Below are 60,948 nucleotides of genomic sequence, written 5' to 3' on the forward strand. Positions count from 1 at the left end.
TAAAGCCCTCAGTCTGAGACCATGAGTTTGAGACACTAGGGAGAAAATAACTTGTCTTTAGGCAGTTAGTTTCAAGTCTGGGGCTGGAGGCCGTCCATTGCAAATGATGAAGCAGGCCATTTCAGTTACTGTGGCCATGGTGACCAAAATGGAACAACGGGCCTGGAATGAGAGAAAACTGTGGGTGAAATTGTAAGGCAATCCACAGGGTCTCAGACTTGAATCCTGATCTGCCAAAGGTCGTAATGGAAGGAGAATCTCCTCATAGGGAGGGGACTGCCAAATCTTGTTACTAAGACCTTTGTTTTGAGACTAAGCTTTTCCTTGAAGATCTTTCATAAAACACCACTGACACCATGGGGAGGACTTGGGGGCCAGGAAGGAGCACTCCCTTTTTGCCTGCTTCTTAAATGCTTCAGCAGAGACCAATCTGGAACAGACTAGCCTGCTGCAATATTTGTTCGCCCTACTCCCCATCTGCCTACCCGTTCCTCACTTTCTAACCCGCACACAATTTCCTGTCGTTGTTTTCCCCTTTATACTGATTAAATATAAAGTGTTAGTAATTTAAAGAATTCTATTTTCTTTTGAATTATTGAATAATGTATTATGCAGAAATGTTGAGCAAACTTGTACTGTTAGTGCTATATGGAAAAGTGCTTCATTTGAAACACGTGAACTTGGATGCCTAGATGGATAGATTAAACTTGACTGAAGTTCAAGGATAAGTAGAGTGATGCATCAATAAGCAGACTAACAAAACATGAATATTTACCTTCATTTCTGGGTCTCCAGGAAAACCTCTTTGCCTGGTTCCTACTAGGTAGCTCTGTGGCAGAGGCCATTTCCCCAGAATCAGTGAGGAGGGCCCTCAACATTTCTTACCTCCTCTAAGTCCAAACCCTAAGAAAGTAAATCCAGAAGTGCCATCTTGCCTGTTCCATGCTGCAAGTATTCCTGTGTGAGAATTCTCTTCTTCTCTGAATGATCGATGATGAGAACATTTACCTTATTTAGGGAAATCTTTACACCCTACCCAGAGAGGTATGGCCTTATTCTATGACCACAAAAATTAAGGCTGTCAGGGTAAAATACAATAGGCATGACATCTGAACTCATGATTTGTGCAAAAGGAAAGCGGGTGGAGAGAGGCTTCACTCTATTAATACACAGCTCAGAAGTGAGGCTGACAGCCCTGGACCTCACCTGGGCACAGGTGTCACAGGTGCTGTACGGTGCAGGGCACTGTGGCAGATTCAGGGTTCTCAGAGGTCACCACAGATTGATTTCTGTGCTTTATCCAAGCCTCATCTTGTACACCAGTGCAGCAGTATCAAGGTCCAGTTAGAACACCCAGGCCTGACTCCCCAGGCAAGTGGATACATAAAGTTAGTCATTATGATCTAAGAGGCTTCCTTTGCTGCATGCACCCCTCTTCTGAGTCACACCAGGTTTGAGGTACAGCTGTTCAAGGAGTTCCAACTTCCTGCTGCTGCTGTTGGGTGAGGGCCATAAGGTCCAAGTTCTCACGCTGAAAGATCTCACAGCGTGGAATGTGGGTGCCAGGACACCCAGAGCTTCCTGGAATATAGGTGATTTTAAAATTTAGCTGTTGAAAAAGATATCCCAACATCTCCACCCCAACTTACCTGCCCAGAGGTTCACAACTACCCTGATTCAGATAAGCAGGGGGTAGTTCCTTTTGAACTCTCTAGTTTCAAAGGCAGCTTCCATGGCCAACAGTTTTGTTTTGTTTTGTTTTTTTGGGCTGCATTGGGTCTTCGTTGCTGCGTGTGGGCTTTCTCTAGCTGCGGCAAGCGGGGGCTACTCCTTGTTGTGATGCGCGGGCTTCGCATTGTGGTGGCTTCTCTTGTTGCGGAGCACGGGCTCTAGGCACGCGGGCTCAGTAGTTGTGCCTTGCGGGCTCTAGAGCGCAGGCTCAGTAGTTATGGCGCACGGGCTTAGTTGCTCCATGGCATGTGGGATCTTCCCGAACCAGGGCTCGAACCCGTGTCCCCTGCATTGGCAGGTGGATTCTTAACCACTGCGTCACTGGGGAAGCCCTGGCCAACAGTTTTTGTAATGACTGTTTAGCTTTACCAGGGGTAGAAGCAACCTAGAACATGGTCTTCCTAGGGTGGCCTTCAAAGTCTATTCATTAGTCTCCTATGGTATTATCAGTTACAAATGACAATTTCTACTCATATATTTATACTGAAAACTAAATAATGACTACTTCCTGTTAATTCCAGACAATGCTGACTATGTGACTTTGGGCCAGTTACTTAACATCTCTATATGTTACCTCTGTAACTGTATCTGTCTGTAAAATAGGGATTATATTAGTACCTAGTCCACAGACTTCCCTGGTGGTCCAGTGGCTAAGACTGCACTCCCAATGCAGGCGGCCCGAGTTTGATCCCTGGTCAGAGAACCAGATCCCACATGCCGCAACTAAAGATCCTGCATGCTGCAACTAAAATATCCCACATGCCACAACTAAGGCCTGGCACAGCCAAATAATTTTAAAAAATAGTACCTAGTCCATAGCATTTTTATGAGGAGTCAATGAGTTAATATGTGTAAAAAGCTTAGATCGATGCCTGGCATATACTAAATATTCCCTAAATCTTAGCCATCATCAATTTATTGTTATTGTTATTCCCCATCCTCAGCCCACCTGCCTAGAATACTAAAGACAGGAAGGGAGGGAGGGAGGGAGGGAGAGAAGAAGGAAGAAAGAAAGGAAGAGACAGGAGAGAGGAAAAAAAGAAGGGGCAAGCTCAGGGTTAGCCAGGGTCAAAGAAGTAGATAGGCTGGCAAATATGTAGGACCAGGCCTAAAAGGAATGCTTGCTAGGAAAAGTCCTAAACAGTGATGTAGGTTACAAACAGCATAGGCCAAAACTAGCCTGTGCTGGCAGAGACAAGAAGCAGGAGACAAAAGCCATATCAGACCACTGAATGGAATAAGGGTATGGGAACTGGACTGCCATAAGGAGAGCCTTATGCAGTTTGGCTGAAAACAAACTGAATTAGAGGATCAATAGGTCAAAAAGGAATATTCTTGTTACTTGTTCCCCATATGGACTGTTCTGAAAATTTCATTTTCCACATTCCCAACTAAATTGCTATAAATGTTAAATGGGGGGAATGTTCTTAATCTATTAAGTATTATTGTGTTTTAAAAGAATTCTTTCCTGCTATTTCCTAAGTCACAGAAATGATGGAATAACTGGGAGAATGTAAATGAAGTACACAGTTGAATTCCAGAGAAAATACACAGTAATTTTATTATTCTCCTTTTCCAGATAAAGCAATTGAGTAACTTTCTCAACTTGAATAGTAACTAGTTGTTATGAACTTTCAAATTTTGCATTTGCATGTCTCATTACTAATTTCTGAAGTTATAACTCTTACCTCGAAATCTTCAGAAGTTTTGCTCGCTTACTAACAAGCTTGCAGTCTATCAACCTTTAAAATAGAAAAGTGTACCTAGAAAATTTTGTGATGAAGCCAAAAGCCACTAGAGAGCACCATACCTTCTCTGATTTTGAAAGACTCCATGATGAAATGTTTTTATCTTAAAGATTGCTTAGAACTGTAAGAACCTGGAGCCTAGAGATCTGGTTCTTCTGATCAGGCCACTTATTAGATGGGTGGCCTTAGAAAAGTCTTTTAGCTTCCCTAGACCTTAATTTCGTTTTCTGTAAAATGTAGGGGGTTATGCTAGATGATCCTCAACCTCCTCTCAGCTCTAAATTTCTGATCTTATGCTTACTAGTTTACCTCTTCAGTGTCTCATGGATTAATCAGGAAGAAAACCTGGCAGAAAAGCAAAAATTTTACCTGTGTCATTTCATTATTTTTGCCAGCTCACCCACACCGTTTCTACTTTTTCAGCTAAGAACGCTGGAGTTGCTTTTTTTAATCTTTTACTTTGTTTCCTTTATTTATTTTTTGGCCACGCAGCATGTGGGACCTTTGCTCCCCAACCAGGGATGGAACCTGCGTCCCCTGCATTGGAAGTGCGGAGTCTTAACCACTGGACAGCCAGGGAAGTCCCACCTTGGGGATGCTTCTGATCTTTGCCTCATACACTTTATGGACAAATTATACCAATATTAATTCATAAACATTTGTAGAGCACTTTCCAAGTTTCACTGCTTTTGCGAATACTATCTTATTTGACTCACAACAGCTCAGGCTGGTAGATATTCCCTTCAACTTATCTGGTAAGAAAACTGAGGCCAGAATAGGTCAGTGAATTAACTGCCTAAAGTAACAGGGATAATAAGTTATGGGAACAAGTCTGATTCCAAAGCCTATGTTCTTTTCACAACACTACAGATCCTACTAGGAGCAGATCCAGATTTTATGAGGCTTGAAGTATATATAATTTTGGTGGACAGCTTCAAGAAAAGGAACACAAAACTACAATACAACACTAAGTATGATCCTGTGACTACACTGTTAGGACCAAGTGAGGGAACTTTAATCTTTAGGATTCAATTTCATGGTTTTCCATGGTTATACATTTATTTAGTGCTTACTATATGCCAGACACTAAAGTAAATACTGACTTTATTATCATAACAACTCTGTGGGGAAGGTACTGTCCTTGTTTTACAGAGCAGAGAATGAGGGAGGGTCAGAGAGGTAAAATGATTTGTCTAGGGACAAAGAGCTAGTTAAGTGCCAAGTATCAAAGTTGGAATTCAGATCTGATCCTGGGTCCATATCATTAATCTACCACACTATGCTCCTCTATAAGCCTTCTTTTGAGGTTTCCTGGGAATCATCTTATTCTACTACTTACCACTACATTCCATTGTTCAGGTCCTGATACTTCACCTCTGAACCAGTCCTAGTTTGTCCCCCTAATTCAACTCTCCTACCACCTACCCTGAATGCTGCTATTACCCTAACAGTCCTGAAGCACTGCTGTTCTAAATCCTGACCACCCGAAACACCTGAAGAGCCTTCCTTCTCTGCATTTATCAAAGGTAAAAAGCGATTACTGCTTATAAGCAGTACTTGGTTATAGATTCCATACTGTCTTCTAATGTGCTGAACTGTTACTGAAAGCTTTTTGTTGTGTGAAACAGAGTCAGAGTGGGAGAGAGGAAGAAAGCACACGGAAGCGTTCAGAATTTTATCCTTCAATCCCCACTCCATCACAATCTAGGTTCCTCACTTGGAAAACAAAAAGCTGAAGGCCAACCTCACAGGGTTGTAGAGGGAATTAAGTAAGGAGAGGGGGAGGGGAGGAGAGGAGGGCAGGCTCCAAGTACTTGTCAATGTTGGTGGATTTCTACCTGACTCACCCTCCCCCAAAATTTGTAAGGCAGGGGCCTTGATTCGTACATCCTTGGCATTTCTCAAAAGAAATACCTCTGAGACATCAGAAGCACTCCATGAATATTTAATGTGATCACTTTAACAACACCATAGGGTTGTGAGGATAGTTCAGGTGAACTGCTAAGAATACAATCGGCCCTTCAGAACTGTGAGCTATAATTATATTTTGTCCCAAGTCCTCAGCGTCCATAAAAAGTTGGCCTCTCTGTAGTCTCATTTCTTCATATTTCCGACACACAGACCCTCCCTTGGGACCAGTGTCGCCACCGTCAGACGTGCTCTTCTCTCCCGACTTCTGCCTTTATACCCACCATTCACCAAATGCTACAGACCAGGCTCTGTAAGAAGAAGTTTCCATAAATTCTCTCATCAAAACCACCAAAAGCGCTTCTGAGGTCGCTTCTACTACTGTTGCCATTTTAGGGAGCAGGAAACAGGCCCTGAGGGTTTGAGTGACTTCCCCGAGGTCACGGAACTCAAGCAGCGAGCCCACAGCCCACGCTCTTAACCTCTAGCCCTCGGCCTCTTCCCGGATCGGAGGTGCACCCGCGTCCACTCAAACCCCGCCCAGTCCCCCACTTCCAGTCACTTCCCCGCTCTTCCGCGCGCCCATCTCCCCCCACACCTGAGTCAGGAGCCGGGGGGCACGCCCCATCCGTCCTTAGCGGTTTCCCCCCTTTCTCTGGCAGAGACTGAGGGCGAGATCGACGGTGGTGTCCCAGATGCTAGTAGGTCACCCCGAGGTCCTCCGACGGCTGGCCGAAAGGGCGAGTCCCCCACAGCAGTGCTGCAACGCGGTCGGCGTTGCATAGCGGGGCGCAGCTTTCGGGTCTTGCCGGGCCGCCGGTCACGTGGCGGGGAGGGGGCGCCAGCGCGCGAGAGAGAGTGAGCGGGCGCGCGCCTGAGAGCTGTGGAGGCGCGAGTCGCGGTTCGGGTGTGAGTGTAGGGGGGAGGGGGCGGTGGCCGGGAGGGCCGACTCCGCCCCCTGTGCGCATGCTCCGGCCCCGGCCAGTTATAAGGCAGCCTCGCGGGCTCTGCCCGACAAAGTGCTGGCGAGCTGCGACGTGACTACCCGGTCGCGTGGGTTCCCGGGCGAGCAGACGAGGCAGCCGGTGAAAGACGCTACCTGGACCCTGGGCCCTGAGGGACTCCAGCCGCGCCGCGGCGTCACGTTCACGCTCGGCGCCGCGAGCCGCGCATAACGGTTAGTTGGTAACTGGCGGCCGCACGTTCGGCCGGGACCCCGCGGTGCCCTTGCTTCCTCGGCTGGGTCGGAGGGAGCCTCGGGGGAGTGGAGAGCTTGGTCTCCGGGGGAGCGGGGGCGGCCGGGCGGGGGCATCTTGGCCGCAGCAGCCACGTGGCCTCGGAGCGCAGCGTTGGTGAAGGAGACCCTGAGGCGCTGGGGACAGCGCTTCTCCCAGCAGAGCTGCAGCCCCGTTGTCAGGTGCGGGCCACCGGCCTGGTCGAGGAGTGGGGTCGAGGTGCCGGTGACCTTGGGGAAGTCGCTTCCCCTCTAGTCTTAAGTAGGCTGCTCCGGAGATGCTTTTGATCTGGTAAAGGATCGACGTGGGGCCGATTCACGTGGTGCCTCCAGACTGCTGGCGGCTTTCTCCCGGGGTAGGGACTCAGGGCGGGAGTTATTTTGGACTCGTGGCACGCCCGGCCCAACCTCCTCGGCCAGCCAATCCTTGTCCCACCTGGCGACTTGGCGGTAGTGGCCTGAGAGAGCTGCAGTCCCCGCAGCCTAGGCGTGACTGCAGTGTCTGAGAGGACTTTGACGAGGGGACGTTGCAACTGGCAGACGCCCGGAGTGGTGCTGACGGGAACTCTTTGTCATTCAACCTGTAGCTGCAAAACGTCCGCCGCAGCGCCCTCGCTCTGGGGCTTTAAGGCGGCCCTGTCGGGAGGAATCTGAAGCATAGCGTTACACTTGGTCTGATGCACGCTTTTTGTTCCAAACACATCCTTTTTTTCCACGTGCGTTTTAACATTTCATTTATTTGTCATGACTTATTTGGTGCGACAAGCAGTTAGTTGCCAAAACTAGTTTGTAATTAATCTTAATCAAAAAAACAAACATTACTCCCCAAAAAACAAACGTTACTACTTTAGTCGAGTTTCCAGTTTGCTTATAAACTAGGCATCTACTGATAAGAGTAAAATGTTGACAAGCTACTTTATTTGTCAACTAGTTTTGAAATTTTTTTTTCAAAAATTATTCTGGTTTCGAAATAAAATGTGTACACTTCAGTGCCCTGATAAAACAAATGTGGGTCTAGTTACTAGAGGAATGTAGTGATAGGGTGAACTCTGAATTGTATGAGAGTTTGAAAGAGTGTAAGTAGGAATTAGCCATTAATAAGCAGTTTTGTTGTCAGCTACCAGACCAGTGAGGTGATGCAGAGAGTATGTATTTTAGTGTAGTTTTTTAGTTTGGCACTAAATATACCTGTAAATCCGAGTTTTGTACCGTAGGGTATAATTTTGCCTTCAAATTGCCATAGATATAATAAAGAATTTAAGACATCTAGCCCTTAAAACAAGTATTGGGTAAGTATTAAAAGTTGCACTTAAGTAATTCAGGGATTAGATAGATGCTGTTCTTTCATTGGATTGCAGTGATCCTTGTTAAAAATGCAAGTTATTGGTCTGGGGAGCATTACCTGAGATCTTTATAGCTGAATAGGTTCAAAGGTTTAGTTGTAAGCTTAACATAATAGGCTATAGCATACCTAAACAGATTGAAAAGGAAAAAGGATCATGCCACCATAGGATGAACCAACTGATCAGTGTTTCTTCGATAGTTTACATATTTTTAGCCTTTTAAATATTAATGCATATAACTCTGGAAAAGATGTTAATGACCAGCTAGTCAGTTTCCCTTATTTTATAGATTGGGAAACTAAGGTTGGAGAGGGTAAGTGACTTCTCATCTTAGTTCTGAAAACTTTTTAATGGTTGGGTGGAGATTATGTGTCTTTTGACTCCCATTTAGTGAGTTCGGCGCTCCTGTGCGTTCTGTAAAATTATAAATATAGATATGAATTATCTCATGCCAAAAAACAGTTATTTTGAATAATAACTTCCCAACTTCTTACGTCCTTCATTCCCATTATATTTTACATCCACTTCATAATATGCATTCCTATGCAGGATTTAGGTCCCTGTAAATGCCTACATGGCCAATCTCATTTTGTTAGAGGACTAGGGAGATGCAACTTGGTTTATTATTGGCTGCCAGGCACTAGGATTCAGAGAGAGCTAGGATTCAGCAATGAGCAAGTTTTAGCCCTGTCACTCCCAGAGTTTATGGTGTAACTGGAAAACAAATAATATGTATAATTACCAGAACGAGTACTCTTTACAAACAAGTATCGAGGAAGTACAGGTTCCTTTGGGAACAAATACTGTATTATGTAGGTGTGAGAAAACTCCCAATTTAGTATAGAAGCAAAGGTAGGCCTCTCCGAGGAAATGCTATTTAACCTGAGAATTGAAGGATGAATAGGAGCTAGCTAGGCCAGGGAGTGATAGTGGAAAGAGCATTACAGACATGAGTACTAAAGCTACAGTCAGAGTACAGGGTACATTAGAAAAACGTAAAGAATTTCACCAAAGCTAAAGCATGAAGAGGGAACAGAGAGAATGGGGAAAGATGGAAATAGACAATATCAGATAATGAAAGGCCTTATTAGTCATCTTAAGGAAATAGGGAAGGGACTAGGTAAAAAAAACTTAAGGAAGTGCTCCTGTCTTGAAGCTAAATGAAGCAGTTTAATGGTTTTAAATGGGGCTGAGAATAGCATGATCACATTTTGAATTTTAGGAATATCACTCTGGATACAAAGTGGAGAATAGGTTGGAGGGAGGCTGTTGGAGTTTTGTGAGACCACAGTGATGGACAAGATGGACAGCAGTGGGAAGATGGAAGAGAGAGGGGAACAGACAGGATTCGGTGATAGACCATTTGTGGGAGACTGGGGAAGCCAGAGAAGTTAAAAATATCTCCCAGGTTTCTATCTTGAGCAAATGAGTTTATTATTTTTCTCCATTTAACCAATATGGACATTAAGAGGTTGTGTGACTAGCCCAGGGCTGTTCAACTTGTAAGGGTTGGAAACAAGACTCAAATCCATTTTTGTCCTTTCTGTGTTTTTGCTGTTATTGTTAGTGATTTTTTTCCCTTCTAAATAATTTATTATGGAAAGTTTCAAACCCAACTGATGTTTCAAACAGCCATTACTGTTTCATCTGTACTCCTATTTACTCCCTGCTGCCCCCTACTGGATTATTGTGAAGCAAAACATAGATATGCATTTCATCTGTAAATATTTCAGTGTATCTCTAGAAGATATGACTCTTAAAAAACCATACACAATACCATTATCCCACCTTTAAGCATTAACATCACCAAATAACCAGGCAGTGTTCAAATTTTCATAAATTGTTTCAAAGTAAGTGGTCTGTTTGATTTGGGATCCAAATTACATTTGGTTGGTATGTCTTTTAAACTACAGGTTCCCCTTTTCTCTCTTATTTTCCTCGTAAGTTATTTGTTGATGGAACCGGGTTATTTTTTCTGCAGTTTCCCTCATTCCGGATTTTGTTGAATGTCCCTCTGGTATAGATTTAGTTTAACATGTTCTCCTATCCCTCGTATTTTCTGTAAATTTGTAGATAGATTGAGGTTGGATTTCTGAGAGGAGGCATGGTGTGGTGGAGAGGGCAAATATAATTCATAGGTGGTGGTGTGTATTTTTCCATCAGGAGGCATATGATGTTTGGTTGTCCCTCATTCTGCTATATTGATGGCCTAGTTCCATTATTTCATTAGTGGTTTGCAAATGGCAATAATTTAATTGTGCCTTTAATCTAACATTCCTTCGTAATTGATTAGCTAGAATACCTCTATAAAAGAGAGGTAGTTGGAATAGGAAGGACAAGTTAAAAGTTTGTGTGCTTTAATACAATATCATATATGATCACAACACTTTCTTTTTGGAGAAATGTATTTCAATGTATCAAGGTACATCCTCTTTAAAAAGCCAGTACATATTTTGTTAGGTTGTTTTTTAGCACTTGATGTTAATGTTTCGAATAGCTTTTAGTATTTGAGATATTTAGAATTTCTGTTCTTAAATTGGTAGGGATTCTTTTGGTCTTTGTTCTTTCTTGGAGAGCTTATCTGTTCCCATAGCTTTGGGGGAATTTCTGGTAGAATCACTCCCTAACCAAATCTAAATCTCTAGCTGTAACCAGATTACAGATTTTAAATTCCTTGAGGACAGGGATTGACTACTCCAGGTAGCCAGACTTAAAATCTGAGTCATTTTAATAGTTCTCCAGTGGGCCCCCACTCTACCAAATGGAGTTAAGTTCCAGCCCCTTCTCCCCTTTGTGTCCACTCCTTCCCACCCCATTCTACTCCCCTTTTTCATTCTTATTACTGCTACCTAATTTAGGCTGCTGTCATTATTAGATTGGTACAGTGGCCTTTTAAGTTGTATGTTACTCATCCTTTAATTTGCCCTGACAAATTTTTCTCCATGCTTTTTTCCTGTAATTTTTTTCTTTTACCTCTCCCTCTCTCTCCTCTCCCTCTTCTCCCTCCTCTTCCTCCTCTTCCCCTTTCCCTTCCCCTTCTCCTTCCCCCCACCTCTTTCTCCCTCTCTGCTTTTGGTTTTAGGATCCATTTTATAATGGATTTATGGCAGGAAGACTAGTGTAGGTGACCTGTTTGAGCCATAGTGTCTTGCAGACAAGTGGTTAAAAGAGCAATAATGATCTTATAGAAATGGTGATTTCTCTCCTGGGGTCACAGTATACACGATAACTACATGAGTTCACATCCAGGACAGTGTGACTGGCTGCATGGGCTAAGCCATTGAAGACTGCTATTGCAGAAACAGTAGGATCCAGCTCCTTTGGTTGTCCACACTCCCCTGTTGCTGATCACAGCTACTCATAATGTTGAATCCGATTTGATTTGATTACAGTGATTTAGCCTTCATATAAAGGAGAAATTCCTCAAAATATACAGGCACTGTAAGCTGCATATTTGATTATTTGTTGAAAAATATTTCTTCCCTGTGATTTTGCTCTTCTTATATAAATCTTCAGAAGATTATTGAGTGAAGGCCTGATGATACTGTTCTGGTGTGTTAAACTATCTTGTATAATAATAGAGCTTAACAGAGCTTTTGTAAATTGCCTTATTGAGCTTTTGAGAATGAAAGCTAAGTTTTTACTTTATTAACTTTCTCTTCAGTTCCCCAATCAGGTTTTAACCTGGGATCTGCAGATTGATACTGCATGTTGGATGGAATTCAGGGAGTCTGTGAACTTGGTTGGGGAAAAAATTACATCTTTTCATTAACCTCTAAGTAAAATTTAGAATTTATTTCAACTATGAATGCAGGCAACAAACCACAGTGGTATTGGCAGTACCTGTGACTTTGTCACCAATAGAAATCACATTTTCGTATCATGATACAGCGGCTGCAGCTATCTTGAAATTGTTCAAATTCATCACTACTTCGAAATTACTGTGGTTATTAGACCCACTGCTAGATCTTATCTAATTTCTTACTTTAAAAATCACATTATTATATTCAATTTTAAATGTTTTGACAATAATACCTTTGTATACATTTAAAAACATTCTGATAAAGGCTTCATAGGTTTTATCACACTGCTAAAGGAATCTGTGGCACCAAAAAAGCTAAGAACTGCTGCTCCTAACTCCTGTACTTCTGTTCCTCTGTGAGGGTAAAGTTAGCTAGAACCTGTGATGCAACACAGCACACAACTCATGATGTCACAGTTATGTAAATTTTTTGGCCCTTGAATTTTATGTACTAAGTCATAAATTCTGACCTCACAGATGAGAGGGAACAAAATGCTTGTGTATATGCTAAGGGAGAGTAAAATGATTTTCACAAATTAAGGCAGAATAATTTTCCCTTGTATTTAGGAAGTATATGTTTAAAATTACTGTTTCCAAAGGAGTTCTATTTTAAGGGCCATAACTTAAATAGGATAATGCGTGTCGTCATTGACTTGCCCTCTTGGGTGCTTCAGCAAATGTGCTTAAAATTGCTTCAAGTCTTGTCTTCAGCAGCTCGCTATATTAGATTCAGGCCTTTATTTTGCTCAACTGGAGGAACCCCTAAAGAACTCAGGTTTGAAATACCTACTCTGTAGGTTAGAAATACACTTACTATTATTATTACACTTATCTATTATTACATTTATTATCTATTGTGATTGTGTAATGATGTTATTTGTATTTACTGTATTACCTAGAGAACTACTTACTTGATGTAGTAGAGTGAAGAGGAGTGGTTTAACAAATTACCTGTTTCCAGGAAAGTAAAACATTCATTTGAAATTTACGTATTTTTTATATAGCTATATAAATTTATTTATTTATTTATGGCTGCGTTGGGTCTTTGTCGCTGCGCGCGGGCTTTTTCTCTAGTTGGGGCGAGCGGGGGCTACTCTTCGTTGCCGAGCGCGAGCTTCTCATTGCGGTGGCTTCTCGTTGCAGAGCACGGGCTCTAGGAGTGTGGGCTTTGGTAGTTGTGGCTCTCGCAGGCTCTAGAGCGCGCAGGCTCAGTAGTGGCACAGGGCTTATTTGCACCGCGGCATGTGGGATCTTCCCGGACCAGGGCTCGAACCCGTGTTCCCTGCATTGGCAGGCGGATTCTTAAGCACTGCGCCACCAGGGAAGTCCCTGAAACTTATGTTTTTCTAATAAAGGAACTGATTATTATCTTAACGAGAACACAGATTTATATTGTCAGCAATTAAAAAGGCTATTTAAGTTTAATTACAGTATATTTTTAGGTAATAATGCCGACTTCTTTTTGATAAATCTTTAGTCTCTATTCTTAAAAAGCTTTGCAAGTAAACATTTGAGAATGGTGGATAATGCTTTAATGCCAGACAAACAGTACTCAGTTTTAATACTTACTCTTTTGTGGTTTGTCTGTTACTAATAAAACAAACAAGAAAACAAAACAACTTAGTTCTTTGAGATAATGAGGGTCAAAGGTAGCATAATAATGAAGTTCAGGCTCATTCAAAGGATATTTATTAAACAATTATGTGTATAAGAAATTACTAGAAAGGGATGAAGAAATATATATTTAAAAATATGGTTTGAAACTTTTAGGAAGAGAATTAAGCTTTGAAACGAAATGTCAGCATGTTACTATGTTGCCTCTAGTCTTCAAAACTTAAAAGTTTTTCATGTGAAACTAAGTATAGTGTTAATTTTTTCTGAGTTCAACTTAGCCTTTTGCAAGGAAAAGCTTTCTTTGTTGTTTGCCTTTTAATGAATTGTAAATCTCCCCATTAAGCTTCAGAATACCGGTAGTGAAGTAGATTCTAACTGAAATACCACCAATTATATTCAAATATTGATTTATATTCAAAGTAACATAAATGACACAGTTTTGATATCACATCTATTTGTAATTTTAATTCAGCCTATTATATTTCTTCTTTAGATTTTGGAAGAGGATAGGTCATATATTAATGAATTGAAATGGTAGGTCATATATTAATAAATTGAAATGGCCCACTTAGATCTTGATTTGTTGAATATATATTTGCATTGCTGTAGAAAACAACATATACAGGTATTCCAAAATATAGCCTGGAATTCTGCCAAGCAAAACCTGCTTTTGGAGGACACAGCCTCCAACTTCCCTTTCTTCATTCACTACTGCTCACATTCTTATGTTTTATATAAATTTGAAATGGTTTTACATTTGGAAACTCTTGCCCAAGCAAGAAATAAATTAACATGTGAAAGGGTCTCAAAATGGACAATAGCTAGTTTTTTAATCTGCTAGAGTAAGGCAAAAATGAAGCATTAAAGAAGGCAAAATCTGCTGGTGTAGTAATAACTCAGAAAGTGATACTGATCAGATAAGTTTTGTGCCGAAAGTTGTATTCCATAATTTTTTTCTTTTATTTAAACAAAACAAAACAAAATACCTTTCTGCCTGTGTTTCTTAGAGTTCCAGAAAGCATAACATCAGTGGAGGGTTTTTTCTGGTTTCATATTTTTCCACACTTCTCAAAAACTGGGAGAGTCAGATTCTTTGAATCCTAACATTTGGTCATGGGGGAGGGGTTAGTTGGTTGTTCCTTTTTTTGGCCTCCCCGCACAGCTTGTGGGATCATAGTTCCTGACCAGGAATGGAACCCCGGCCCACTGCCGTGGAAGCATGGGGTCCTAGACGATGGACTGTCAGGGAATTCCCTAGCTTGTTGTTGTTGTTGTTGAAACAATAGCCTCTGTCCTTAATTCATGATCTAAAAGCACACACCTAAGCTAATTAGGGAAATAGTTACTTACAAAGGAAGAAACAAATATGCAACTTATTATCTTAGAGTTTTCAGAATGCTACCCAAGAAGCATTGAGTTAAAATGTCATGGAGGGGATTAATTCCATGTGGCAAGGTATATTCAGAAAAACAATAGTGATATTGGTGGGCTGGAACAGAATCTTAGCATTAGATAAATTTATAATTATGGTATTGTCAGTTAATGAAAAAATAAGTTCATTTTTGCAAATTACTAAATGCTTGTGTCACATCAATACGTGGATTTGGAAAAAAATTATACTGTTTTTGCTTTTGTTAGTTTCTGAATTGATCTTTAACACTAAGGTATCCTAAAGCATTGGTGCCTCTTGTAAGTATAAATTTTAGTTGTGTCTGATATAATAAAGAATTGGTTCTACTAACTTCTCTTAAAGCTTTGATAAAGCAACTATACTCCAATTTTTAAAAAAAGCTTTGAAATATCCATAGAAGTTACTTTTTTTTCTTAATGAGCAAACAACTTTGTTTGTTTGTTTGTTTGTCTGTTTAGGCCACACAGCACGGCTTGTGGGATCTTAGTTCCCCGAACCCCGGGCCACAGCAGTGAAAGCACCTAGTCCTAACCACTGGACCACCAGGGAATTCCCCCATAGAAGTTATTTTCTAATCTTTGGACATCTTCATTTGCCTCCTTATCCCCATATGTAAGCCCCAGTATTAAAGAGCACTTAAACTAACTTGATCTCATGGTTTTTGTTTTAGTTAATTATGCTGCTATTTCCTAAAATGTATTACAGATGTACAGTACTTTAGCTTCTCTGTTGTGTGACTTTGAGGGTAGCCTAAGTGCCTAACCACACACTTTGAGGTGGGATAGTGCCCTGGAAGTTACGGATTTGCAGTGAAAAGTAAAAATGAATTTGCCACTTCTTTGACTAGGTGTCCACCTTTTACCCAAGGATTTTAATTAATGCTCAGCCCTAAATAATCCACAGACTTGTTATATTGGAGTATTAGCTGCTTTTTTCGTTTTTTGGGGGGGGTGGTTTGCGGTACGCGGGCCTCTCACTGCTGTGGCCTCTCCCGTTGCGGGCACGGGCTCTGGACGCGCAGGCTCAGCGGCCATGGCTCACGGGCCCAGCCGCTCCGCGGCATGTGGGATCTTCCCGGACCGGGGCACGAACCTGTGTCCCCTGCATCGGCAGGCGGACTCTCAACCACTGCGCCACCAGGGAAGCCCTTAGCTGCTTTTTAACGTAGAAAAAAATGTAATGTTATTGTCTGTCTTAAAATAAACCTTACCATTGTTGACATACACTGTTCTCAGGGTTCTGAATATTTGTATGATTCTTAGTTTAAAGTGTTTTTGCCACAAAATACAATGAAAGAGGAAAAATAGGCTCTTTTTATTTTTTACAATATGAATCAAAAGCCTTTGAATTTTGCAGAAATTCCATATCTAAAAATCTGTCCTAAATTTCTAGTTTACTGTGGTAGCTTTTTTTTGTTTTTTTGATGTGGACCATTTTTAAAGTCTTTATTGAATTTGTTACAATATTGCTTCCGTTTTATGTTTTGGTTTTTGACTGTGAGGCATGTGGGATTTTAGCTCCCTGACCAGGGATTGAACCCACCCACCCCCACATTGGAAGGCAAGATCTTAACCACTGGACTGCCCAGGAAGTCCCACCATGGTAGTTTTTATAGAAGAAAAAAAAGTAATAACCCATATGTGCAACAATAGGTGATTTTTTCTTTTTTTTTTAAAGTATGGTACATCCGTAGAGTATTTAGCAAATAGTTTATCTCTCTTCAAGGGTAGTATGTACAATTTCTTGTAATGTTGGTTGGATTTACCCTGAATGATAAGGGAGATTCAAACTGTTGGAAGTTTACAAAACCAAGTTTACAATTTTTTTTAAGTTCTTCATATGCCATTTGATCAGAATCATGCCTTTCAAAACTGCCGAGTGTTTGCCTAACCAGTTAGAGTAGTTATATTTCTCCTTTTGAAACTGCACACCTCAGATTGGGACTCGAACCCAATCGTACCTCTCAGCTGGGACTTGAACCCACGAGCTCTGGCTCAGGAGGGTACTCAAATCCACAGTCTCTCACCTGAAGCCACACACCTGGTCCTAGGACTTAATGCAGCTGAGGTTTTTTATGTCTCAGTGCAGAAGGAATTCAGCGAGAGGCAAAGCGATAGGCAAGAAGTAGATTTATTAAATACAGAATGCTTGGAAGGACACAAACAGGCAGGCAAGAGGCTCTGCTCCAGAACTAAGTGGGAAAGCAGGTTTATTTAAGGAGGTACACACTCCCGTAGACAGGGTGTGGGCCATCTCAGAAGGTGAGAAGCCCTGGGAGACACATATTCCATAGACAGAATGTGGTCCATCTCAAAAGGCAAGAGCAGCCCTGGGAGATACGCACTCTACAACACACTCCACAGAGTGTGGACCATCTCAGAAGGTGAGAGCAGCCCTGGGTTATGGGGTTGTTAGTTTTTATGGGCTGGGTAATGTCATAGGCTAACCAGTGGGAGGATTATTCCAATTATTTGGGTAGGAAGGGGCAGAGATTTCCAGGAATTGGGCCACTGCCCATTTTTTGGCCTTTTATGGTCGGCCTCGGAACTGTCATAGTGCCTGTGGGTGTGTCATGTAGCATGTGCTTAATGTATTACAGTGAGCGTATAATGATGCTCCAGGTCCACTGGAAGTTGAATCTTCCGCCATCTTGGGCCTAATTAGTTTTTGTCCTGAATGGCTATGACATTCTTTTAAAAGTTGTGCCCTGGGAATTCCCTGGTGGTCCAGTGGTTAGGACTCGGGCTTTCACTGCCAGTACCCAGGTTTGATCCTTGGTCAGGAAACTTAGATCTTACAGCAAAAAAAAAAAAAAAAGGTTGTGCCCTGTCACCTTCCCTTGTGTCTCATTTTCATTAGTACCTTCTGCTTGTTTGTGGGGTTTTTTAAAATTTGTTTTTTGTTTTCTTCATTTTATTCAATTTCAAAATGGAAAAGAAGGCAAAAGAAGGAGTTTTCCTAGACCTTGAATCATGTGATTTACCTTGGGGCAAGTGGTTCTGAAAGCCATGAAGCTGGACTAAGGCCAGTTATAAAGAGCAGTAAATTAGCTACTTCAGCACCAATAGCTTCAGTAAATCAGCCTTTCTGGATTTGAATGTGTTCATGTGAGGTTTTTTAAAATTTTATTTATTTATTTTTGGCTGCATTGGGTCTTTGTTGCTGTGCTTGGGCTTCCTCTAGTTGCGGCGACTGGGGACTACTCTTCGTTGTGGTGCGCAGGCTTCTCATTGCGGGTGGCTTCTCTGTTACAGAGCATGGGCTCTAGGTGTGTGGGCTTCAGTAATTTTGGCTCACGGGCTCAGTAGTTGTGGCACGTGAGCTCTAGAGCACAGGCTCAGTAGTTGTGGCTCACGGGTTTAGTTGCTCCGGGGCATGTGGGATATTCCCAGACCAAGGCTCGAACCTGTGTCCCCTGCGTTGGCAGGTGGATTCCTAACCACTGGGCCACCAGGGAAGTCCCTCCATGTGAATTTGAAACCTAAAACTGGTCTACACTTAGTAACAAATTATTTTCAGATAATTGATTTTAGATGCTTTCTGCTTCTTTTAAGTTAACGTACTGGCCATTGTCATTTTAGGAAATGACAGTGGCTTTGTTTTAAATGTTGATGGGGAAAGGTGTAGAGAACATAATGAATACTATTTCCAGGGGCTTTTCTAACTATTCTGGAGTAGAGGCAGAACATGAAGGGTAGGGAGCTCAACTTTGGTTTTCCAGATGTTTATTTGCACAATTCCTGAGACTTATGAGAAAAGGAGAGAAATCAGAAAATCTAGAAGGTGGTTCTTGTCACCAAGTCACCACCATCATTGTTAAGAAAAGTTAGGGTTATTTATTGTTTCCCATTGTTCTTTACCCTATCACTTTTTTTTTTGACAGGCACTGTACCTCCTTTAATTCTTTTTTTAAAAATATCTTTATTGGAGTATAATTGCTTTACAATGTTGTGTTAGTTTCTGCTGTACAACAAAGTGAATTAGCTATATGTATACAATATATCCCCATATCCCCTCCCCCTTGAGCCTCCCTCCCACCCTCCCTGTCCCAGCCCTCTAGGTCACAAAGCACCAAGCTGATCTCCCTGTGCTGTGCAGCAGCTTCCCACTAGCTATCTGTTTTACATTTGATAGTGACAAAGGCAAGAATATACAATGGAGAAAAGATAGCCTCTTCAACAAGTGGTGCTGGGAAAACTGGACAGCTACATGTAAAAGAATGAAATTAGAACACTCCCTAACACCATACACAGAAATAAACTCAAAATGGATTAAAGATATAAATGTAAGGCCAGACACTATAATACTCTTAGGCACAACACTATGACATAAATCACCACAAGATCCTTTCTGACCCACCTCCTAGAGTAATGGAAATAAAATAAAAAATAAGCAAATGGGAACTAATGAAACTTAAAAGCTTTTGCACAGCAAAGGAAACCATTAAAAAGACAACCCTCAGAATGTGAGAAAATATTTGCGAACAAAGCAACTGACAAAGGATTAATCTCCAAAATATACAAGCAGCTCATGCAGCCCAATATCAAAAAACCAAACAACCCAATCCAAAAATTGGCGGAAGACCTAAACAGACATTTCTCCAAAGTAGACAAACAGATTGCCAACAGACATATGAAAAGATGCTCAACATCACTAATCATTAGAGAAATGCAAATCAAAACTACAATGAGGTATCATCTCACACTCAGAATGGCCATCATCAAAAAATCTAGAAACAATAAATGCTGGAGAGGGTGTGGAGAAAAGGGAACCCTCCTGCACTGTTGGTGGGAATGCAAATTGATACAGCCACTATGGAGAACAGAATGGAGCTTCCTTAAAAAACTAGGGCTTCCCTGGTGGCGCAGTGGTTGGGAGTCCGCCTGCCGATGCAGGGGACGCGAGTTCATGCCCCGGTCCGGGAGGATCCCACATGCCGTGGAGCGGCTGGGCCCGTGAGCCATGGCCGCTGAGCCTGTGCGTCCGGAGCCTGTGCTCTGCAACGGGAGAAGCCACAACAGTGAGAGGCCCGCATACCTCAAAAAAAAAAAAAAAAAAAAGATACATGTACCACAATGTTCATTGCAGCACTATTTACAATAGACAGGACAAGCAACCTAAGTGTCCATTGACAGATGAATGGATAAAGATGTGGCACATATATACAATGGAATATTACTCAGCCATAAAAAGGAACGAAATTAACTTATTTGTAATGAGGTGGATGGACTTAGAGTCTGTCATACAGAGTGAAGTAAGTCAGAAAGAGAAAAACAAATACCATGTGCTAACGGACATATATGGAATCTAAAAAAACGGTACTGATGAACCTAGTGGCAGGACAGGAATAAAGACACAGACGTAGAGAATGGACTTGAGGACACAGGGTGGGAGGGGGAAGCTGGGACTAAGAGAGTAGCATTGACATATATACCCTATCACTTTTAAAAAAAATCTTCCTGTCGCTTTCAGGCAAACACTAGAGAGTCATAAAATAATAGCTAAGCTAATAGGAAGGCTACTGTGCACATCATAAGGTTTAAAATATTAAACTTTAATCTCTTTAGCCTCCGGACTTGAGTATTCCTTCTTAGTGGGGCTCTGAATACTGTGCCAGGGGGCCTGCTCACATAATTTACTTTCTGAATGAACCCTTTTGTTTATAGCTGAGATTTGGTCAGTTTAAAAGAAAATAGTGTGTTTAGATAATGATATTGCATACTTTCTATTAGGTACCATCAGAATTTTTAAGTTAGGAAGGACAGCCATTTGTTGGATGGTGGCAGAACTGCGTTGAATCCACGTCTGGTTTTTTGGAGTGTTCTTTTGAAATTTGGATATTCTTGTTTCTTATACTTTTTATTTCCTAATGAATCTTTTTAAAGCTTCTTGAAGTTTTAAATCTTAAGTTTTATACTATGGAATAAGGTATTATTATCTTGATAAGGCAAGTCTTAGAGACTAAAAATTGTAACTGCTGTAACTAACTGGGACAAATCATAGCTGGCAGCGAAGCTCAAAGTTTAATCACGTCCAGCACGTATTAGCCGTTGGAGTCAGAACTTGATGTGTTAAGCAGCTCTACCGTCTGTGTGTGGGTGTCTCTCTCCGTGTGTGCAAACATTCTGAGGCAAAGTAATCTTTTTAGTGGTTCTTTGAAAAATTTCAAGTGCTTTTCTCTTTTTTCATAATTAGATGAAGGAAAAACTCAACATTAATGCCCGGAGCCATTCTGTTTAACATAATTTTAGCATCCAGACTGTTTCCTTCAGCAGAACTGAGCTATTAAAAAGCTTTTATTTATATTCATTCCAGTAGAAATTTAAGGAAGCTTCAACATGTAAATATTTTTGTCCCACCTGAATCATAGGTAAGTGAAATGCCCTAGGATGAGGTCTTTACTCTTTTAACTGGGTTATATTTTTAATGGAATTATTCTCCAGGTTCTCAGATTCAGATACCCTTAACTAAAAATCATCTCTCCTGAGAATAGAGGCCTGAGGTCTTCTGCTTCTCCTTTTCTAATTTGCTTTATCCAAAAGCCCTTTGATCCACTACACAAGGAAAGTATAGCTCTCATTTATCCCAGTTCTTAACTGTGGTTCACTGCCACAGGCTGTAAAAATCTCTGGGGCGCCCAAAGGAGGGAACATTCCAGAATACATAGTCCCAGAGAGAAAGAGTCTCATGACAGGAGTTAAGCAGAAATATTGGAAGAGGCAGGACCTTATTCCATCTGGACAACCCACATCCAGTTGGAGTCTCAGAGCAGTGGAAAGAGGGAATGGTGAAGAATCAGTATTTGAATATATGGTGGCTGAGAGTTTTTCAAAATTGATGGGAATTCTGTTTTATCGGTGTGATTATCTGTTAGTTTTATAATCTGTGTTTTCTCATAGTGTTTTTTTTAAGATTTTTCTCTGGCTTGTTAGATTTCCTTAAACTGTAGGTTCATATTATTCATCAAGTCTGGAATATACTTAGCCATTAACTCTTGAAAATTGTCTCTTCCCTACTTTCTCTGTTCTCTTCTTCCAAAGTCCCATTAGATGTTTGCCAGATCCTCCCATTCTAAACTCCATGTTTCTAAACCTTTCTCCTAGCTTCAGAATAAAGGTCTCCCTGAATTTCATTTTCTTCAAATCCATCCTCCAGTTCATTGTGTTTCTGCCCAGCTATGTTCAGTCTGCTGGTTAACCTATTAATTTTGTTGAATATACTTTTCATTTCTAGAAGTTCTGTTTCACATTAACTAGTCTTTTTATAGTATTTTGTGTGTGTGTGTGTGTGTTTTCATTTAATGCCTTATTTCATGCTTTTAATCATTTTAAGTATTCATATCCAATGTCTATAGTTCTGGCTGCGTTGGATTGGTTTTACTTCACTCATGGTTAATTGACTCTAGGTGTGTTTTGAAAATTTAGATTGTCAGCTTATACTTGGCAGAGCTTTGTCTGTGGGAAATCTTTGCTAGCAAAATCAAACATAATATATCTCTGGAAGAACAATGGAGGTTTCCCACAGATGTTCCCGTGCCAAGCATAAGCTCACACAGGCCTGCAGTTGTGAATTCTCAGGAGAGAATAATTCCTCTTCTTTGTCCTCTTCCTTTTCCTATTCTTTCTTTTAACCATCCAGATAGGCAAGACAGAGGAATTTGCCTGCCATCTTCTTTTCCTTCTGTATTATCTCCCTGTGCCACCAGAGTTTATCCTCCTTGCCACTGTCCTTGATTATATTTTTTGTTTTGATCAGCTGTATTGAGGTATGATTCATATACAATAAAATGTGCCAGTTTAAGATGTACAAGATGTACAATTCGATAAATAATTACTGCCACAACCATAATAATAGAGCATTTCCATGACCAAAATCAAGTTCTCTTGAAACCCTTTTGCAGTCAGCCTCCTCTCCCCAACCTCCGATCTGTTTTCTAGTACTATAATTTTGCCTTTCCTAGAACTTAATGTAGGCTCATGTCTAGCTTTTTTTCACTTAACATAATGCATTTGTGATTTATCCATGTTCTTGCATGTGTTGGTAGTTGGTTCCTTTTTATTGCTGAGTAATGTTCCATTGTATGGCTATACCATGATTTGTTTATCCATTCATTTGTTTATGGACATTTGGGTTTTCAGTTTGGACCATTATGAATAAAGCTACTAGAGAATTCTTATATACGTCTTTGTGAAGATCTATATTTTCATTTCTCTTGGATAATACCTAGAAATGACCGGGTCACATGTTAAATGTATATTTAACTTCATAAAGAGCTGCCAAAATGTTTTCCAACTTGGCTGTATCATTTTGATTTACCACCAGCAATATAGGAGTTCAGTTTGCTTCATATCCTTACCAAGTCTTGGTATTATCAGTCTGAAATTTGGTCATTCTAATAGAGATATATTAGTATCTCTATTAGGATTTTAATTTATATTTCACAAACGAATAACAATTTTTAGCATTTTTTCATGTACTTCTTAGGTAAAGTATCTTTTCAAATCTTTTGCACATTTTTTAATTGTGTTGTTTGTCTTTTTGCTGTTAAGCCATAAAAGTTCTTTTCATATTCTGGACATGTCTTTTCTTGGATATATGATTTGTATATATTTTCTCCCAATCTGTAGCTTGAAATTCAATTTATAAACTTTTTTTGTGTGTGTGGCTGTGTTGGGTCTTTGTTGCTGCACGCAGGCTTTCTCTAGTTGCGGCGAGCGGGGGCTACTCTTCAATGCAGTGCGGTGGCTTCTCTCATTGCGGAGCACGGGTTATAGGCACGCAGGCTTCAGTAGTTGTGGCGCACACGCTCTAGAGCGCAGGCTCAGTAGTTGTGGTGCACGGGCTTAGTTGCTCTGCAGCATGCGGGATCTTCCAGGACCAGGGCTCGAGCCCGTGTCCCCTACATTGGCAGGTGGATTCTTAACCACTGCGCCACCAGGGAAACCCCAATTTAGAAACTTTTTAATTAACATGGTGCCATGTGCCTTCAGAAATCTTTGCCTAAATTTTTCTTTCAAATCATAGGGGTGGGTTATCTATTTAGTTGTTTAATTTCTCAGTAATATTTTGTAGTTTTCAGTGTACACATCTTACATATCAGATTTATCCCTGTTCAGTTTTTTGGTCCTGTTGTAAATGTTTTGTTCAGTTTTTTTTTTTAATTTCAAATTCTGATTGTTCTTTGCTGGCTTATAGAGTTGATTTCTATTTATTGGTCTTGTATCCTGAGATCTAGTTAAGTTCATTTTTAGTTCTAGTACCTTTTTTTTGTATATTCTTTAGAATTACCTACATAGACAATTATGTCTTCTGTGAATGAAGACAGCTTTACTTCTTCCTTTCTATATGCCTTTTATTTCTTTTTCTTGCCTGTACAAACTGACTAGAACCTTTAGTACAATGTTGAGTAGAAGTGATGAAACTTATATCCTTGCCTTTAGAGAAACTTCCCTTTGGGACTGTCTTCTTCCCACCCCTACAATGTCCATTGTCTTAAATCATATTTGAAGTGTTCAGATGGATTGGAAGGAACAGTATTTAGGAGATGACTCCTACACTATGAAATTAGGATTTGTGTTTTAGACTAAAGAATGCTGTAGCCAAGAGTGAGTTTGTCATCTGTGACCTGTATTTATTTATTGTATAATACAGTCTGAGTGGAGATAATTTGAAATGGACATGCTAACATACTGTTGTAGGATGAGTTATAGTATAGGGTGGAAGTTGGCTTTAAATAAATTAAAGGAGACCTTCATGACAAAATAGGTAAGCCTACTATCAAACAAACATTCCCATCTTCTCCCTATTCATAATCTAACAGGAAGTTTCATTTTCTAACCTTGCTATTCATTAGTACTAGGTGGCTTCAAGAAAACGGGATAATCTTTGATTTGAGACTACCATCTTTTGACATTATAGTTCAACTTGTGAGTTTAACTGTATTGATTAGTTGCGTTGTTTAGGAGTTTAACCAAGGAAGTTAGATAAAAGGAAACTTTTCTGAAATAATTTTCCAGGTCATTAAATGAAATTCTTATGTGTTCAGAATTATCTTTTATTTTGCAAATTGCTACATATCTAGTGAGTCAGGTACCTCCTTCCTATTACTTTTAAGTCAGCATATTAGTAAGAGAAAGTCAGTATTGTAGAATACATGGGAAAAGGGAAAAACTTATAAAGCCTGTATTAAAACTTGAAACTTTTGTAGGGTATGTGTTATGTGAATTTTGCAAGCAGATAGTCAAATAAGACATTTATTTACTTATTTAGTTATTAGTAATTTGAGGAATTGTATTAACTGCTAAGACAAGAAGGCTTATTTGAAATACAAAGGCTACATTTATTGAAAAGGATTTGTTTCAGTTATGGTTTCTTAAATGGTGAGGAGCTGTTTTCCTTTAAGCTCCTAAAAAATGTGGACAATATCATGGCTCTAAAGTCTCTTTTTCTGATAATGTCCTTAGAAGATAATGTATATTGGCCAAGTAACGTTGAAAAATAGTTCAGTTACTTGAGAGCTAGGTGTAAAGGGTGCTTTGTTGTTGAGAATGCTAGGTGGGAGTGTTTTACTGCTGACATTTTATTTAAATTTTGTATCATTTAGATATTTGGATTTGAACTGCATTTTGGGATTTATCTACACTTAAAATGCCACCGCCAGTTGGAGGTCCAGTTGGATACACCCCCCCAGATGGAGGCTGGGGATGGGCAGTGGTAGTTGGAGCTTTCATTTCCATTGGCTTCTCCTATGCGTTTCCCAAATCTATTACTGTGTTCTTCAAAGAAATTGAAGGTATATTCAATGCCACCACCAGTGAAGTGTCATGGATATCTTCCATCATGTTGGCTGTCATGTATGGTGGAGGTAAGTACCCACTAAGGCCTGCTGTTTTAATTTTCATTAAGCAACCAGATGCTCTGTTTTAGGTAACTTTAAAAAAAATGTTTTATTTGGTGAGGTGTTTTGATATGGTATTTCTCAGAGCTTTATGTTTAGAGTCACATTTTTATTCTTGTTAACAATGACAACTCTTGCTTTGTTTGTTGCACTATAGTATTCCGAAACAGAAATAAGAAATTGTGAGGATTTGTTCCAATTCCGTGTCATTGAACTTAAAAAAGCTCTCAGAGGGAAAAAAAATTTTTTTAAACTCTCAGAAAAATAACATGTGTACAACTTATTTTTCTTATTGCTCTCTGCTAGACTGTTGAGGTATAAATGTAAATAAAGATTTTTAAAAATTGATGTTGGGAGAATTAAAGTAAATCGGGCTAACCTGAATAGCACAGTTCAAAGTCTTAGGTAAAATCTTTTCATAGTGTTAGAATTAAAGAACTGGATAAAATCCTCCTTGTTTTGTTCCTTGTGATGTAATTAGTCCTAAAGCATTTCAGCTTCATCTTAAACTTAAGTTTTATCATTTTTTCCCTTTCTGTTTTCTTTGACATGTTGTGAAGGAAATGTGGAGAGTAAGTTGCTTACCTTAATATCATTTAAAATACTGTGGGTTTGTTTGTTTGTTTGTTTGCCTTGGAACATCAAAACACAATTTAACATGTAAAAGTCAAAACCTCCCATAATAATAAAATATGTAGTTGCTTAGTTAGCAGAGATTCGAAAGTTAAGTGTATTTATTTTTTGGGATTGACGGGGTTTCATGTTGCTTATTTAGCCAAGCTTTCACTTTTTAAATCATAATTTAGTGCCCCAGATTATTTTCACATGAGCTCTTTAAAAGCCCAGTATAAAGATTCTGCATTTCAACTGTAATACCTTAGCTTAGGCTTCTAATCTGGTGGCAGGTTCAACCAATATTTATTAAGCCGTATGCACATAGTCCTCACTAGGCTAGGTGTGAGTGATAGAGAACACTGATCTTGATCCCTGCCCTTGGGAAGTTTGTAATCCTCTTGAGACAATAATGTAATCTCTTGAAACAGGAATAAGTATTTGAAGTCCATAAATTAGTTCAGTACTTAATCTCATTGCACAGAAAAACGGGTAAGTTTTTTGTGCCTTTTAAATTTTGAACGTATGCCTGTTTTGTCTATTGCAAAATTAAGTGCTTTTTAAAAGAACGTAAGTGCTAAATTATAGTGCTTACTTTTTTTTCATGAGCCCAGAGAAATCAAAAGGGATTTTGGACATTTTCTAGCTTCTGAGAACCAATAATTTTGGAGGCTCTGAAGTTGATCTGCCAGGATTTCTAATCAGGTTTTGACTGATGGCTTGAAGAAATTGGCGTAAATATTATCCAGAGGTACTCCAGGTTCTCAGTGTACCTTTAAGCTGATTACAAACAAGAGGTTCACATGTTGCAATTCTAAGAGCAAGAGCTTGAGAGCCGCTTGCATCAGAAGTAAGTGATGTCAGTTGTGCTAATTGCACATGACACTTTCTTTTGGGAAAACAGTTCCTTCTTTGTCCTCACCCAGAGATAACTAGCACGTTTCTCTGAATTTGTGTTATAATAGGCCTACAAACTGTATCCCTCTCTATTTTTAATGATAGTTAATTGGGGCCATTCTTCCTGAAATAACTCTGAAAGATAAATTGCATATCAAGAGCCTTGTGGCATAATTTTTACTAAATGGGTTATTTTGTTTTGTTTGGCTCCTAGGTGGTATGACCCCATAAGAATTATATTTAAAACTGCCTTAATTCTTTAACTTGTACATTTCGGCCACACCCTCAACACTAATATGTTTTGAGTTGTGAGTGGTTTAGGGTTCAGTTTTCCTCCCTCCCTCCCTCCCTTCCTCCATGTGCTTTGGTTCACAGATACATACTGATACTTGTTAAAGTATATTTTTAAAGGAGAAGATCTTAGTTACTTACTCTTGGTTTTTGTTTGAGTTTTTCCTTTTTTTTTTTTTTTTTTTTTTTTTGCGATTGCGGGCCTCTCACTGTTGTGGCCTCTCCCGTTGCGGAGCACAGGCTCTGGACGCACAGGCTCAGCGGCCATGGCTCACGGGCCTTAGCCGCTCCGCGGCATGTGGGATCTTCCCGGACCGGGGCACGAACCCGTGTTCCCTGCATCGGCAGGCGGACTCTCAACCAAAGAAAAGTAGTGGGGGGGAGGAATTGGGAGATTGGGATTGACACATATACACTATTGAAACTATGTATAAAATAGATAACTAATGAGAACCTACTGTATGGCACAGGGAACTCACTCTACTCGGTGCTCTGTGATGACCTAAATGGGAAGGAAATCCAAAAAAGGGGATATATGTATACGTAGAGCTGATTCATTTTGCTGTACAGTATTGTAAAGCAACTATTCTCCAATAAAAATTAATTTAAAAAAATGAAAGTATAAATTCACATATTTTCAGTTCCACAGTAATGTCATCGTAACATTCCTAGTTTAGAACTTAAAATACTGTAGACTTTACAGCATTAACTTCTACTTCACAGAGTCAACAGTGTGACAGTATTTTTTTATCTTTGTAATTCTGACTATACAAAAATCTGTTTAATGCCTAATTTATATGGACATATTTCATGAATATTCTTTCAGTATTTAATTCTTTCATCATACACAAGCTGTAAATTCAAATTATTTCCAAAGCAGCTGTGGCCCAATATTTTCATGAAATGACTTAGAAGTTCAATGAGAACTTGTTTATACACATCCTTGGTTGAGCCTGAAGTCTCTCCCGCAGCCATTTCTTGACCCAGCCCCTTAGAGAGAATTGGTCCTCCAAAATACTAGGATATCAAAAGCTTTCATTCCTTCTTGCATGTTTATTATATGTATGTATACATATATACATACCACAGTTTGAATATACATACCATAATTTGAAATTGGGTTCCTTGGGGCCAGAGCCTGTCCTTTTATTTCTTTCTTTATCTTTCTTTCTTTCTTTCTTTATTTTGCGGTACGCGGCCCTCTCACTGTTGTGGCCTCTCCCGCCGCGTAGCACAGGCTCAGTGGCCATGGCTCACAGGCCCAGCCACTCCGCGGCATGTGGGATCCTCCCAGACCGGGGCACGAACCCATGTCCCCTGCATCGGCAGGCGGACTCTCAACCACTGCGCCACCAGGGAAGCCCAGAGCCTGTCCTTTTAATCATAGTGCACCATACTGCAACTCTGAATATAGTAACACTAGAATATGAGTAATGCAGAATTTTTCATAGTGTTTATAGAAATAAAATATGTCAACATATGATCAGTAGTATATTCTGAATATGTGCATTCTGTGTCTGTTTTTAAAAATAGACTTACTATCTTTTAGGGAGCTAAGTATAGAATAAACAGAATAAAGTCAGAATTTACTGTGTTAATAGAAGAGAAACTTGATTTGTATGTCTTCTGCTTTATAGCTTTGGAACTATAGTTCCAAAAATACATGTGTAATGGGGAGAAAATGGGCTGGATTCAAAACTCGGTTCTCACTAGCTGCAAGTTCAAATATTAGTTCTTCTTGTGTCCCCTTCCCTACTGATGCATTGCAGTGACCCTTTCTTATTTGCAGTCATCTGCCTTAACAAGGCAGACATGTTATGGTGTCATGTAAACGAAGTTGTCATCTCCAAAGTCCAGAGCCATGAAGTAGGGACATAAGTATTATAAATAAATGAAATTCAGAGAATGTCAAATGTCATTCGTTTGTAATCAGCAAATATTGTTAGTCTAAGAGTTGTGTTACAGCTCTTAAAACATTGTTTGCTTTAGATAAGACTCATAATTAAGACTTAAAATTTTGGAAAAGGGGAATTACAGTTTATACATATTTGTAGCAAGTAAGAGAGGCCATTTGATTTTTTTGTATTTGAAAACTGATACATGAAACGCATAAAATCTTTTTATTTGTGAGCCTTATAACACTACACTTTTGTTTGGTTTCTTCTCTCACGTTAAAGAAAAACTAATTTTTTGGTATGCATCTCTTTAGCTTAGGAAATTTAATCTGGTTTATGTTGTTAAACCTGAGAATGTTTTGACCATTATCTGACTTAATCTTCTACAAACATTTTTTCATAGTTTTGCTGTCACAAAACAGCAGTATAGGCACAGAACCCGGTTAACCCTAGAAGACATTCCATTCAATTCAATACCTGAGATATCTAGGTGTAAATGGGAACAGTTTTGTTTTGTTTTGTTTTAAATTTAGATGTCCTAATTGCAAAACTACTGAACTTGGGGGAAAAAGTATGTATTTTGCCTTTGTTTTTTCTTCTTTTTAAAAAATATGACACAAACTACACTTACGATGATGTGTAAAGAACACTCTTAAAATCTCTCATCAGTCTGCCTATCCCAAAAATTAACATAGAGCAAACTTACTAAATATGTGTTGATCATATCCTAGATAAATCAAGAAGCCTATGAACGTCTGTTACCAAGGCTTTCAGCCTATTATGCCTTACAAGAGAAAGATTAAGGAAAGACTAGAGTCTTTTATATTTTAGTAAAATTCCATCCAAGATTTCAAGATAGAGAAGATACACAATTAATGATTCTTCTAGCATCTTTACTTTCCAGCACACATACCTATGATTATGAAATAATTATAGATAAAAATATTCTTACCATTGCCTTTTGTTGTATCTGCTTATTTGGAAGGACTTGTCATTTAGTGCCATCAATGCCTTGTGTACCACTAAATTTTTGATTATCTCTTAGGTCCTATCAGCAGTATCCTGGTGAATAAATATGGCAGTCGTCCAATCATGATTGTTGGCGGCTGCTTGTCAGGCTGTGGCTTGATCGCAGCTTCCTTCTGTAACACTGTGCAGGAACTTTACTTGTGTGTCGGAGTCATTGGAGGTGAGTTGATTCATTTTCAAGCATTAATATATTGCTGGCTATTTGGTATTCACCTGCATTGGTCTTTCAGATCTTTTGAGTGAGAGTCCCTCCTTATAAAAATTATCATTTTGACAATGATAATTTAAGAGCAATAGAAAATCAAGTTTTAAAAGAAATTGCTGTCATACAGTAGGTGTACGTTGTTGAATAAATGAATTGAAAGAAATGATTGTATCCCTTGTCCTAAGAATAGTCAGTGGTTTGTAGATAAAATGTGTCCAGCAGTCGTTGCAAGGGTGGTCATTGGTTACTATCTCTGTCTCGCTCTCTCTTTTTAAAAAATTTTATTTATTTGTTTGTTTGTTTGTTTGTTTATGGCTGTGTTAGGTCTTTATTGCTGCGCGCAGGATTTCTGTGGTAGTGGCGAGCGGCGGCTAGTCTTTGTTGCTGTGTGCGGGCTTCTCATTGTGGTGGTTTCTCTTGTTGCAGAGCGCGGGCTCTAGGTGCACAGGCTTCAGTAGTTGTGGCTCGCGGGCTCTAGAGCGCAGGCTCAGTAGTTGTGGCGCACCCGCTTAGTTGCTCCGTGGCATGTGGGATCTTCCCAGACCAGGCAGGGCTCGAACCCACGTCCCCTCTGTTGGCAGGCGGATTCTTAACCCCTGTGCCACCAGGGAAGTCCTTTCCCCTTATTTTAATAGCCAAATTAAGATAATGAACTGCTGATGAGTATGATAAATAAAGATTATGTATAACTTCACAGTCCAGAGACTTTGACTACTAACATTTTGATGTATATATATCCTTCCCAACTTTTTTCTATACACAAACATAACTTTTTTCAGAACAAAAAGGGATACGGTTACATAAAGTATTTTGTAACCAGTTTTTGTCACTTAAGAGCATATCATGAACAACAACCATATGTATGTCGGGCACTGTCTACATTCTGTGGGCATAGGGCAACAAGTCCAGCAAAGTCTTGCTCTTTCATGGGAGGAGGCAGACACTGCTACTCACAAATAAATAAGAAAAATCAGGGAATGATAAATTCTATACAAAGACCTTGCTGAAGAGATGACCTTAATAGAGTAACAGCAGGGAACTAGCTTTGTGAAAATCTAGGGGAACATAGGTCCTAAATCAGGAGCATGCTTGTTAGCACAGGTGAGAATGGTCTGGTATGAGATCAGGAAGGTAAGGTCAGGGTAAAGGTTATGGACAGAAAGCCAATAGCAGGTTTGCAATAGGGGAGTGACCTAGTCTGGTTTACTGGTTTAAGTCTCTGTGAATAGCTTAGACATAAATGGTAGGGAGCAAGCAGGGGCCAGGGAAGAGCATCTCCAAGTTATTTGAATATTTACTTATACTAGCACCATTTATTGAATAATTCTTGTTGCAATAATTTAAAATATTACTTTTATCATACATTAAATGTTTATATATATTTTAGGTATATTCCTGGACTTTCTGTCCACTTTCTTCATTCAGTGTTTACCTATTCCTGAGTCAGAGTCACGCTATTCTATTGATTGTAGCTTTTTAAAGTCCATTTAAAGTATCTGTTCTGTTTAGTCCCATCCTGCATCACCCAAAATTTTCTGGTGACTCCCATGTGTTCTCTAGTATGTTTTAGAATCATTTTACCTCATCTCCAAAATGAAATGCACTGATATTGTCATTGGAATCACATCAAGTTGGTGCTTTCATTTGGGGAGTATTGACATCTTGGCAATGTTGTGTTTAATTATACAAAAACTTTGTGTGTTGGTTTTAATTCTCTGGCCCTTCAGGAAAGTTATACAATCTAGCCATTATAAATTGCACACTTTAAAGTTTTTGGTGCTGTTGTAAAAGGAATAATTTTGTATTGCATATTCTATTTTAAAAACTTTTTAAAACTCTATTTGATAACCGTCTCCTTAATTACCTTCTTTGCTTATATTGATCCTTCACGTGACTTGCCAGATTTGACAGTTAATCACCTTCAAATAATATAAATAACAATTATAAAAATAACTACTAACATTTATTGAGTGCTTACTACATGCCGGGCACTAAGTTCTTTAGTCACAGCAGTTCTATGCGCCTGTTTTACATACCATGAAACAGTCACAGGAGGGCAACGTGTCTGACATTACACAGCCAATAAGTGATGATGACGAGATTTGAACCTACATAGTCTGGTTTTATTTGTTTATTTATTTTTTCACCACACAGTTGATCCCCTTACTCATTTCGCTCTCTGCCCCTTTTCCTCTGGTGACCACTACTCTGTTCTCTATATCTACATAACTGTTTGGTTTGGTTTGTTCATTTATTTTGTTTTTGTTTGTTGGTTTTGTATTCCACATATGAATGAAATCATTATGGTATTTGTCTTTCTCCATCTGACTTATTTTACTTGGCATAATGCCCTCAAGCTCCATCCACGTTGTCAGAAACAGCAACATTTCATCTTTTATGGCTGAGTAGTATTTCATTATGTGTGTGTGTGAGGGGGGTATATATATATATATATATGTATATATATATATATATATATATACATATACATACATCAACGATCGTTGATGGGCACTTAGTTTGTTTCCATATCTTGGCTATTGTAAATAATGCTGTGATGAACATGGGTGGGTGCCGTTATCTTTTCAAATTAGTGTTCTTTTGTATTCTTTGGATAAATACACAGAAGCGGGATACCTGGATCATATGGTAGTTCAAGTCTTAATATTTTTAGGAATCTCCATACTGTGTTCCACAATGGCTGTACCAGTTTATTCCCACCAAGAGTGTATGAGTGTTCCCTTTTCTCCACATCCTCGCCAACAGTTGTCATTTCTTGTTTTTGGTAATAGCCATTCTGACAGGTATGAGGTGATCTCATTGTGGTTTTGATTTGCATTTCCCTAATAATTAGTGATGTTGAATATCTTTTCATGTGCCTGTTGGCCATCTGTATGTCTTCTTTAGAAAAATGTCTGTTCAACTGCTCTGCCTTTTTTTTTTGTTTTGGCCACTCCTCACAGCATGCGGGATCTTAGATCCCTAACCAGGGATCGAACCCATGCCCCCTGCAGTGGAAGTGTTGAGTCTTAACCACTGGACTGACAGGGAAGTCCCAACTCTGCCCATTTTATAACTGGGGTTTTTTGTTGTTGTTGAATTGTATGAGTTCTTTATATATTTTGGACATTACCGCTTATCAGATATAGCATTTGCAAATAACTTCTCCCATTCAGTAGGTTCTCTTTTCATTTTATTGATCCACTTCCTTTGCTATGCAGAAGCAATTTGATGTAATCCCATTTGTTTATTTTTGCTTTGGTTTTCTTTGCCTGAGGAGGAGACATATCTAGAAATATATTGCTAAGACCATACTGCCTGCATTTTCTTCTAGGAATTTTATGGTTTCAGATCTTATATTCAAGTCTTTAATCCATTTTGAATTAATTTTTGTGTTTGGTGTGAGATAGTGGTCTAGGTTTTTTGTTTTTTGGGTTTTTTTTAGCATTGGCTGTCTGGTTTTCCCAACACCATTTACTGAAGAGACTATCCTTCCTTACTATATGTTCTTTGTTCCTCTGCTGTAAATTAATTGTCCATGTATGCATGGGTTTATTTCTGGGCTCTCAATTCTGTTCCATAGAAATATGTATCTATTTCTCTGCCACTACAATGCTGTTTTTTTTGTTTGTTTGTTTTTGTTTTTTTGCGTTATGCGGGCCTCTCACTGTTGTGGCCTCTTCCGTTGCGGAGCACAGGCTCCGGACCCGCAGGCTCAGTGGCCATGGCTCACGGGCCCAGCCGCTCCGCGGCATGTGGGATCTTCCCGGATCTGGGCACGAACCCGTATCCCCTGCATCGGCAGGCGGATTCTCCACCACTGCACCACCAGGGAAGCCCTACAATGCTGTTTTGATTACTATGGCTTTGTAGTATAGTTTGAAATCAGTGAATGTGCTACCTCCAGCTTTGTTTGTTTTTCTCAGGATTGCTTTGGCTATTTGGGGTCTTTTGTGGTTCCATATAAATTTTAGAATTTTTTTGTTCTATTTCTATGAATAATGTCCTTGGGATTTTGATAGGGATTGCGTTGAACCTGTAGATTGCTTTAGGTAATAAGGACATTTTGACAATGTTGATTCTTCCAATCCATGAGCATGAGATATCTTTCCATTGATTTGTGTCTTCAATTTCTTTGAACAGTGTTTTATAGTTTTCAGGGTGCAAGTCTTTAACCTCCTTGGTTAAATTTATTCCTAGATATTTTATTCTTTTCCTTAGGATTATAAATGGGATTGTTAATTTCTGATAGCTCGTTGTTAGCATATAGAAATGCAACAGATTTTGATTTATACTACTTTTGTATGCTGCAATTTTATTGTATTTGTTTATTATTTCTAATAATTTCTTGGTGGAGTCTTCAGGGTTTTCTACACATAAAATCATGGCAGTCTACAAACAGTGACAGTTTTACTTCCTTTCCAATTTGGATGCCTTTTCTTTCTTTTTCTTGCCAAATTACTCTTGGCTAGTCCACATAGCCTGGCTTTAGCGCTCACACTTTAAACTGCTATACAATATTATGTCGTACTTTCCATTACTTATATCTTTTTTTTAAGTTTATTTTTCATTTTATTGTTTATTGAGGTATAGTTGGTTTACAATATTGTTTCAGGCGTATAGCACAGTGATTCACAATTTTTAAAGGTTATCTTCCATTTATAGTTATTAAAAAATATTGTCTATATTCTCTGTGTGGTACAGTAGATCCTTGTAACTTATTTTATATATAATACTTTGTACCTCCTAATTCCCTACCACAATCTTTCCCCTCACCCCTTCCCTCTCTCCACTGTTAACCACCAATTTGTTCTCTATGAGTCTGTTTCTTTTCTGTTATATTTGCTAGTTTGTTTTATTTTTTAGATTCCACATATAATTGGTAACATACAGTATTTGCATTACTCTCTCTCTCTAACTTATCTTATTTCACTTAGCATAATACCCTCCAAGTCCATCCATGTTGTTCCCAATGGCAAATTTTTATTCCTTTTTTATGGCTGAGTAGTATTCCATTGGGGGAAAATCATATATATTATATTATATATTATATTATTATTATATATTATATATATTATTATATTATGTATATATTATATATATCCACATCTTCTTTATTCATTCTTCTGTTGGTGGACACTTAGGTTGCTTCCATATCTTGGCAACTGTAAATAATGCTGTTATGAACATTGGGTCTTCTGTAGTTCCATGTAAATTTTAGAATTTTTCGTTCTATTTCTGTGAAAAATGTCCTTGGGATTTTGATAGGGATTGCACTGAACATGCAGGTTGCTTTAGGTAATAAGGACATTTTGACAATGTTAATTCTTCTAATCCATGAGCACAGACTATCTTTCCATTTATTTATATCTTTTTGAATTATATACCTCTTAATTTCTTTGTCTGGTTAAGTAATGCCAAATATGTTTCTGACATTTATTGGAGTATGTGATTCTTTTTTCACCCCCTCTCCCCAGGTCTTGGGCTTGCCTTCAACTTGAATCCAGCTTTAACCATGATTGGCAAGTATTTCTACAAGAGGCGACCGTTGGCAAATGGACTGGCCATGGCAGGCAGCCCTGTGTTCCTCTCTACCCTGGCCCCCCTCAATCAGGCTTTCTTCGGTATCTATGGCTGGAGAGGAAGCTTCCTAATTCTTGGAGGCTTACTATTAAACTGCTGTGTGGCTGGAGCTCTGATGAGACCAATAGGGCCCAAGCCAACCACTGCAGGGAAACATAAGTCTAAAGAATCCCTTCAGGAAGCTGGAAAATCTGATGCAAAAAAGGGGGCAAGTGATGCAAATACAGATCTCATTGGAGGAAATCCAAAAGAAGAGAAAAGATCAATCTTCCAAACACTTAATAAATTCCTGGACTTATCCCTGTTCAAGCACAGAGGCTTTTTGCTCTACCTGTCTGGAAATGTGCTCATGTTTTTTGGACTATTTACACCTTTGGTCTTTCTTAGTAATTATGGCAAGAGTCAGCATTACTCTAGTGAGAAGTCTGCCTTCCTTCTTTCCATTCTGGCTTTTGTTGACATGGTAGCCAGACCTTCTATGGGACTTGTAGCCAACACAAAGTGGATAAGACCTCGAGTTCAGTATTTTTTTGCTGCTTCTATTATTGCAAATGGAGTTTGTCATCTGGCAGCACCTTTGTCCTCTAGCTATATAGGATTCTGTGTCTATGCGGGATTCTTCGGATTTGCATTTGGGTGGCTCAGCTCAGTATTGTTTGAAACGCTGATGGACCTTGTTGGACCCCAGAGGTTCTCCAGTGCTGTGGGATTGGTGACCATTGTGGAATGCTGTCCTGTCCTGCTGGGGCCACCACTTTTAGGTATAGTATGTCTCCCTATTTCTGTGGTTCTATTAACATAAAACAGGCAGAGAAGATTAGGAAGGTGACAGAAAGCAGAAATCAGCGAGCTGCTTGATAGTCTTTCTTCGCTTCTGTACCCTCAGTGCTGGCACAATGCTTGGTACAGCGTAATTTCTCAAATACTTAATAGAACTGAATTAAAGTGAATCATCAAGCTGAAAGAGGAATAAAAAACTATTACACACTTAAGTATGTATAATAATTTTTCCTGATAAAAAACCTAACATGTTTATTGTAGAAAAATGTATAACCACCTTTAACATACTGTTGGTGATTTCTTTTTAATTGTGGAATTTATCTCAGCAGTAATATTTAAAATAATAACAATAGGTACCAGGTGAGGGCTCACAGTATACCAGGGACTGTCCTAATCTTTTTCTGTATTCTGTCATATATAACAAGTCTGTGATGTAGGGCTATTATTGTTCCCACTTTATAAGAAAGAAATAGAGTCTTCTAAAAGTTAAATAACTTGCCCAAGATCACACAGCTAGCAAGTGACAATAAAACCTGATGTATTATTCTCTTAAGAATGCTAAATGGTTTACATTTTAAAATTATTATTAATACAGAATGCAACTATAATTTGGACTTCTGGATGTGACTCATGCTTTTGAGATTATGCACTATAAAGTAAGGAAGGATACATAACAGAAGATCCACTACTGACCTGTCCACCCTCTCTCCTCCCTATATATACCCAAGGAGATTCCAAATCCTGTCCATTTTTGCTTCCTAAATCTCTTTCTAATCTGCCTGTTTTCTCTGCATCACAACTGCCACTCATCCAAATCTCCTATCTTCTATCAGTAGCCTTCTAATTTTACCCATATCCACTCCAGCTGTTCTTTGTCTCTTAGAACACTCCAGTTGCTTCCCATGTTCTTAGGGTGAAGATCAGATTCCCTGCTGTGGCCTACTAGGTCCTGCGTGGCCTGGCCCACCTGTGTCTCCAGCCTCATTTCCCACCACTCAGTTTGCTCTGTGCTTCTCCTCTCACACCCTTTGCTTCCTCCTATCACCTGCCTTTTCACTGGCTGTTTGCCCGGAGCCTTTTCCCATCTCCCTTCTCCTTGATAACTCCTATCCTATAAGTCTTGGCTAAGGTTACACTTTAAGAAAAGGCTTCCTGACCCTAATTGCTGGTCTAAAACCCCTATTTTCTGCCTTCAAACCCTCATTGTAGCACTTGTCACAGTCTGTGTAGTTATTGGATTAACATTTCTCTTCTCCACTGAGCTGTGGATGTTACCTCCTTTGCTCACCCTTAACTCAGGGCCTAGCAGACCCAGGGCTGTGTGTATATTTAGAGAATCAATAAGTATTGCTGAGTGCGTGATGCCCTATGTTGGAAAACCATATGGAATTATATTTGAATTGGTTATTATGTCCTTTATATGTGTAGGGTTTTCCATAGTTTAATAAATACTAGTTTGAGACGCTAATAAATTTTACTATAACAAGGAATTCATGGCCGAAAAAAGTTTGGAAACGCCAAAGTAAATAAGTTTCTTTACTATCAGGCCTAATAAAGCCTTTAATAGAAAAGACTATGTGTCATTTCCAAATTTACTTGACTTTGCAAACACTAGGGAGTAACCCTGTAGCACAGAAGTTATGGTGCAGGCCTCAGAGTCAGACTTGGTGGGTTGAAAGCCAACCTGTTTTCATTTACAAGCTTTGTGACCTTGGACGAGTTACTTAAGTTTTCTGTACTTCAGTTTTTCTGTTATACAATGGGGATGATGATAGAACCTTCCTGTTGTGAGGATTAAGCACTTAGAATGGTGGAAAGGTGTTGCTGTTAGTTAATGTTTTAGCAGAGGATGAGTGTTCACAGGAACGCCCTTTGGGAAATGCTGATGTCAGAGAAAGTACATTGGCCTGGGAGACTGGAATTAGCTCTATGGCCTTGGGCAAGACTACTAAACCTCTTTTGAGCAACAAATTTTTCCATTGAATATTGAGAGAATTGACTCTAGGTGATCTCTAGGACTTTCCCAATTCAAATTTGCCAAGATTTAATTATTTTCAAGTTCCTAAAGTTAACAGACTGTGCAGGGCCATCCAAAATCAGTGTGACATTATAAGTAAAAGATCAGATAATTATGAGCAGTTTCTTTTTAGACTAATTAGTCATTTATGGGCTCTTTGAATGGATTCTTAAGCTTTATTTGGGAAAGGGCATAACTGTCTACCCACATTTTTTTTTTTTTTTCTCTTTTTGACATCTTTAGGTCGTCTCAATGACATATATGGAGACTACAAATACACATACTGGGCATGTGGTGTAATCCTTATTGTCGCAGGCATCTATCTTTTCATCGGCATGGGCATCAATTACCGACTTCTTGCAAAAGAACAGAAAGCTGAGCAGCAGCAGAAAAAGGAAAGTAAAGAGGAGGAGACCAGTATAGATGTTGCTGAGAAGCCAAAAGAAGTTACCGATGCAGCAGAATCTCTGGAGCCTAAAGGCATAGAAGGAGGCCCCAAGGAGGAGGAGAGTCCAGTTTGAACCTGTGGGGCTGATGGGTAAATGGAGCAGCTCATGACCCCAAATGTTCTATTGGCCTGTGATCTACCAGTGGTGCTCAATGCAAATACTGGACATTTCTGTAGGAATCATACCAGGGGTTCATTGATGGAATTTTTGTTTCACTCCTTACCAGTAGCCTGGGCTAAAGATGTCATAGCCTTTGGGAAGGAAGTGGTTGAAAAAGCATGAGAGAAGGAAGTCGGTTTGTGTGTTTGTTTGTTTAAATCTTTGCTTTTAACAGTGTCATGATAATGTGCTGTGATAGTGTGATAATAATATGTGCCTTAAGTTTTAGTCTTTAGGGAGCCTTAACTTTTAAAACCATTCTGCTTAATTCTTCCATTTTAAGCGTTCTGTTACAAGGAAAAATGACTAGTTTGAGGCAAATTTAAAATTAATCTTGCTTCATTGTTATTTGAAATAATAGTGTCAGACATTGTCACTAGAAGATTTGAAAGTTGGGGTTTTTATAAAATCCTGACTAAAATATTTTCCTAGCATCAATAGTTGCTTGGCATATGTGCCTGCTAGATATATATTTAGGAAATTTAAGGCATAAAACTTCGCAAGCATCTTGGCTGTTCTAGATGCACTGTACTCATCAGTACACCTCCAGTATCTTTTCTTGGTTTGCTTATTAGAAGCCAAGTGCTTGAGAGTTGACTTCATTAAATTACTATTTTTGCTCCCCTTTCCAAAGATAAATTTTGAGTGGTCATAGATCACCGCCCCTTTTGAGATCACATAGTATTTCCCCACCCCCCACTGGAAAAATTAGTATTAAAATACACAAAACTGTATATTTGTGCCTCCTCAGTAAATTAAACGTAGACAGATATTTCAAACAGCAACTGAATTCAGCTTAGGTTTTTCCAAAACTTCAGTTAAACTGTGAGACTTGGAATCTTTTGTTGTTGTTTTTCCTGGAATTTTCCCTCTTTGATTCATAGTGGTTCCATTTATATCCACATCTAGCTTAGCACTGTGTGTGAGATAGTCTTTGTGTGTTCAGTTTTTTGGGTTTTTTTTTTTAATGTTTGCTAGTTAAAGAGACCCATAGAGATTTGGCCCACACAAACCAATAAGGATAAGATTGGGAGAGAAGTTGCTATGTTTACTTCAATAAGTAACTCCTTTTCTTCTTCTTATAAGGCCTTAAAGAAAGTTATGTTTTGCTTAGAATTATTGGATACATTCTTACTCTTTACACAAACCTAAAGATTTTGTGACCCTTTTCACTTATCTGAAAAGTAGAGAAATGGGTTTAGTATAAGGATAGGAAGGAGGATGGACCAGAATGAAAACTGTAAATGTTTTTTCACCTAATATCTTTTAAATGGTGGCAGGAGGATAATGATAGACATTCAATAAATTATATTCAATGCATTTTAAAATATTGTAATCGACAGTGTGAAAGTACAGATATAAAACCTTAAGAGGCTGGCTTTTTAAAATAAACTTTTTTTTTTTTTAAGAAATGTTTCTTCTTCCATGTGCTTATTTTCTTGAGGAAAATATTATGTCTTCATTTTTATTATCAAAATTCAATTTGGCCCTTCCTAATGTAAATTATTCAGCTTATGTGTGTTGAGATTTGTGTATATGGCTTATTTTGATTTTTTTCCTTACCTCTTCTTTAAGGCAACCAGGAGGGGAATTTTTTGAAACGACCTCTCTGAAAGCATTTTGAAACCAGAGCAGTTAATCTTAAGGATACAATGAAAGCTCCCTTTCTGTGCCCAAGTATCATGACAGATGGAGGAGGAATTTTAGTGGAGAAGCCTACTGTGATTGTTGTCAGGCTTGGCTGCAGTTTGGACTCTGCCATTTTCCATGGACTTAACCTCTGTGTACCTGTTTCCCCTTCTATAAACATGAGGATCACCCTTGAGTAAAGTAATACAAGTAAAAAATGTGAGGTGGGGGGAGTAAACCCAGTGTATAAGATTATTTTTCCCCATCCCAGTTGTTAAGCTACACACACATAAGACCCTACTTAGTCTTTTTCCATTAGTTGAATCTTGTTAGTGAAGTGAGGGGGTTTTGGTGCAGACTGACCATTTATTAGAAGGAAGTGTTCTGAAGTTGCTGTATTCTGAAACAAAGTTTAAAAACTGGCTCAAAGCTGGACTAAACAAACCTTTTATCACCCAGTCCAACTCTGACTTTTTCCCACTGAAGATACAAGCTTAAGGGATTTATTCAAGATCAAGTTTGGTAACAGAGCCAACACTAAAACCTGATATAGGCCTACTCTGCCATCTATTCCTTGTTAACAATCAGCTAATCCTGTGTTGCAGTGTTGTGTTCAACACTGGATGCATCTGGGCTCTCTGACTGGGCAGTCTGTTGTCCCTTGCTCCATATGAGGACTGACTAGACTTCTCAATTTTATTTCAGTTGACACAGCTTCAGTGGCTGCTTTGGGAAAATAAGAGTACCTGCCTATCTTTGCGTTGTCCCACACTCTCTAAGTCACAGAGAACATACAGTTCTCTAAGTAGTTGTGCCCAAAGAGGCTTGGGACTGTTCAAGAGTATACTCTGAAATAGCCTCCCAATTCAAATCTGGAAAATTATTTAAGAAACTGATAGGTTGGACAGTTGTAGGTGATCATGATAACAAGACCATATTATCACATTATAGTCCTCTATTGAGAACTGAAATTATCTTAAACTATTCAAAATAAATAATTTCTACAAAAAATATTCAGGAAAGGATGATGCTAAAACAAATTATGGAAAATTCAGGGAGGTATTTTTATCCCTGATTTAATCACATTGATGAATAATCCTCTTATTCTTGGGTTGTGTGAATTTAGTAGTTTGTGCCATAGATTATATATCTCAGTATTAATCCTGTATTTTAAAAAGGAAAAAAATTGTTAAAAGCCATTTAATATATGAGCCAGTGTTTTATTATATTGAATTTCAGATTGACAAATTGGGTATTGGTTTATATGAAAAACCTCAGTGTCTGGGTTTTACACCTTCCCTAGCAAATGGTCCACAGTGTAATAAACTTATCAGGTGTGTGCCCCCTGCCCCCTCCTTATGGTTGGAAAGACGAGGAAAGGTTAACAGTAAATTTCCACCTTTGCAACAACATGGCTTGTTTTAATAATCAGCTTACGCACTTGAAAAAAGAGGTTAACGATAGACTTCTGTCACTATGAAAACTTGATAAGGAAGTGATGGCCTAAGCTTGCCTGGCTTGCCCAAATGTGAGAAATTAAGCCACACCTCCTTAGATGCTTCTAATCTGAAGCATCTAAGGAGGTTTCAACTACATCGTTCCTGAAATGTGTTCTAGCTTTTTATCCTTTCCCCCATTTAGTCTGGGCCATAGTGACAATCATTCAACTGAGAGTGATTGGCAAAGTGTCTTTCTCCTCAGCTGAACAGCACTGATTTACTTACTGTTTGCTGACTTTTACCTTGACTTGCTAGAGGAGACTGGAATAGCTAGCAAAGGAGTCACAGCCTACCGGTTGTTTAACAATATAGACTGCTAGGGTTAAGCATCAGATGTTTTCTTTTGTAAGGTATTAATAATTAGTACCATCCCCCACTAGGGCTGTCATGAAGGTTAGCTGATATGTGACAGCTTGTATTAAGTAAGGGCTTAATAAGGGTAAGCACCTGACTATTAAAAAAAAATCAAAGAAAAGTGGTACCTGGGAAAAAATTGAGCTCTTCTAATTTCCAAGGTGGGTGGAGCCTTACATGCAGAGGATAGCTCTAAGGGAGTGACTCTTAAAGATAAGACTATTAGCTAAATGATCAAAAACTCTCCTGTTGGATCAGATCCTCCCATTTAGTCTTACAAATGTAATGGTCTTTGTTTGGAAATGAATGGAAACTAACACCTCATGAGGTTGTTGCATATATGTCCCAGCTCTTTAAGTGAGGTGGATTTGAATCCCAAAGCCCTTGCTCTTTGTACACTGCCTCCACAAGGAAGACACCTGATTAGTAACTGATAATCTTTAAAACTTCAATATTTGTGATGATTCTTTTTTTTAAAATTTAATTAATTAATTAATTAATTTATGGCTGTGTTGACTCTTCGTTTCTGTGCGAGGGCTTTCTCTAGTTGCGGCAAGTGGGGGCCACTCCTCATCGCGGTGCGCAGGCCTCTGACTATCACGGCCTTTCTTGTTGTGGAGCACAGGCTCCAGACGCGCAGGCTCAGTAATTGTGGCTCACGGGGCTAGTTGCTCCGCGGCATGTGGGATCTTCCCAGACCAGGGCTCGAACCCGTGTCCCCTGCATTGGCAGGCAGATTCTCAACCACTGCGCCACCAGGGAAGCCCTGTGATGATTCTTAAAGAGCAGAAATGTAACTAGTAACCAATCATGATTAAAGTCCTTTGTCCCTAGCAATGTTCTTAAAGGTAAACTGAAAGATTGATGAGATTTTTATTTTTTCTCTACTGTATCAATAACATGACTTAAATTATAAATTATCATCAGTTGGTGGCTCAATAAATTGGTACAACAATATTAGCAAAGCGATTTCATAATATGTGTCAAATACCATGAGTTCACATCTTTTCCCTAAGAATTCCAGACTTAGAATTTATATAAGAAAATTGTTCCTTTGAAATTATCAGTTTCTTGTATCAATAACTATTTAGACGGATGGTTATGAAGTCCTTATGATATATTCACAGCACAATGTTAAATGAAAAAAGCAGAACACAAACTACTATGGTGTGTGTGTGTGCATAATACATAGATACATATGCACAGGGGATAAAGGACATACACAAATATACTAATTTTGTGAGCATGGTAAATTTAGAGGTAACTTTTTCTATATTTTTTCCACATTCTAAATTTTCTTGATATCATGGTTACTTTTATACTAAAAGAAAATATTTAATGGAGCACATAATACTGGTTTACAGAGAGGAAAAAACAGTACCTTTGATCTAGAAGAGTTCTGGCAAGAGACACACGACTCCTAAGAAAATGAAGCTGATAATTATTACAAACAGGTTTTATTTTTCTGCTTCAAGAATTGCATCTGGTGAAAGGAAGGTGAATGAGATGGAAGTCAAGAGCACAGTGGTCTCTAGCCGTGATTTCGCTGGTGCTGGACCAAAGCTGTAGAGTGTAGAGTCCACAGGCTGCCTGTGTCAACCACCAGTGTCTCCTTCCTGAGACAGTGCTCTTGGGGACAGCATTCCTTTGGTTCCCCTTGCAGTCATCATTCAGCTGCAAGTGAATGTTTAACTCAGGAAGCCAGAGCATTCCGCACTTACCCACATTACAGTGTTAACGGCTGTCAACATTATCTTACTGAGATCAGCATCAGAAAACAATACTATGATGTCACAAAAAGTAGAATTTGCTTGTCCGAGCAGCTATTTTAGTTTATTTACTAACAGGTATTTATTGGACCCTTACTAGTTCCCCAAGCATTGTTCTAGGCTTTTGAGAATCCAGTCATGAACAAAATGTCTTTCTATGCATCTTACCTTCTAGTAGGGGAAAGCAGACAGTGAACAACAGTAAGTTATAAGGAAAACAGCAATATTCAGAAAAGAGCAGTGGACATAAGATCAGCCTTCATTAATTCACCTAAATAGTATTTTTTGGAGCATCATCTATGTGCCTGTTTCCTAGATAGAAGGGATAACAGTGATCAGAATGCAGTTCCTGGCACCCCCAGCTCCTAGTCTAGTGGGGGAGACTGCACAGTAAGTGCTGTGATGGGACGGCACATGGAGAAGTCTAACCCAATCTCAGGAGGGCCTAAAAAGGACAAAATGTATATACTCGAGCAAGTTAATTTCTCTGAGCCTCTGGTAAGTTAAACATAATGAGATTATTGTGCGGATTGTGAATGTACACTGCATACAGTGGAGTGCATAGTAGTATTAGTTGAGCTCATAGTAGTTTTAAAAATTAAATAGTTGTCACCAACCAGAACAATAAAGAACGTGTGGTAATATTTGTATAGCTCATCAGAGTGTACAAAGGCCTTTCAAGTATGTTCTGATTCATGCACAGTCCTAGGGACATGGGTATAAATGAAAAACACTGACCCTTTAGCTGGCACCACCCCTCCCCCACCCCTGCTGTCAGAAGGGTGCAAAGCAAGACTGCAGACAGCTCAGCTGCTAGAGCTAAATGTACTGGGTGGAAGTTTGGAAACACAAGAATGAAAGAGGTTGAATCCCGGATAATCTTGAAGGGTGAATAGAGACCAAACCAGTCACTTGGATCCTGCACCAAAATAAGTAAAATGGTCCTGTCTCCAGTGAATTCACAATCTGATTTACAATCCTTTTCCTTGGCTTTGGAATTCATAATGTGATTTCTTCAGTTGTGGGATTTCCTTTCCTAATATGCTTTACTGATTCCAGAATTAAAAGTTTGCATTTCCTGAGCTTACTCTGGCCAGGTCCCAAGAGGAAGTGGCCAGAAGCCATTAAGAAGCCAGGAGGGGAACTGGGCTGGGATTAAAAATCACCTGGTGTGCTGACAATCTGTATGTCTGTAATTATTAAGAGAAGGTTTATAATAGTTCTTGTCATTGTGTTTTATCTTTATTTTCCTAACTCACTTTTTTTCCCTTGAGGCTAAAAGTGCCTGGGTACTTTTGTGTCAGGCCCTATTTACATATGCTTTTCAGAATGGGAAGAACCCTTTTCCTTTTAAATCCCAAGTACTATCTTGTTTCTCAAATGCTAAGAATGAGCATAAACAGGCCTGCAGTAGATGGAGTTCCGAGCTTTGGAGGGCTCCTAAACTACCTGCATCCCAGCCTCTCCCCATTCCCACCTCCACGTACCTCATCGGTTGCCCGAATATATAGATTGAACTGCTGTACATACTGTTTCTCCTTGCAATGCTTTTTCTTTTTCCCTGCCATAGGCTTGGTTTTTAACATCCTCCCTGTCTTTTCTCACAACCTCCAATCCAGCCTCAACACTGCTTCTAAAATGATTTTTCTAAAAAGGCCAGATTTTCAGCTGCTTTTATAACTTCAAATAAAGGCAATAAAGATAAAAATAATAAAACTCATCTAATCACTCACTCTGCTTTAAATCCTGTAGTTTGAGGATAAAGTCCAAACTCCTTAGCCTGACCCATAGGGCTCTTCTTGATTAGCTCCCACATACCTCTTCAGTCTTCTCCTGCCAATACTCAGCCACACCCTGCTCTCCAGCCCAGGTGAGTTTCTTTTTCTTCTTAATAAATTTATTTTATTTATTTATTTTTGGCTGTGTTCGGTCTTTGTTGCTGCGCGTGGGCTTCCTCTGGTTGCAGCGAGCAGGAGCTACTCTTTGTTGTGGTGCACGGGCTTCTCATTGCAGTGGCTTCTTGTTGCGGAGCACGGGCTCTAGGTACGCAGGCTTCAGTAGTTGTGGCGCACGGGCTTAGTTGCTCCGCAGCATGTGGGATCCTCCCTGACCAGGGCTCGAACCCGTGCCCCCCAAATTGGCGGGCGGATTCTCAACCACTGCACCACCAGGGAAGCCCCAGGTGAATTTCTTAGTTCCTTAAGTGCAGGACCTTGTTTCAGACCTCCCTGCCTTCCTACATGCTGACTTCTGCCTGGAAACACCTCCCTCCTTTCTCCTCTGCACCAACTCCTATCCACCGTTTGAAACTTGCTTCATGTCTCCTTTTACCAGGAGGACTTCTCTGATTCCCCAATTTGTTTTTTTTCCACTGATCTGTTTTGTTTTTTTAATTGAATGATTCTTTAAATTCTATAGTGCTGTACAATTTTCAAAAGTTTCACACACATGATCTCATATAATCCCATAGCAACCCTTTTTCTTCCTCCTACCCCTATATTGCCCCTCTCCCCACTGGTAGCCACTAGGTTGTTCTCTGTATCTGTGAGTCTGCTTTTTGTTTTATTCACCAGTTTGTTGTAATTTTTACATTCCACATACATAACATATGGTATGTCTTTGTCTGACATTTCACTTAGTATAATGCCCTCCAATTCCATCCATGTTGCTGCAAATGGCAAAATTTCATTCTTTTTAATGGCTGAGTAGTATTCCATTGCATATATATACACCCACTTCTTTACCCATTCATCTGTTGATGGACTCTGGTTGCTTCCATATTTTATTTGTTGGCCACACCACACAGCATGGGGGATCTTAGTTCCCCGACCAGGGATCAAACGCGAGCCCCCTGCAGTGGAAGCACGGAGTCTCAACCACTGGACTGCCAGGGAAGTCCCCATATCTTGACAATTGTAAATAATGCTGCTATGAACATTGGGGTGCATGTATCTTTTCAAATTAGTGTTGTTTTTTGTTATTTATTTATTTATTTATTTTGGATATTTACCCAGGAGTGGAATTGCTGGGTCATATGGTAGTTCTATTTTTAGATTTTTGAGAAATCTCCCTACTGTTTTCCACAGTGGCTGCCCCAATTTGTTTCTGAGTGCTTTCATGGCGACAGTGCAGTTAGAATATGAATCTTAGTGCCAAATCCCAGGTCTCTGGGTACAAAGTCCAGTTAGACCACTTATTAACTCTGGGTCCTTAAGCAAGTTACTTAACCTCTAGGCCTCAGTTCCTATATCTGTAAAATGGGACTAATAAATAGAACTTACCTTATAGGGTTGCTATGAGGATTAAATATGACAACTATAAAATCTTTAGCATACTTCCTGACACAGAATAAATGCTCAGTACATATTATCACTACCTCTGTCATAGTTTTTACCACTGAGACACAATTTTCAAAATGGTAAAATCATGACTCTCATACAGAAATAAAATTAACATGTTTATATAACTCATTAATTAAGGAAAGAACCAGTATAGACAACTAGTGAGAACATACTGTATAGCACAGGGAACTCTACTTAATGCACTGTGGTGACCTAAATGGGAGGCAAATCCAAAAAGGAGGGGATGTAGGAACAATTTGCATCACACATCAGGCTGGAAACATCAGCACCATCATCACCTGTACAAGTTAACTTCCATCACAGCAAAGTTATAAAACAGCCCAGCGAAAGATAATCAAATGTGCAGTTAGTTCCCTAGAGAATCAGACAGCTTGGAATCCTAGACAACTCAGAGCACTCCACTAAATGAACACCCAGTGGTCCTTTGCCCATTTAAAGTCTGTCAAGCACCACAGTACATTGTACACATTAGCTTGCTTTTCTAAACCCCTACCAGACTGTGAGCTTCTTGAGAGGAGAGGGAACAACATGCAAAGTTGTTGAGCACTTTGTTGTTGTTTTGTTTTTTTTGTTTGTTTTTGCAGTACGCGGGCCTCTCACTACTGTGGCCTCTCCCATTGCGGAGCACAGGCTCCGGACGCGCAGGCTCAGCGGCCATGGCTCACCGGCCCAGCCGCTCCACGGCATGTGGGATCTTCCCGGACCGGGGCACGAACCCGTGTCCCCTGCATCGGCAGGCGGACTCTCAACCACTGTGCCACCAGGGAAGCCCTGTTGAGCCCTTTTGATTTGAGAGACTGGGGAAGCTTCTGCAGGAGGTGACTTCTGAGTTGGGTAGAGAAAGGGAAGGCTACATTTCTCCCAGAGAAGAGCATCCAGAGAGCTGTGTGGAGGCATGGTAAAACTGACCAGCAAGCATGTGTTAAACACAGACCATGTGCCAGGCCCTGGCTTAGGCTAGGAAGATAGCAAAGTGAATGAGGGCCAGTCTCTGTTTGCAAGAAGCTCCGTCTGGTGGGGCAATAAAAGAAAATCAGTGCTTACAATACAGTGTGATAAGGACCCTAAAATCCAGAAGGTGAACTTCAGGAACTCGAGTGAATTAGCAGCAGTGTTTCCCAAGCCCAGGTCTGATAAAGGGACAAACACAGGAGATCCCTGTGAACCTATGGGCAGCCTCGGAGCAATGAATGAAAAAGTGTCTGCGTTCTATACCCTCTGTCACACTCCCTCCCCTCCCTTCCTACCTTTTGGCTGAACTTCTGCCGGCAGACCTGTGGTGGTGGAGAATGTCCCAGGTACCTCAGATGTCGAGGAACGTTAAGTCCTCATTACAGGGCCGGGCAACCCTGCAGTATTACCCACGTCTCACGGGCAACTAGCACACTTAGAGTCATTGACAAGAAAATGGTTTGCACCTGTGGAAAGGCAGGATGTTGAAAGGCACTAATCAACAAGGAAACTCAGAAGACATGTTTTCCCTTGGAACGTCTCTGTGAGGCAGGGAGGATCTGTTGATGCTTCTTATGTGATAGCACTCATTTATTGAGTCTGTATAAGAAAGAAAGAATGGATACATGAGTGAAGACACCAGAGGAAGATCTGTCCAGGAAGAGGGCCTGGCCCACTGGCTGCCTTGCTCCCTGCCTTCAGATGTAGTCAGCCAAAGACTGGTGTCCTTTAAATACTTGAAGCATCAACCAACTCCTTTGATTTACTTTTCTCCTCACTGGACAACCTTTTGCCCTCCCCTATACTTTTAGCTGTCTAATAGGAGAGAGTACGCTGGCAGGAACATTCAATCTGAGTGCCTACCATGTTCTCCCTATGAATTCTGGTACATACATGAGCCTCAAATCTGTCAGACCCTCAGGCTCCATTCAACCCTGGGGGACTGACAAGAACAAACCACTACAAGTTCACCAAGGTGGTGCCACCCAAGACGGCTTCCGGGCCTGGTGACACCTCCACCTCACCATCCCCCTAATTTGATTTTGCACTGGTCACTTAAGTGTTTCTCCAGACACTGCTGATGGGCTCCAACCCGGGGAACTGACTGACGTGGTGCCCAGACGGCTTGGCTTTCAGCAGCCTCCTTGCCCCACACATCCCACAGCCCCAGCCTCGGGGTCAGTCCCCAGGAACCTGAGCCCCTTGTGCTTCTCAGGAAGGAACAGACACCTTGGGGACCTGCTCAGGACCTGCCATGGGTGTCAGCCCAGCCCACCACCTAAAAGCTCACCGGGCGTCCTCCCACAGCCGGCAACACCAACACATATTCACCAGGCAAGATGGTGCAGTGGGCTCAGGGCTCAGAAAGACCTGCGTTTGGAGCCTAGCCCTACCACCCACTGGCTGTGTGGCTCTGGGAAGATCAATTTGCTTCTCTGTGCCTCGGTTTCCCATCTGTAAAATAAGGATAACAACAGTCGTATCAACCAGAGTTTAGCACAGGAAACAGGAACCACTCAAGGTATTTTGAGCAGAGAGTGACTTGATACGGGGGGGTTAGGTGCTAATGGGATGGTTGGATGGCTGGACGGGGGAGGGGAGGAGGTAAGGCTGAGTCTGCAGAAGATCTGCTCCCTCGTCCTCGGCAGGATAGGAGGGTGGGCATCTGGACGTTATCACTGGCAACCAGAGTTCTGAGTTCAAGATACACTGTCATGGCTGTGATCCAGGGAGCAGGCAGGGCCTCCACTGCTGCTGCCGGGGGTGGGGACCACACACTGGACACCACTGCAGAAAAAGGCACACATCTGTATGACCCTGTTTGCCAAAAGGGAACAGCCAAAGTGGTAGGAAGGTGGCCCCTGGCTCCCTTCCACCTTCCAAATCCTACATGAGGGTCTCAGCATTGGATCACCATGTGCACCCACCACTCCCGAAGGAGTAGGTCTGGGAGATGAGGCTTTACCTTTCCACCTCTAAAGGACAGGAAACAGGTGGGAATGGACTCTGTGTGCCATTCAGCCATGTGAGGATTAACCACATTTATGGCTGGAGGCACCCTCCCGGGGCCTGGCATGCAGCGTGTGCTGAATGAAGGTGGGCTCTGGCGAACGTTACAGTGGTCATGGCTACACGCCTGCCAAGTGCCAGCATTGGGCCAGGCCCTGGAGATAAAGCAGTGAACCAGGCAGGGCCACACCCTGAAGAAGTGAGGAGACTCACTCCTCCTGAGGGGGAGCAAAAACTGGGATCACAAAGGTCAATGCAAAAGTAAAGACCTGGGGGGCACTGGGAGCTGGGAGAGCAGAGAGGGACACCCAGGCCAGCACTGACAGGGTGCAGAGGGAAGGGGGTAAGTGACAGCTTCTCAGTCATAGTGGAGTCTAACATGGGGCTTGAAGGAGAACTAGAAATTAATCAGACTAAGCAGGAGGAAACAAAGTGTGTGTGTATGTGTGAGACAAATTTCCACCTCAAGGAAGCATATACATACACAAAACCCTGGAAGATAAAGGGTGCTTGGCATTCTCCACGAGTGGACAGTTCAGTCTGACCCGTGCCCAGAGTGGCAGTGGGGGTAGTGGGTAAGAAGGGAAACTGGAGAGGAAAGCAGGCGCATGGGGCTTTACATGGCATTTTTTGAAGAATTTGAGCTTTATCCTGTAGGCAATGGGGACACATAGCAGTGTTTAAACAGGGAGAGGGATCATCACCATTCTGGTCTCAGTAATATCACTTTGATGCGGTTTGCGCAATAGGTTGGAAGCGAGGATTCCAGGTATGATACAGCAGTGGTCTGGGCTGGAAATATGGTTGCTGAGAGGAGGACAAGGAAAACAGCACAGCAGATTCAAACGAGTTTAGGAAGAGGCAGAGTGAACTGAGCAGGGTGGGAGTGGGAGCAGGGAGAAACCTAGGGTGGCTGCCAGGTTTCAACATCAGTCACACCCAGAAGGGTGCGGCCCCTATCAACTCCTGGCACTCGATCCTGGGTGGTGCCCACCTACAGGCTCCTGCCTCTGGACTGAATTCACATAAAGTCCCTTCGCTCCCAAAAACCTTATTGTCTGCATGCAATATAATTCCAGCAACATTTATTAAGCAGCTATTATGTGCCATGAACCAGGGAGGCTTCTCCTTGCCTCACCTAAGGGAGTTTTAACTGGATGCCTGAGAGGCTCCAGAGCGAGGAGAAGGGAAAAGCTGTACACACATAGTTTAAGTTCAGGCCCTTTCTCTTCCCCCAATGCTGGAGGAACTTGAACCCTGAGCTCTCACCCCCATGATACAAAAGTTACAAGGGACATCAGCACAGCCTTACACTGAGCTCCTGGGCCCCAGCTTCTATTGGGGTAGGCAATAGAGACAAGCACCACCCCTGGTCTCCTTCTGCTCTGAAAGTTCTGTATGACTTCTGCTGTGAGATCCCTGATGAAAGGAGAGGCCCACCAACCAACAGACTAAGTCTTTGGAATCAAGGCATTTTCCCAGAGGCTCCTGTCAACAGAGAGACATTAGCCCATTCCTGTCTGGGTAACATAATAACTTCTTAGTGATTCACTATCACAGTACAGTAGTACAGGCAAATTATAGGATTGCTTTGTCGGAGCCTGGAAGAGAGGCCTGGAGCCATCCTACATGGGTCTGGGCACTGGAAAATAATGATAGTGTTACCAAACCAAACTTGGGTCTGCTTGCTCATGGCACACAGCAAAGCCAACTTACTGACACCAGGTTGTGGTGAAGGCACATACAGCATCTACTGCAGGGTCCAGCAAGGAGTACAGGTGGCTTGTGCTCAAAGGATCCAAACTCCCAGATGGCTTTCAAGGAAGGGTTTTTTTTTTTAAATAAATTTATTGATTTATTTATTTTTGGCTGCGTTGGGTCTTCGTTGCTGCACACGGGCTTTCTCTAGCTGTGGCGAGCAGGGGCTACTCTTCGTTGTGGTGCGCGGGCTTCTCATTGCAGTGGCTTCTCTTTTTGTGGAGCATGGGCTCTAAGCACACAGGCTTCAGCAGTTGCAGTGTATGGGCTCAGTAGTTGTGGCTTGTGGGCTCTAGAGCGCAGGCTCAGTAGTTGTGGCACACAGCCTTAGTTGCTCTATGGCATGTGGGATCTTCCGGGACCAGGGCTCGAACCCATGTCCCCTGCATTGGCACGTGGATTCTTAACCACTGTGCCACAAGGGAAGTCCCCAGGGAAGGGTTGTGTGTGTGTTTTGTTTTTTTTTTTTTTTTTTTTTTTTTTTTTTTTTTTTTTTTTTTTTTTTTTTTTTTTTTGCGGTACGCGGGTCTCTCACTGCTGTGGCCTCTCCTGTTGCGGAGCACAGGCTCCGGACGCGCAGGCTCAGGGGCCATGGCTCACGGGCCTAGCCGCTCCGCAGCATGTGGGATCTTCCCGGACCGGGGAACAAACCCGTGTCCCCTGCATCTCACGCACTGCGCCACCAGGGAAGCCCCCCAGGGAAGGGTTTTTAAAGGCAACATTTGGGGTGAGGGCTGCAGGGGGCATGACTTTCTTCTGATTGGTTGGTGGTGAAGTAACAGGGTGATATTTCAGGAATCTTAATCACCAACCTTCTGGTTCCAACCAGTCTGGGTTGTACCTGCTTGTGCTCAGCTTGACCTCCACCTGGATAAGGGTCTTACTTCCTGCAGAACAATTCAGATACCTGTCAAAAAAAAAAAAAAAAAAGATATCTGTCAGATTGTTATATATATCCTTAGGACTCTGTTTTATCACTGAAGTATTGTTTCTTGGCTGCTTTTCCTTTATTTCTGCATTTCCTCACTTCCCTAATTAGTAACTGCTTGAATCTGCTCTTTGGAACTCAGGCCTAGGAGACTAAAGCTTTTTCCTACAAACGAAAAACGGAGAAATGGAAAGGCTTTTTGTACCTGGGAGATCTCTGCAGGGTCCTGCTAGGTTTCAATCTCCCTTTTTCTTTGATAATCCTCAATCCTGTGGGGAACAGATATGCAACAAGAAAGGGAATAAAATTTTGCATAGAGAGGTTAATCATAAACTCAGCAGAGGTTTTAGGTGAAGTCGGTTTCAATAGTAACAGCATTTACTGTTGACCGAGCATTCTACATTCCTAATTTCTAAAGCTTCATAATTTTGCAAGGTAATTATCGTTCCCATATTTTGCAGATGATGAAACTGAAGTTCAGTTAAGTAATTTGCTCATTTAAGTTCACATGGCTCCTAGGTGGCTGAACTGGAAACTTAACCAACCCAGGACTGATGCTGATGCCTTCTTCTTAACGACTACATGGTCATTAAGCCTTGCTCCCCGGACCCCCGCTCCCCACCAGGTCCTGCTACTCCCCAGAGTGGCCCCATCCCAGAAGGATGTTGTTCTCTCACATCTTCCTCGCGGTTGTTTGGCTGGACCTAGGAATGAAGCTCCTGGAAAGATGGGGTGTACAGAGCCAAGGCCAGGCCACTGGGGAGAAGTCTGGACAAGGACGGAGCGATCAGCCAGAGCCCTCTGAGGCTTGTCTTGTTCCCCCTCCCGCGCAGGGCATCTCGCGGGCACTGCAACGTCCTGCTCTCATCCCCAGGACGCCTGTGGCTTGCTATTCCTCCTCTTCCCCTGAGAAGCTGCAGGACTTTCTCTTCCCCCTGCTCTGGGACACTGTACAGGGCCTCAGCCTACTGGCCAGAGGCTCCCACCCTGGGTTTGATTTCTACCAACCCTAATGCTCTCAAATTCTGGGCTGAGACGCCAGACCAGGAGATAGCCTGCAAAGCGCATTCACGTGCAATAGCCGACCAGAGACTGGTGGGAAGGGGAGAAGCCTCTGGGTCCTCGAAGCTGTCCCCGCTGTAGGAGAGGAAAAGTAACTCTCCCCTACCCTTCTGAGTCTCAACTGAGACCTCTGTAAACAGAAGACAGATTAACAAGAAGAAAACAGAAGTTTATTCACATATACTTGTACACCAGGGACATACCTAGGGAAAAGGAGTTAACTCTCCCAGGTGGCCTAAACCAGCGGTTTAAATACCACCTTCAGGCAAAAACAGAAGAAACAAAGCTGAGGGTGGGGAAGAAGTCAGTTCTGAAGGGTTACCAGGAAAAGCAGAGTAAACAAGGGTAGAGTTTGTTATGCAGATTTAAGTCACTGCCTTCTTCAGGGATTTTTAAGATTCTCTGTGATCCAAAGTCAACTTCTCCACCCAGTGAGGGAGATACCCTTACAAATGGAGATCTTCTTTATAAATGTAAATTTCTCTTTCAAAAAAGTAATTTCTACTCTGTTTTTCAGAACTCCTCCTTTGTCTGTAGTTTCTCAAAATAATCAGCTCAGAATAATCCTTCTGCTCTAGAGGCGTATTTTGAGGCGGCATATTCTCCCACCCTTCCTACCCTCCTCAAAACTGGGCTCCCTGCCACTGCTTTTAGGAGAAAAAAAAAATGTTCTGGTCTAAAGTGAGATCAGCGGTGTTTTTCAGGTCACAGACCTCTGTTGGGCTATGCCCTTGGGCACCAGTTAGCAACACCAGGTCCCTGAGCAGCAGCACCAGGCAGGATCCAGGGCCTGGCAGCCGCTGTGGCATCCTAGATTTTGCTGGGTGCTGAACCACCACTAGAAGGCTTGGGGCGGGGGGCGCGTTGTCTGCAGGCCCCAGAGGAAGCCCCCAATATACAGTCCTGCTGGGCCAGACTGAGGGAGGTGCGCTCCACCGCCGGCAGCCAGGCTCATCCCTCCTCTTTCAGACCTGGGGCTCCTCTGAGAGGGAAGAAGTTCTGAGTCCTCACGGTCTGGATCTTGCTGCAGGTTCTCCTCCTTGTTAGTACCAGCCCCAGGCCGGGGGAAGCAGCAACTGCCCCTCTCCTCGCCCTGCTCCCACCCTCCACTATATTCCTGAGGAAACACACACACCCACACCCGCTAACCTACAGAGTCACTCAGGACACAGCACAGGCACACCACCCACGCCTCAATAAATAACAAATACCCCCCCACCCCCGCAGGCAGCCCTGATGGACCCTCCCATGGATTCCTCAGGGCCTGAAAGCCGGCTCTGTTTCCAGTTGAACCTCACACTGACCTTCCTCAAGGCTTGACCACACGGTAAACCTGAACACAGGGGCCAGTCTGGGCGGACTGGAGGCCCTCCCTCCACCCCACCCTCCCCAGAAGGCCTCTCCCCGGCTTCCCTCCTTTCCTGCCGCCCCCCACCGTTCCCCCGCCGCCGCCTGGATGTGGCGGTGTGGGGCGCCCTCGTGTGGTCGAGAGCGGCCCTGCAGCCCCGCCACCAGGATCCCAGGCTGCCCTCCTTCTCCTCCTCCTGCACCCGTGCTGCCCTCCTGCCGGAGCCCCGGGCCCCGCTGTCCCACGCACTTCATGGCTGTGCCACCGCCCACGCCCACCACTCCAACTGGCCCGCCTCCAAGCTACACTCCCTCCTTTTACCTCTGAATGTTTTCTCACTTATATTTTAAAATTCAATGTTCTGTGCATTTTAAAAGGCATATTTAACAAAATATTATCTATAAAACATAATATGGTTAACACCCATGAGCCTGCCACCCGAAAAGAGAGCTGAAACATCAGTAATAACTTGCATCTTCCTTTGTGTTGCTCTTCACCCCACTCCCTCCTGTCTCCCCCAACAAGAAGTAAACACTGTCCTAAAGTTCATGTTTTCTCGTCTTTTTCTCCCCCTATTTTTCTTATTGTGGTAAAATACACATAAAACTTACCAGGTTAGTCATTTTAAAGTGTACAGTTCGGTGGTATTACATACATTCGTAATGTTGTACAACCATCACCACCAGCCGTCTCCACAACTCTTTTCATCTTGTAAAACTGAAACTCTGTACCTATTAACAATAACCCTCCATTCCACACTTCCCCTAGCCCCAGGCAACTGACATTCTACTTTTTGTCTTAAATTACTCTTAAGTATCTTACATAAGCAGAATCATGCAGTTTTTACCCTTTTGGGACTGGCTTATTTCACTTAGCATAATGTCCACAAGTTTCATCCATGTTGTAGCATGTGACAGGATTTTCTTCCTTTTTAAGGTTGAATAACATTCCATTGTGTGTATACACCACATTTGCTTAGCCATTCATCCATCAATGGACACTTGGGTTGCTTCAGCGTTTTTAGCTACTGTGAATAATGCTGCTATCAACATGGGTATACAAGTATCTCTTTGAAACCCTGTTACCAATTCTTCTGGGTATGTACCAAGAAGTGGAATTGCTGGATCATATGATCATTCTATTTTTAATTTTTTGAAGCACCGCCGTACTGTTTTCCACAATGGCTGTATCATTTTACAATCCTACCAATAGTGCACAAAGATTCCAATTTTTCTCCTCGCCAACACTTGTTTTCTGTTTTGTTTTGTTTTTTTTTTTTTGATGATAGCCATCCTAATTGATGTGAGCTGGTATTTCATTGTAGTTTTGATTTACATTTCCCCAGTGATTAGTGATATTGAGCATCTTTTCATGTGCTTATTGAATATTTGTATATCTTCTTTAGAAAAATGTCTACTCAAGTCATTTGCCCACTTTTTATTCAGGTTGTTTTTTTGTTGTTGTTATTGAGTTTTAGTTTTCTATATATTCTGGATGGTAATCCCTTTGCAAATATGATTTGCAAGTATTTTCTCCCATTCTGTGGGTTGGCTTTTTCTCTATTGATAGTGTCTTTTGGTGAACAAAATTTTAAAATTTTCTTGAAGTCCAGTTTGTCTATTTTTTCTTTTGTTACCTGTGCCTTTGGTGTCATATGCAAGAAATTATTGCCAAATCCAACATTGTGAAGATTTTGTCCTACGTCTTCTTCGAAGTGATTCATTGTTTTAGTTCTTGCATTTAGGCCCTTGATCCATTTTCAGCTGGCACCCTGTTAGGTTCTGCTAATAGGGGGTGCTGAAGAAAAATTGGAGGGTGGAGGAGGGGAGAAGGGACTACCTTCTTTTTATCTCTGTATATCCCTGGTTCCTTCCAGTGATTCTCTAGTGGTGGCACTTACCCCAGGCTCCAGCCCTTTCTTCACTCCCCGAAAACCTCTTGCTTCCTCTCAGAGGCAGTGGTGGGTTTTGTCCTCAGAGGTCAGGGGCCAGATTCCTTAAAGCCCCTCCTCCAAGCTTCTGGGAGGTCTGTAAAACCCTCCCTTCCTTTTTGTTTCTCCACCCTGGAGTGGGTAGCTGCTTCTTGACTTCTTATTCAGGGATTAGCTCAGCACTCCCTCTTTCTTCCTTCAGCCCTCCAGTGCCTCTGCTAACAACATCCTGTATTAAATCCTTTCTGATTGAAAGTATGGCTTCTGGGCTTCCCTGGTGGTACAGTGGTTAAGAATCTGCCTGCCAATGCAGGGGACAGGGTTTGAGCCCTGGTCCAGGAAGATCCCACATTGCCACGGAGCAACTAAGCCCATGCGCCACAACTACTGAGCCTGCGCTCAAGAGCCCGCGAGCCACAACTACTAAGCCCACATGTCACAACTACTGAAGCCCACATGCCTAGAGCCCGTGCTCCGCAACAAGAGAAGCCCGCACACTTCAATGAAGAGTAGCCCCCACTTGCCACAACTAGAGAAATGCCACACGCAGCCAGGAGGACACAATGCAGCCAAAAATAAATAAATAAAATAAATAAAAATTTTTTTAAAAAAGAGAAAGTGTGGCTTCTGCTTTCCAGACTGGATCTCAACTGATACAGTGTGAATATGCCATAATTTATTTACCCATTCTCCTTTTGATAGATGCTGAGACTGTTTCTACTCCTTTGCCATTTGAACAATGATACCAAGCATTGAATACGTTTTGTACATGTGTCCTGGTACACAGTTCTAAAATTTTTCTATGTATGTGTAAGAAATAAGATACTAGGTGTTAGGGTACACAAATGTTCCATTTAACAAGAGACTGTCAAATTGTTTCCAGTTTATATTCTTACCTGCATTGTATACAATATCCTGTTTATTCAACATCTCCGAATTCCACATATGCCTCCCTGAGGCATGTGTGTGGAGGGGCCCAGGGCCTGGGAGGTGAAAGAGGCTTAGGGCACAGAGATAGGCAGTGGGAAAATCCACATGTCCATGTCCATGGATCCCAGCCCAGCTAGATAAATTTTTGTGCCCTGGGGAAGCATGAGGCCAGCCTCATCTGAGGCAGGTTCACTGGTGCTCTGAATGGAGATAGCTACCTTTGCACTGAGGTCTTGTGTTGGTCAAAAGCAAATCATATGTTCTCCCTATATGTAAGATGGGGCAACAGGCACTGTTCAATTGGTAACAATTTCATGAGAACCCCTGACAAGGAATCCTGCTGCATTTAACAGATACTCACTAAACATTAGTTTCCTTTTTTCTTGTTCCTCTCCTGCACTGAAGCCACTTCTCAGAGAAAGTGGGAAAAAATTAGAAAAACAAACTCCCAAACAAATCACAATTCTGATCTCCATCATTATTAACAGACCATTCAGTAATTGCTTACCCACACAAAAAAGGAAATAGGATTTTAAGTTTTACTTAAGGCCTCTGCATGGTGAGAGTTGGAATGAGCTGGTTTCTCCTGGAACTTTTGGATGATAATAGAAGATCGAGTATCTGACTCAGGATTCCCCTCCCTTACTCACCCCTTCTACAGGCCTCTCAGAGGAGGGCAGAGAAGACGGGGTAGAGGAAACAGACCAATCCCACCAGGACTCTGGCAGGCCCAGCTGTCTTGGGGATTGAGCCCTGAGCAGGAACTCCAGTCCTGGGGACCCAGCTGAGCTGGACCATAACCTGCATGTCTTGGCTTTCCTACGGGTCAGATGGAGACTCAAGCTTCTGCAGCCCTGAGAGACGGACTTGCAAGTGAGCACACGGAGGTCCAGGGGAGCCACTCCAGGAGAGCAGAGGACAGAGCTGAGAACTGAGCTCAGGACTCCTCTCCTGGTCTCAGCCGCGTAGGGCCCAGGGATCCCCAGAGGCTTCACCGGCTTCCCTGGGGCAGCAAGGGAAACAAGAGATAGATGATGATGCGGCATCTGGGAGAGCAGGACACGCCTCACACAGCGTGGGCTCTGTCCTCTTCTGGGAGGGGCTCAGCAGGCTGTGCTGGGAGTGAGAGGAGGCTCGGCTCAGATCACGAGCTGTGACAAAGCAAATAGGAGGCTGCATTTGCTGGGAAGAAACTCTTTTGTGGAGAAAGAGAGAAGGGTGCAGATTTAAGCTGCACCAGGAGAGATTCAGGCCAGACCCCTGAATGAACATCCTGGCTGAGGGTGGTGAGAATGGAAGGGCACGGAGGTGTCCACCAACTTGGCGGTGCCATCTCCAGCTCCCAGGACAAGAAATGGTGAAGCCAATTCCCTAATTAGGACCCAGTCAGAGCCAATGACATGGAGCCACAGCTGAGGGGAAAAATCAGTCAGGGCAGAGATGAGCTTTCTCCAAGACCTTTCTGGCTTTGGGCAGAGGAGAGCGTGGCAGGGATGAAAGAGAAATGTAGTTTCCCAAGCTGAAGCCCAGGCCTATTTAAAGGCTTAACATTTAAAAAGGTCTGGCGTTGGGATGAAGGCAAAGGAGGCCTAAATAATCTAGAAGCAAGTGAAAAATGGCTGATTCTGATGGATTTGTGCCTTGTCTGTTTCAATGCAGCACCCTTGGCCTCCTGGGAGAAAGAGGGAGTAAGCACAAAGCCAGCCTTTACTGCAACTCGATGGGCTTTGTTTCTCAAGGCATTTGTATTAGCTATCTACTGCTGCAGAGCAAAGATCCTAACGCTTAGCAGCTTAAAACAACAAGCATTTAT

General features: G+C 41.3%; 1 protein-coding gene and 1 long non-coding RNA gene across 2 annotated transcripts; one reads left to right on the forward strand and one right to left on the reverse strand.

Annotated features, from left to right (window-relative positions):
* The first annotated feature begins 6,410 nt into the window (after positions 1-6,410).
* SLC16A1 (solute carrier family 16 member 1) lies at positions 6,411-44,068 on the forward strand. Its single transcript, XM_081223644.1, has 5 exons — positions 6,411-6,564; positions 25,395-25,655; positions 30,429-30,572; positions 36,095-36,961; positions 39,241-44,068. Exons 2-5 carry the CDS (start codon positions 25,439-25,441, stop codon positions 39,516-39,518), a joined length of 1,506 nt encoding a protein of 501 aa, XP_081079770.1. The 5' UTR covers positions 6,411-6,564; positions 25,395-25,438; the 3' UTR covers positions 39,519-44,068.
* A 9,310-nt stretch (positions 44,069-53,378) lies between these two features.
* Positions 53,379-56,302, reverse strand: LOC308612364. The gene is made up of 2 exons (XR_014015102.1): positions 56,232-56,302; positions 53,379-53,844 (listed from the first exon to the last, which is right to left on the reverse strand). It is a non-coding gene; the product is annotated as an uncharacterized lncRNA (long non-coding RNA).
* Positions 56,303-60,948: the final 4,646 nt, after the last annotated feature.

The sequence above is a fragment of the Mesoplodon bidens genome (genome assembly GCF_964165515.1).
Source record: "Mesoplodon bidens genome assembly, chromosome: 2".
NCBI classification, from domain to species: Eukaryota; Metazoa; Chordata; class Mammalia; order Artiodactyla; family Ziphiidae; genus Mesoplodon; species Mesoplodon bidens.

Bases quoted from the DNA above. Each gene is read 5' to 3' on its own strand.
- SLC16A1 (XM_081223644.1), top strand. From the start codon at position 25,439: ATGCCACCGCCAGTTGGAGGTCCAGTTGGATACACCCCCCCAGATGGA. The intron at 30,573-36,094 runs GTGAGTTGATTC...CCCTCTCCCCAG, and splicing joins GTGTGTCGGAGTCATTGGAG to GTCTTGGGCTTGCCTTCAAC. The intron at 36,962-39,240 runs GTATAGTATGTC...TGACATCTTTAG, and splicing joins GCTGGGGCCACCACTTTTAG to GTCGTCTCAATGACATATAT.